Source organism: Leptosomus discolor, chromosome 9 (genome assembly GCF_034619465.1).
Source record: "Leptosomus discolor isolate bLepDis1 chromosome 9, bLepDis1.hap2, whole genome shotgun sequence".
In the NCBI taxonomy this organism is placed as follows: Eukaryota; Metazoa; Chordata; class Aves; order Leptosomiformes; family Leptosomidae; genus Leptosomus; species Leptosomus discolor.
The window spans coordinates 12,179,827-12,235,499 of record NC_141399.1 but is presented as its reverse complement, the minus strand read 5'-3'; the positions used below and the strand labels follow the sequence as shown (position 1 = coordinate 12,235,499).

At 46.0% G+C, this 55,673-nt stretch overlaps 1 protein-coding gene across 7 annotated transcripts; it reads right to left on the bottom strand.

Moving 5' to 3' along the window:
* Nucleotides 1-4,947: 4,947 nt before the first annotated feature.
* Nucleotides 4,948-30,423, bottom strand: SLC41A3 (solute carrier family 41 member 3). 7 transcript variants are annotated; one of them, XM_009955214.2, is made up of 11 exons: nt 30,395-30,416; nt 29,579-29,897; nt 18,764-18,871; nt 17,915-17,986; nt 16,964-17,108; nt 14,691-14,837; nt 11,977-12,121; nt 11,180-11,259; nt 9,246-9,380; nt 8,307-8,455; nt 4,948-5,845 (listed from the first exon to the last, which is right to left on the bottom strand). In XM_009955214.2, the coding sequence occupies exons 2-11, from the start codon at nt 29,867-29,869 to the stop codon at nt 5,660-5,662; spliced, it is 1,458 nt and encodes a 485-aa protein (XP_009953516.1). In that variant the 5' UTR covers nt 29,870-29,897; nt 30,395-30,416; the 3' UTR covers nt 4,948-5,659. The 7 variants fall into 7 exon arrangements, with proteins under 7 accessions (XP_009953516.1, XP_009953517.1, XP_086326256.1 ...); XM_009955215.2 differs by lacking the exons at nt 29,579-29,897; nt 30,395-30,416 and adding exons at nt 13,385-13,393; nt 24,380-24,607; XM_086470130.1 differs by lacking the exons at nt 29,579-29,897; nt 30,395-30,416 and adding exons at nt 20,644-20,742; nt 24,380-24,408.
* Nucleotides 30,424-55,673: the final 25,250 nt, after the last annotated feature.

Sequence of the window (55,673 nt, the reverse complement as noted above, 5' to 3'; positions counted from 1 at the left end):
CCTGCTGCACTGACCCTGCCAAAAGGAGCAGAAGGCACCTGAGGGAGTGTTGCTGCAATTAGCCGCCTATCCCAGAACCAAGCAGCTCATCTGCTGGGGTGCGTGGGGCTGGCCGCTGCACCTCGCTGCCTGGGCAGCACAGTTTCCTGGCCAGGCTGGAGTCCTCAGTGCCACTTTGACAGCGATGGGCTGGGGCAGGAGGACTTGGGTGGCCAAGGGAGAACCGCCACAGCCGGCGCTGCCAAGGTCACCCCATCTCAGCAATGGGAGCCCAAAGACAAATGGAAAAACCCAAGTTAGAAGTGACAATTGCACACAGCTCACCCTCAGGGAAGGAATAACCTTCCAAACTCTATTTAAACCCTCCCTTTTCCAACCCCCCCTCCCCCCCATCAAGTGCCTATTAAAAATAAATAATTAAAGAAACAAAACATGGCTGTTGCCATATGAAGTAGCATTCAGACTTCTGAGTCGCAGAGCACCTGTGTCACGCAGCCGACATGGGGTGAGTGCACCACAAGTGTGCTCAGCGAGGGGCAAGGGGAACAAGTGCCCATCCTGCCAGGTTGGCCCTGGGGTTTGGTGTGAGGCTTGGGAGCTGCTGAGGAGCTGTCAGAGCACCAGAAGTGCAAAAAGCAAGTAAGAACAGCCTTACTTTGATATGTCCATGTGTGTACACTTACACAATGTAAATAATGATTATATTGTAAAGTATAATAGAATTATTGCAAATAATTGAAATGGATCTAGGTGATTATACATGCATTATATGTAATATGTATATGCGTATAAAGTATGTATGACGAACAATTAAACAGCATTTATGGTTATACTTATATTATTACTTATATTTATATTTATGATTATACTTTTTATGCTTACATATTATAATGTTGTGTGATTATATTAGTATATGACTGTAATACTTAACAGCCATTTGGTTTATGTATGTCTACACATGCGTGTGTGTGTAAAACATCATGTTTCTTACATAAACACACACATACCCCTTCCTGCAATGTTGAGCGTTGCCACAGTCCAACATGGCTTAGTAGCTAATGGCGAGCCAGCCCCTTCCTCTGCGTGCCACTGACAGCTCAGCTTGCTCCAGCCTTGGGAGCATGGCCGGCACTTTGCCTGTGCTGTGGGTATTTCATGCTCTGGAGCCACTGGCCCCATCCCTGGTGGCCCATGGGAAGCTGTTGAGTTTCTCCTTCAGTGGAACAAAACTGAGCTTCAGCGATAGGGAGGTTTCCTTCCAGAGCTTGCTGTGCACCACAGATTGGGTTGTTTACCAGCTGGAGGATTAAATAGACTTCCACTGAAGGGAAAAAAAACCCAAGTAAGTGTTTTCAAGTATGTCTTGGAAGCAGCGTCGTGCTTGAAGGACAGACTTGCTTGTGTTTGCTGGCTGGCACTTCACTTGTCCCTGGTAAGGATGTTGCATCTCGCACAAAGTAGAGTTTCTGGAAAAATACTGTATTAGGATGGAGGCAGTGAGAGGAAGCTGGCGCAGAGGAAAATAAATGCTTTGACTATCCCTGAAAACAACCCCCTGCTCCCATCTCTCTATGGCTGGTGACATCACGTTCTTTGCTTGCAAAGAGAAACCCTTCTGCAATCAGGAATGAGGGAGCGTCTGACCGACCTTCCTCCCCAACATGGCTGGGATCTCCCCGAGCAGCCACCCCAGGACCCCAACACACCAGCCTCGCAGTGGTGCAGGGCAGACTCTCACCCCCTCCCAGACTCCCATGCACTTCCTCACCCCTCCATCCCACAGCACTGACATGAACCTGAGGTTTAGTTTACTTGGGGACAACTAATGGCTGATCTCAGGACTGAGTCTAAACCTCACTGCTTATACAGTGTGAAGGAAAAACAAGGGAGATAGATATCAAAAAAATTAAATTTTACATTTTTTCACTGCCTCCTACTACAACCTGGATCAGCTGCACAGGGCTTGGAGGATGCAGCCAAAACAGGTGCTTTTTTTATTATTTCTGCTTTATTCAAAACCAGCCAGTCTCATTCTTCTGCTGACACTCTACATTTGCTCTATATCCCCCTAGAGATTAAAACAAGGTAAGTCTTCAACTGGGATCTTGTAGTATTTGGTGGGTTTCTCAACCCAGGTCAAGCGCTGAGCCCAGATTGGCAGGTCAGCAGCCAAGGACTAAAGAGCAGCAAGAAAGGAGCTCTCTTCTCCCATCTCCTCTGTTTTAAGGAAGTTGCTTATTTGGGAGTTGTGAGGAATAAATACAAATAGAAGTCACTGTCAGCTCGAACAGAGGTGCTGGCAACTGTGGCGGGGTGGCTGCAACCCAGTGAAAAGCTGGGCACAGCAATGACACCGACACAGCAGCAGAGAAGCCAGACCCACTGCTCGCAGGGACTTTCCTGCTGGGTTAGATTAAAGACAGAAATCACTATGAAATGTCCACACGTCGTCTGGGCTTGGCTACCCACACAGGTTTTCTCTGAAGCTGTGTGAATTTTGTGAGGGAAAAGGGAGGAAAGCAACCCACTCCCCAACAAAATAACTCCAACACAACACCACAGGGAGCATAAAAGCAGGTAGGGCCTGCTGTGATGTACTGAAAGCTCTTAAAAGCTGAGGATCCTGCAGGCATTTAAACACCAGTTCTTTGCTTTTAAGGGGAGGGAAGGGGAATAGATGCCTGTCCAACTCAGTGGCTTCTTGCCCTGCTGGGATGGGGGCTGTGCTCAGTGCCACCAAGGCAGCTGGCCAGGGGCAGGGAGCAGAGCTGCTCGCTCACTGAAGGGCTGGGGGTGCTTTCTTGGAGGAGCAGGTTCAGATGGAGTTACAGGAACGTTGATCTAAGCTGCGCTCCAGGGTTACATATAACCTTTGTTAGCAAAGGCCCTTTCTCATTTGCACAGGGAAAGAAAGGAGGAAAGAGAAAGAGTAAACAGGCTGAACAGCCAAATAACTAGCCTTTCACTGCCCTTAAAAAAAAATCAAAAAAAAATCCCCTTTTATTGAAACCATTTCCTTCGGTTATATCATTTCTCTTAAGGCTGGAAGCAATTTCTGTCTTAAGTGTGTTCCCTGCACTAAGCGCATGGGCACGAGGCTGATGCTTGGCTGCCCACCAAGGGGTACCCTGGAGAACAGGACGTCTTGCTGTGCCCTTTGTAATCTCCCCACATCAGGTCATAGCCCCAATGCCTCCTGCAAAAGGGGGAACCCCAAGCCCAGCACGGGCAAGGTGCAGTGTAGGTCACCCCGGCCCAGCTGGGTCCCACAAGTAGGACACAGATGGCATCCATTACGTGTTCTCATCTGTGTCCTCTGTCAACAGCGACAACCAGAACAAGCTGAGCTCTGCCCAGAAATCCCCCGATGAAGGGACACACCAGTGCCAGCTTGCTTTGCTGCAATCATGTGGCAGAGGAGCAGCCACGTGCTAGGCACTGGGAATTGATGCTGGAGGAGGGTGACCGGGGTCCTTTGTAGCATCAGCCACTGGCTCCAGTCTGGGGCTTTGGGGGCATTGGAGGGAGCAGGGGCAAACCTGTGCTATCAAAAGAAAGAGTTTCACATGACTGGAATGCTGCAGAGGGCTGGGGTGTCCTCAGGAGCTTGGCTTTAGGACCAACCTTGCCTTAGGACCAGCCTTACCTTATTCATGCCAGCAGCCAAAGCATCAAGGTCTGGAGAGGTCCTCTTCAAGGCAGTGGGGACGTGCAGCAGTGAGGAGATAAGACGGTGTTGAGGCAGGAGGAGTTATTTGTCAGGACTGCTCAAGCCAGTGCCAGACTGGAGGTAATAAAGGTTTACAAAATAAAACGTTAAGCTCAAGTTATTAAAATATATATGTACATATCTCCTCATGCAGCCCCCCTCAAACTGAGACCGGCAATCAGACGCTTGCTTTGCTTTCCCCACAAGCCCCCTCAGCTGCTGCTGCTGCAATTATCACACATGGGTGCTCGGGGCCGACGGCGGCGCAGCCGAGCAGAGCTGACAGCACACAGGCTGCAGCGAGAGATAAAGCAGCGAGGCCCAAGACAGGGGGAGCGTGTGCCTTGAATGCTGAAATCTCTCCCACCATGAAGCTGGTGAGCGCACATTCCCCAGCTCTGCCAGCGTGGGGTAATTTATTCTTTGTAACAAAAAAAGGAAGAGGAGGCTTGTAGAGGGGGGGAGGCGACAGCTTATTTTTTAATCAGGAAGTGCTTTTCCCCATGCCTGGCATCCCAGAGCTGAACAGCTTTTGCTGCTGGGGACCTTCGGCCGTCTGTTGATCTCATGCAGGGGCCTCAGCTTTGCAGCAGCTCTGGGAGCTCGGAGCAGCACCAGGAGCAAAGAAACACCCAAGGCCAGCAGGCACCCAACACAGCTCGAATTTAAGTGTTCAAGAGCTGTCAGGTTCTTGAACAAGGCCAGCAGCCTGGGGGACTTGACCTCCCCCCTTCCCTTCTCCAACACATACAAAGGCAGATTATTATTAAAGTTGAGGCCTAGTGGCATTTTTCAAAGGTTTGATCCACGTCCTCACCTCCTGACTCTTGGGCATGTTATTACCTGGAGGACGCCACTGCTTCTTCGATTTCAGTGAGAATTTCAGCCCCACAAGCCTCTCTGATCTGTTCCTGGTAGCACAGGGTAGCCACCCTGGAGTGAGGACCTAAGGAGTCATTTGCCAAATCCTGTGCCAAATCCTCACCCAGCCCAACACAGTCCTTATGCACACATGCAGATTCTAGACTTGGCGCAGAGCAGCTGTTAATGAGTGGATGGCAACTGTGGGAGAGGGAATGGGCTTTAATTCTAACCTGAAACAAGTGAAGCCCTATTAAAATTGTGTTGTCCAACCCTGAATGGATGAGAAAGAAGCAAGCAAGAAGTTCTACCTGACAAGTTTGAACTAGAAACAGCCAGAGCCATCGCAAGAAAAAACAACCGCCAAATCCACAGCATTACTTTTTTTTAACCACTTTATTTGTGTGTGTGTTTCTATAAACGTTTTAACTACTGGGCACTTCATAAACCGTAAAAACAACCTTCCTACACCCAAAATGCAATCAATCCATCTTGTCGGTCAGATAACAGTGACACTGCCAGGGCAGGTAGGTGGTATCCCTAAATAACCTCCCGCTGGGCATGAGCCAGCAAGAAGCTCACTGTGCCAGATCCTGAGCATCTGAGTGATGGAGAGAAGACAAGTTTAAAGACCTAGTTGCTCTCCCCCTCCAGGGATGTGACAGGAGAGAAATGGGGGGTGAATAAAGAATTTCCCTTGATGGAAAGTCAGAGTCTGATGAAGAGGTTGAGACATCCACTTTCAGGATCGGACGCAGCGGCCTCGGCGGGCTTTGGAGCAGCCGTGCTAGGGACGGAAACCGATCAAAACGCTCATTCATCACAAATGGCCCAAATGCTCCTTAACACCCTGTTTACAGGTGCTGCTTGAAACCAGTTTTCTCACTTGCGAGGGCGCAAGTCTGTGGGTGCTGATTCCTCAGGATGGGCAAGCCCAGCTGTAAGGCACGATGGGGAGGAGGATGGAGCATCAGGGGTGGCAGGGGAGGCCCAATCCAGCTGGGTGACCCAGCGTTCATTGCCAAGTACCCCGTTGTCCTAGAGGAAAGCACCATGTCACAGGAGTGATGTGGAGCAGCATGTGGTCTCTCAGTTCCCCAGGTTCATGTCTGCACCATGGACAAGCCAAACCAGGCGGAAACAGACGGCCAGGAATCCGGTGCCCAGGAGATCCCCCAGGGCAGTGAGGTAGGGGATGGAGAAATTATCCGGATCCAGCGCCTTCCTCCACATCAGGCGCACAATTAGGTCAGCCACGTACAGCAGGATTCCCACCTGAGGAGAAGCAAGAGAGGCCCTGCTGTGAGGCAGCAAGAAGGTAATGCACAGCCTCCCTCAGCTCACAGACAGAATAACAGGGCCACAGCCAAGGTACCAGAGCTAACGGGGATCGCCGAGAGGTAACACCTTCCCCAGAGAACCACTGTTTCTCTGCAGGATGGAGATGCGCTGGGATGGGTGTAGCTGGCTCAAACCCTTGGGCACTGCATTGCCTGGCATCACCCATGGTGCCACAGCCCCTTGCTACGAGCTGCAAGCGTGGGGACCACGCTTTAACTGCTCGCCAGCATAGGTGGCCCAAAATGGCAGTCTGGCCACATCAAAAGCACCTCCCAAACATACAGTTCCCACTTCCCACACCATGAATGGGAGTGCTCCCATTCACTCCACCAGAAACAGGGCTGCTGTGAGTATGCAGGCAGCCCCAAAGGGTAAGTTTGTAGCCAGATTTCTTCTCTTGATCCTTCTTTTTTCCATTAGAAATTCAAATCATGTCTACTTTGTTTTTCCTAAAAGTCTCAGTGGACAACTGGAGTTTGAGGCAGTTTTTACATCAAAGTTATCCCAAGCAGCACTGACATGTTAAAAAAAGAACACCATTTCATTTTTTCATCTCAACAGTTTTAAAATCTTTGTTGTGATTTCTTTTAATTCCTATTTCATTCCTGATTCTGATAAACAGATGGAGGAAAAAAATACTTCGGTTAAAGATTAAAGACTGCCTAGCTAATTGAATTAAGAAGAGAGAGGGAGTTTGCACCCCACATCTGTGGTCCCTCCATGGGAGATCACAGCACAACAGGAACCAAAGACAGAGACGGCGTTTCCAAAGGTGAAAACAGCAAGCTTGGCGGGGGGAGAGGGAGGAGGAGAGATGAGAAAGCAAATTAAATAACAGAATCATAGAAACTAAAGCTGAATGGAAACCCAAGAGTTTTATATAGACCATTCCTCTGCCTCAATATAGGATCAAATATGACCACACCTTTCCTGACAGTCGTTTGTTCAACCTATGCTAAACAACCCAAAAAGGTGGAGATGCCACACTCTAAGCAGACAGACCCATGCCTTTTTTCTTTTCATTCTTGTTTTTCCCAAGGTCTAACATAAATCTGCCTTTCTCCATTTGAAACCCATGAGTTCATGTTTCATCCCTAGTGACCACAGAGAAAATGTTGCTCTGTCCCTCCCTACAGAAACTTGGTAGTTTACAGGCCGTTAACCAGATTTTTCTCAAGCCTCTCTTCTTTGGACTAGCTAACCCAAATCCATTCAATCGTTCCTCTGAGGTCATGTTTTCTAGGCCTCTGGTCTTTCTCTTTGGGTTTCCTCCAGCTGACCCAAACTTCCCCCCTCTCTTTCTCTCTGTCTTTATAAATTGTAATGGATTCCCATCCATTACAGAAAGAATCAGGCTAGGCGTATTCTCCTCTGCTGGCCTCCATGGGAATCTTTCGGGGTCAGTGGTGTTGCTGGGATTCTGCTCTTTACACTGTCATTTATTCTGCGTATTTTCATGCTTGGCTCTGGTTGAGGAGTTACCTCGATGCATAAAGAGAAGCACAAATATTTTCCTTTACAACTATGGCTGTGCTGCTGGGCTTAAGGTTGTGCAAAGGTCGAGAAAAACTGATTGTTTACACATGCAAGGAATTCACCCACAGACACGAGGCTGCTTGTAAGGCAAAGAGAGAAGTCAGCTACCTCACTCTGCAAATTAATGAATCACTGATTTAAAAGGGCAAGTGAAGTCAGAGGCTCTGTGAGTTCAAGCAACAGCCGCGTGCATTTCTGAGACAACAAAGTTTACAGGGCAGGCAAAACAGCAAAAGGGAATAGGCAGAACAAATTGGATGAACTGCCTATTGCCTACCCAGAACTTTTACTTTTGAAGATGAACTTCTCAGGCCTGGGTTTTCCCTTCACTTTTGACCTTGCCCAGAGGGATCCCCATGTCTTCACCATGATATGTGAAACTGGTTTCCAAAACGAGGAAACGGGGAAACCTGATGGCTGGGGTTCACAGCCTCTCACTTGTCCCTTACTGGGATGAGCAGTGGCAGTCTAGAAACACTTGGGGCGTACAGACTCGAGGAGCGAACATGGTAAAACAAAGTCCCATCTACAAGAAGAGGTACCTCCTTGCTAAGTGTGTCTCTGCACACTTACGGCAGGTCAGCGGATGACGATAACATGTTCCTCATCTCACACCTGATCCCTCACTCACCCTTAAGGGCAGTCGTGCTCATGTGGGAAACCAGACTCTGGCAATTTGGGTAAGTATTGCTGGACCCACAGAAGATACATGATGCTTGGAAGGAAGCACTCCTGAAATGATTGGAAACATGGGCTGCTGCCAGAAATTTTACTGTGACTCCTGTTTAGCCTGGAGACTGTTTTGTTTTGATGGTATCTTTTGGATAGGTTCCTTTTTGGATGAGAGTTTGGGGTTTACCTGCAGCAAAGCAGCAGTCAGATAGAACATCACAAAGGTGAAGGACAGAGATGTGTGGCCTCCCTGCAGCAGATGGATGGTGTAGAGGAACACGAGGTGCCCTGGGATAACCAGGAGGAACAGGACTCGGGCTGACTTGGAATTCACCTCTGCAGAGGACAGAGACAGAAACAGCAATGACAGTGGCTGCAGACGGTGGGAGGAGGACAGGACGAAGCTGCATATTTTAATGCTAGTACATAGACTTGGGGCTGTCCCCTCCCACCAACCACATTGCTAATGCCTTTTCTAGATCACGCGGCAATCTGAAGCATCTGCAGTATCAGCCCAGCAGCTTTGTCTAGCACTGAAACTATGTGCCAAAGACATGCTCCATGCTGATCACTCCACTTCTTCCAAACACTCCTCTCAGCTGCTCTCTGCCTCCCACTGCTTCTGCTCTGCCTTGCTGCAACCCACTTTCCCAGTTTCTAGTCTGTTTTAGCAGTAACTCCCAATCTAGCAAGGAAAATCAAGAGGAACCTGCAATTTAAAAAGACATCAGACCGACATCTAGTTTTGCTGATGCTTAGATTTATCCACTGCTCTAGATGGAGGAATTGCTGATTTTCAGCAAGGTTATGCTCTACTCACAGGTTCAAGGCTGGCCATGGTTAAAATTACTTTCTATTAGATCAAATCTGAGATTCTTTTTCAATTACTTTCTTTAGTGCTCCCTGAAGGCCAGTTTCTTTACATGACAGTAAGCAAGTATACCACAAGCTTTTTCTCAAGCTGCCCACTGCAAAGATGCTTCCTCTCTGATCTGAGTATCTTCCCTGTAAGGGGGAAAGGGAGTTCTGCCTTTGAAACCCACCTAGTCCTTCGTCAACCAGGCTTGATAAAGAAGCTATCTGTGATGAGGCCTTGAGACATGGACACCTAGGGTTCAAGGTCTACCTGATGAGAAGAATGTGGTGCAGGGGTTGGGCCAATTCTGCCTCATCTTGTATGGCAAAACTCCAGGCATGCTCCAGAAGTGCAGGAATGTGGAAATACGGCTGGCCTGGATGGCGACCAGATTCCCTCCAACACCTATGAGGATAAAACACAGTAAACCTGTAAACCATCTTCACTGGAGCAGGAAACATCAATCGAAAAACCTATCCACATTCACTTACAAGCTCACTGAGAGCAGCAGTAAGAGAAAGAGAAAACTTGATGCCACATGTGGTGATGCTGCGCTATTCACTTGGCAGGAACAGCTCTTAAAAATCAGGAAGGTAGCAGTGATCATCTCCTTCTGACTGCTTTATTGGAAACATTTTCCTTTGCTTCCCAGCACCAGCTGTAAAGGCCACGTGGCCTCTGAAGATGATGTAATTGCACCTGGTTTGACGCAGCCTGTGAGCAACACCTGGGGAAAGCAGCACAGGCAATGGCAGATGCTGCTCATGGCCACTTCTGGGATTTACTCACCCAGAGAGCCGTTGTTGTTTAAAAACCAACAAACATCACAGAGAGTGATTATATGTCTATCTGTAGACATCTAACACTTATTGAGTAAGAAGGCATCATATGAGAATGAATCAGGGACCAAATACTGTAGGTAATTAAAAAGAAATTAATTCTAGCAAACATGAAAAAGCAGCTATGTTTTCCAGCAGAAAATAGAGGGATGATGATCTATGCAGCAAACCTCCACCCCCCAGAGTATTTGCAGGGTAGAAATGCCACGGAAAAGATAACAGTGAGCCAGATCCTACAGACAGTGAGCCAGATCCTACAGGCTTCTCATGTTTTCCCTTCCTTGAAGAAGGAAATGTTCCCTCATTAAATGTGAGATTTGCCAGAGCAGAATCAAAGTGAAAATCCCAAGACTAGCTCAACACAGCTCAAGATGTGAGCATTCTGAATTGTGCCCTGCCACACTTTGCAGGACTGCCCTGCACACGCAAAGTGAAAAGCTACCTGTGCAAAGCACAGAGCACTGCGTAACTCTGCCACCAGCTCTGCCAAACAGGTCACCCGCCCCCACAGAACAACGTCTGGGTTAATCATTGTTCAACTAAATTGCTGTTGACACACTTTCCTAATCAGGCTCTTTGGCTAACCATGGTGGAAAGAGTTTGTCAGCAAGGTGGCTGTCTTTATGCAGATCCACTAAGGTGACAGCTGGGTGACACCCTCTGACACTGCAAGACGACAGCACGCTTTGAGGGTGGCGTGAGGCCAAGGCTGCCCTAGGAACATGGGTTTCCCCTGGAATGGGCCTGGCCTGCAAGAATATTATAATAGCAGAAAAACAACCCAGTGGATCCTCAGCGATGCCAGGATCCCCAGCAGTTTGTACTGGTATGTGTGTGCATAAAAGCACTGTGACGATTCAAACAAATATAAATACACACTCAAAAGATTTTGAGATATATATATTTAAAAGCCCTATATATAATCCATATATATAGTCTTTTATATATATATATACACATACATAATCTTAATATATTAATCTTTATCAACAATCTGTATAGGGGATGATCGCACAGCTCAAATTACTGAGTGGAGAGAGACAGGGAAAATGGATTTATTATGACATCCTTAGTAGGCTGGATGTCATGGAAGTAAAAGTGTCAACACAGCTCTCAGACAGATGCTGTTAACCTTTCTCACAGCTCTGCCAGTATTTTTCAGCCCTGCCTGCTATTTTGCTCCAGAGACGCTTTGAGATACAAGTAGGGATGTAACGGGGACCAGCAGCTTCACTTCCACTTGTGATGGGAGCAGGGACTTGAACACAAACCTCTGTGTACGGACAACACTGGATACTCTAACACTTGGGGAGAAGTCAGAGGTACAAATAAAAGCATGCATATAACCCCCCCTGCCCAACCTACCATTAATCACAGGTGTGAAAACTGCCATGCCTTCAAAGTTTGGGTCAGTTACAGTTTTGTCCAAGATGAGCCCACCAATGCTGTTAAAAAAGGACAGGCAATGAGGGTGGATCGATCTCTCTTCCCAAGGCAATTCCTATGCTGTGAAAATGGCACACTGAGATGAGTTACTGCTTCTTCCCCATTGCCAGGGCTGGCCTATTCACCATTTACTCCTTTTACAGCTCAGTTTTCACCAACAGATAGCCTTACAGTTTTTGATAATGGCATAATGAGACCAGAAGACCTCCTTGCACACCCTTCAGCAAAACTGACAGTAGCCAGGGAAGCTTTATCATCCTCCCCAAAAGTTTTGCTACACTTCTATGCTGGTCCTAGCAAATTTTTTCAATTCTCTCCCAGATCTCAGCTGGGTCTGAAAGATGCAGCACAGGGGGAATGGACTACCTGACTCTACATTCACCAGTCTGGTGTCTTTACAGCTGGTTAAAAATGAGGTTGAAGTCTGACCATCTGTGATGGTCATCACCTCCCTTTTCAGTTTCCTGGCTAGCACCCCCACGGTGCATGGATGTGCAACTGAGACTTAAAATGATTACTTGCTTTTTCCAGTCATTTGGGGGGTCCTTATCTGCTATCTCAGAGCCTGCTGGAAGGCCACCAATGGCTAAGAAGCACTGGACAAACACCCTTCTGCTGTCCCTTCCAGTTTCACTTTTGATAGCTTTCTAAATGAGCACGGGGTCTCTCTGCAGCGTGCACACACGTGTGGGCTCAGGAGCACTTCCTCAGTTTACCTGCTGATGCTCATTGCAACAATGACTGGCTGCCATCCAGATTTCAGGACTTCGGCCAGTGAAGGACTTTGCTTGGCGATAGCAACCCAGAGAGGGATCATGACAATGAAGACAGCACAGATCAGAGGAGAAAGGTATTTCATATCTGGCAAGGAAAAGAAATCTTGAATTAAATACCCATGGCTTCACAGGTTGCCAAATTCATACTGCACAAAGTCTGGAAGAAAGGCAGCAGGGCTCTCGCTCAGACTGAGTTACATTAGCAGAAAAACACATTAACCAAGATATTCCCCACACAACCACCTCACTCCACCAGAGAAATCCATAATTAATCCCTGAAAGTCACTGCTAGAGGATGTTGTTTGAAAATCAGCAGGATTCAAAGCAAGTTATATTCGAAATGAGCAAGTCTCCAATTCCATCTCCGACTAAGCAAGACAAAAAGTTACAAAATTTCTGGCTTCAGGGTACAAATCAAACAGCAGGGCAAGGGGGAAACTCCTGTGTGCAAGCTGTATCACACTTAGGACAGACACCTCACGCCTTCACCTAAAATAAGAGGTAATAGGTACTTTTGGTGGCAAGCTAGCAGAATTGCTGAGCAGCTGGTCTGCTCTATAGGAACAAATGCTCTCTTGCACGTATAAGCCAGTTAAGATCCAGGGTTTCTTTCATGCTAGCTTACATGTGTTTCCATTAGGTGCTTTTTCCATTTGGTAGGGGCATAACCTTGAAGTGACCTTTAGAAGCAAAGGAATTAAAATCTTTTAGTGCAGCACTAAAAGAAAATAAACATGACTCAGAAGCATGAGAATCACCTTCAAGCAATGGGGATGATGCCAACCCTTTTGATATAAAAATGCTTCTTCAACAAAGCTCTCCATCTGGACTCTGTGTTGGGGCCAAAGCCAGCGGGTTGTAACGCAGACTTTGCAGGTGATCTGGGAGATGAAGCAGGCTCAAAGTGTGCATTTTTCAAAATGACATTGCCAGGGCCTCGGGCTACCTGGATGAAATAGCACTGATGTGATGATATTTTCCATGAATCAAGGGCTCTTACACAAAGAGGTGCACTCTTTACATGTGACTTTACCACTGAAATGCAACCACGTCTGGGATGTTAATAGCTGCTGTTTTGTCAGTGCACTTTACCACCTGGAGTCACTTAGGACAGATGGGTTGTATGACAGACATAGCTGCTGTACTGGATCTCCTACCCCCAACCCTTGTTGTTTTGGGCAATTAATTCCTTCTTAAATAATGCAGACAGAGCACTGGAGTCTATCAAACCTTATCAAAAAGCCCACAGAAAGACTCCTGGTAGGATGAACGGACCTCAGTCTCCACATTCCAGTTCTGCCACATTCTCTCATACACAGCCCATAAGCAAGCTAAAACCCTTTGGCACAGTTCATATCTCCATTATGCAGGACTGGGAAGGACCAGGGCTGATTTTTAAAAAATGCTGCATTAGATGGTACATAGCACTCCAAAACTTACAGACTCACCAGCATTTTTGAAGGATACATTTTGGTAGGACCCAGAAGTTGTCAAAGCATGACCGGTCCCTTACTACACACTGGGGAGGGAAATGGATTTCAACCACCATCAACAGTGCCTTGCTCCTACCTGCTTCACTTCATGCTCCCAATGGCTAGGTGTCTGTGTGCTGAGTACTTTCCATCTCAAGAGGCTATCTAAACTACTCTGAAAACATCACAAACGCTCTCCGGTCACAACCATAGAGGTTATCATGTTGTTTTGCCATGTGCTCCCTGGGTGATATTATCAGAGGTGTAGCGATTGAAAGACAAATTAGCTTTAGAGGCAGGTGCGATGGCGTCATGGAAAAAGCCTATTAAAAAAACCGCACCTCTGAAGCTCAAGGAGGACTGGATGGAAGCAATTCATGGGCCTCTCCCTGCAACATGTGCTCCTTCTCCCCCTCACTTGCTGGCATATGGAATGAGTTATGCAAACTGAGAACAGCTGCCTCACTGCTTCTGCTCACAGTCTGAAGCAACAGTTTGAGTTTCAAGTGGTATTGTTTGCTGGATCTTTTTATTTTCCTGTTTCTATTCTAGGTTAGACGCATGGTAAATAGCCTAGCACTTTACAAGCAACAATCAAGCATATAACACCAAGTTGCAACATGTTTTGTGCTTTTCAGTTTCAACAGGTGTCCAAGTCTTTGCCAACTAGCAGCACAGCTAACCCCACAGCCACAACTCCTACTCAAGAGTCCTGTGAGCATAAAACAATGCACCACTGTCTCCCTCCCTCCCATTTGATAATACCTTGTTCATCCATGACTCTCCATGTGAGAAGATACAAGAATATTTTACAAATGCCAAAACGCTGAAATTGCTTTGTGAGGAAGGACCTGCTATTACCCATGCACAGAAAGTAGCTATGCTTGGCTAGAGACAGATGCAGGAACAGAGTCGGTGTCACATATGTCAACCTTCTGTTTCAAAGCTATGCAATACACATTGGTCATTTCTTTGACAAATCCCAGTTGTGTTTCTTAGGCTCTGCCTTCCAGTTTGCTACTAAAAGAGAGACTGGGAAAAGCCTCTTTGATCATTTTTCTACCCCAGTGGCATGACCGCCTCCATTCTGAAACATCCCTGAAATGGGTAAGTGCCCTGCAATAATTTCACAAGGATTCATCCCTCTCTTGCTGAGCTGCAAACCTCTGCTAAGCACTGTACCTATGTATTTGAAGAGTGTACTGCTGATTCCTGCCAGCAGGGAAAGGGTTATCAAGTCTCCAAGGCTTGCTGCTATGGGTGTGGCGACATTGTCTGGATTGATCCCAACTTTCCTTGCTCCGATGATCACGCCAATCATCACCAGACCTAGAGAAGACACAGAGTAGGCATCAGAGAATGCATCCTGCTGCATTTCACCCCAGAGCTGCTGTTCTTGTTCCCAGAGGGACACGGGGACTGGGAAAAGCAAGAAGCAGATTGCCGATAGCGGTACCACGCAGCTGGAAGTTGGACATCCCCAGGAATTTCTCCTCTTGCTTTCACCAACCTGAAGGGCATGACTCTGCCCTTATGAACTGCACCAAAGGCCCAGAGGCACACAAGCGAATACCAGGGATCAAAGGAGATATCAGCAGGCAGCCCAAATGTAGAAGCTCCCCTCCTGAGCAGCCTAATCTTTGCTGCCTTGAAGCAGGACCAGGCATGAAGCATACTCATAGATAAGCACACAGCAGGCATGCAGCAGCCTCCTGGTGCCATCCCCTGCTCTGTATTCCACAGCACAAAGATTTTTTCCATATTAGACCAAAATTTCTCTGAGTTTGAACCACCAAGGAGCAACAAGCTTCCTTACAGTAGCCTGAATTAGCCTTTCAGCCCAGCCGTCACTGACCCCTCATGTCCCAGAGTCTTCAGGGCTGCTTTAATTGGGACTGGGTGGATGTTGATGCCACGAGCATCTCCAGAGTCAAGGGGTTACAGAGGTGGCCCACATCACCTCTCTTCCCCTGTCCTCTGAGCTACACCTGGAAAATTCAGCTGCTTCTCGGCACTGTTAGAGAGGAGGGAAGTTTTGCTTGCCCAAGATAAGTTAACAAGCACAAACCCCAAGCTGTGATGAACATGTGGGAATCCCTCAGCCATTAGATCTCTCACAGGCCTGCGAAGAGCCATCTGGAATAAACCCTGCCTGGCCAGCCTCCACTGCTGTGTGACTAGCAAGGGCAGCCTTGAGACAAGACACACCACATCTCTTCAAAGCCCTTCCATGGCTGATGGGATGCAACAAAGGAAGCCTGAGAAATGGTGGTTCCCTCCAACTCACAACCTCTCTGTGCCTGTTCGCACAGGCCCACCAAAGCTCAGTGTGCACAGGAGCATCGGCTCTCCCCTAAGAAATGCCATGTGGGCACCTTCCCTGATACAATATCCCCTATACGGAAACACATCCTCACACATGGCATTCTCCACAAAAGCCCTCCCAGGCACCCACGCTCCCCTCCCCACAGCACAGTTCCTGCTGCTTCCCTCCCTGGTCATAAAAATAGCAGCTTCCCGTCGTGCACACCCACACACAGGCCGCTTGTGACCATGTCCAGGGAAGAAATTAACGCTAGCTGAAAGCCTGTGATGGTACCGCAGCAAAGCCTCTCTGTATCACACCAAGCAGGGAGATTGAAGGGAAGAGTTTAATGAAAGCTGGGCTGCTGTTTTTCTCTTTTAACAACTGCCTCATGCCATGCTTTTCATCAAAGGCATCTACAATCACCCTTTGACTCCAGCTTCAGGATATGCACTTGCTCTAACTTGTCCCTTTCATTTAGCAAACTTGCTGTATCCAACTCTGCCAGCTCCCTCTTCTATTCAGGGTGTCATGCTGCCCTCGTATGGCAGACTTACAAATTGATCATCTTCAGGCAACACAGAGCAGCTCCTACCCTTCCACCCCACTACCTTTCCCCTTGCAAGGGGAACAGCCAAGGGAGTGGACTGCCCGGCTCAGAGCTCAAAGCAGGCAAGCCACAGGGATGGATACAATTCTCTGCAGGGTATTGGGTGACCCAAGTTCGTCTCGAGCGTGGTCTGGAGTTGTCTGCCAACAGACCCTCAATACCCTGCTCTGTGCATGGCATTCACCCCCAGGAAAGGGCCAGTGTAGATGGCTAATGTGTCACCCAAGACACGGAGGAAGTGTGCACACGTGTGCATACACCCATGCACAGCAGGTGGCATTTTTTGCATGTCAGGTGAAGGGGCACATTCCGACTGCTGCTGTGGATGCCGACAGCCCAGCAAACAACAGATCCTCGGAGAAGAGAAGCAAAGGAAGGATGCAGAGGGGGTGAAAGCAGCAGACATAGAACTAACTATCCCTGCATCCCTCCTCCCTGTGCCAGACCAAAAGGATGTCAGCTGGGCCTCCTTGGCAGAAGGGACAGTTTTTTCTGCACCCTAGTGCTGCATGTTTGATCTGAAGAACCAAAACGACTCACCGAGAGAAAGTGCAGCTATGAAGGCCGTGGTCACGCTGCTGGCACACAGCACGGCAGCCTGGCTCAGCTCCACAGACCCCTTGGAAATGGCTCCCAGGATCACAGCAGCAACAGCAGCCAGGAGTCCCACCACAGTGGCCTGGACCTGGGGGCCAGAAGACAGCTGGTGAGCAATCATCCACATCTGCTCCCAGGCAGTCCTGGCTCCATGTGACCGCAGCATTTCCACACAGCTAAGCCTTGCAGAGATGCTGATTGCTTATGTATTTAAGCAGCATCCCTGTGAGGCTCCACTACACCAAAAAAAAAAAAATCCTGACAAAGTTTGGAGAAAAACTCTGGAGGCCTGCAAAGGGCAGATAACATTTCAGCAAAGGACACAGAGTCCATCAGCAAAGGAATAGCCCTGGTCAACACAAAAATGTGCTCTCCATCAACACAGCACTCCTAGCAAGCTGAAAGCTGTGGAAAGAGATAAGGAAAAGCACACAGACACATGTTGCAAGCCCTGTGGCCTTGCCATGTGCAACCTCTAGGCTGGTTGCTGGATTTTAACAAGCAGAAAGAGCTACAAGAGTCACATTTCTCCCACCTCTCCCCTCCTGCCCAAGGCTCATTCTCAAACACTGCCTGTAAACGACAGGCTTTATCTAGGGGCTGTTGTGAAACAGGGATTGTGCTGCAGCTCCCCCTGCAAATGGAGGTTTTTTCATTATTTCAGTTTGTCCGCAAGGGCAATGAATGTCTAGATGCGTTTTGCAGCTAAACTACAAGCCCTGGGACCACATAGAGCTTTATTGGAGGTCAAGTTCTGGGCTCTGCTTGGCTCTGTTGAGAATACCTGCTCCAAACTAACAGCTCAGGATTCAGCACTGCTGGGAACAGATGCTGTTGGGCTGCAGCATAGCAAGAGAAAAGGGCCTTTTTCCTCTCCCAGCTGAAGTGACTCACCTGGATAAGGGCTAAATTGCAGGTGGCCATTTTCCATTGCTTCTGGGCATCATCCATCTGTCCGGTGTTAGCCTAGGAGCCAAGAGAGACACCCTGAAAACCTGTTCCTGTGGCACAGGTGGCTGCTGAAGGCAGTTTCACCTGGTCCCTGTGGCAAAGGGTCTGCTAAAGCCAAAGAGCGGTGAGCACAGGTCGGCATCTCCCAGCCTTCCCTGCACTTCCTTCTTGACACATCTCCATCATGCTCCAGCCCAGTGTCCCAGGAGTATCAGAGGCTCACATGGAGGTGCAGAGGCATTGCAGGGCATCCAGCTAAAAGTGGAGTGGGCTGTTGCTCTGTTAACTTCCAATTTCTCCCGAGAAATGCAATACAAACAGCCCAAGTAAACAAAACTGTTTAGGGAGATAGGAGAAATCAAATCCAGAGCAGCAAAAGCTACTGCAGGTCCCAAGAAGCCTCGATCTGCTCCCCACAAGGCAGGATTGCTGGAAAGCCCTGGGTCTCTCAAGGATCAGTACCCACAGAAAAGCAATCCAATACTGAAGCTGACAGCTGTGGAGCCCTGGCTTTGTCTCCTTCATGTGTCACAGGGCCACAAATATCAGCAACTGGCCACCCAGGGATTAATTCACCTTCAAAGCGCAGATGGAAATTCTCTGTTCTAGTTATAAAATGAGGGCAAACACATTATTTTAACACTCACGCACCACTAGTTTCTACTTAGCAGAAAAGGGCATGTCTCATATGCACAGTGTGGTTATACAAAAGCAGAATCTCCTGATTCCTCCTGCTAATCCCCCCTGTCCCTCCACACACACCCCCCCTACCATCCCCTCGTTAACACTCACAGCAGTCGAAAGCCTGGATGCCAGCGTCATCTCAAGATTACCCTTCAGGCCAACCAAGGCAGGAACCAGGATAAAAACTTCTGTGATTGTCCGAAACACATCCCAGTGCTGGAAGAAAACAAAGGCAACAACCTCAGTTTGTGATGCTGATCAGTTCAATGCTGTTTGTTTCATGGGGAGTGGGTTCCCACCTCACCACCTGCTCTACAGGTGCCTGCTGGGCTGGGCTGGTTGGTTGCATTTTGGGAGTGAAGGAAGCAATTTTAGCTTGCAATACTCTTTCTGATCTCATGCACAGCAAAGCACTATCCTAACAGGGAAGGAACTTTCTTCCTGAGGGTAGCAGAAGATTTTGGAAAGCCACGAATTAAAAAGTGCCTTTAGCATTAGCCAAGAACAACACGAAAAAATAATTAGGGTTCACAAGCCAAACGAAATACAGCGTGCTCTCCATCCTTTGTACTGACACCAGATACAGGAACATCTATTGCTACCCAGACTCATAAGAATAAACACAAAGATCTGGAAACAATCTAAGAACAAGAAGTTGTTTCTGTCTCTTTTCAACCAAACTTCTAACTAAGCATCTAAGACTGGTGGTGGGAGGGAAGGAAATTTTTGTATCTCTTCTCCACAGGCAGTTCCTAAATCTTCCTGTTACCAAACAAGCTCCCAGCACAGCTGGAAAAAGGATTTTGAATTAAGATCTCCCATAAGCCTGAACTGCTGGGCCAATATCTTGATTATCATTGCTCCTCTGAAGCTGAACTGTACAAAGCTGTTGAATCAGCTGCCACACTAGATCTGAAACCTTAAGAAATTTTGTCGATTAACATGTCTCCTCTAATTTATCTACCATACAGTGCCTTGGAACACAATTCATTCACCCCCTGTGCATTCAAGGATGTTGGCAAAGTCCCACTGTAGTCAGAGAGGTTCACATCAGGATGAAATCACAGAACAGAGCAGCGCCCCAGGAAGTAAAACCAACTAGCCCAACATCTAAGAGCAGAATACAAGAAAGAAAGAGCAGCTGCAATGAGTCAAGACCAAAGGTCCATCTAATCTATCCTTATCTCCACCAGTACTTAAATTTGAAACAAGAATCTACAAGTATGACAAGTAGACAGGATAATTCTCCTGTGTATTTTCCAGCCTATGACTACCTGCCACAAGGTACTGTGGGCAGGGGGGTTCTGCACACTTATCAGTGTTCAAAGGAGTTATCTTTCAGGTACTCAACCAACCTCCACCCTTCAACCCATGCGCCATCCTGTGGCAAAAATTTCCATAGTTTAGCTACACATCATGCGAAGGATCAACTTGTTCATTAGCTCTAACTTGTCACTGGCTAGTATCATACGACGGTCCCGAATTCTCATGCTAGAGGACAAAACGAACAACTGATCCCTGCCCACCTTCTCCCCATCCATTGAGATTCTATAAACCTGAAACTCCAGGAGGTGGACAGACTCAGTAAATGTCAACACATTCAGCTGTCAGCCTGTTGGGAAATATATACAGGGTGTAACAGCTTGGTGTTTTGCTCTGGCTGTGCCATGGGAAGCTGTGGGAAGCTGCTGGTGTGGCTGTCTGCTGGGGAGAACTCACAGCTTCCTTCTGAGTCAGGATGAATGAAAGTGGGGCTCAGCCAGCCCTGAGCATGTGGTGCAAGACACACCTCAGAGGTGCAGATAACAGGCAAAACATTATTATGAATATAAAAAGGCACATTCCCTGGAGTAGTGACCTGGAAACAGACATGGTTCAAAATGTTAAAGGTAAGTTACTGTTGAGTAAATAACAGACAACATAAGAATAGTCACCTTATTTGACATACTACAATTTTGTTTGAATTTGTTAACATGGAACTTAAATACCTGAGAAAAGCTAGGGGCGGACATTTCTTTTAAAGATTCAAATCACCCTCTCTCCTCTCTCCTTAATTAAGAATAAAGATCCAAACACATCTTTGACACCTTCAAAAGAAAGAGGAGAAAAAACAGACTTCACAGTCACAATGTAAAAATCTCCAATCATTTAAAATACACAGGCGTGCAGGCATTCATATTTAAGATCTTGCATATTTTGCAGATAAAAAGACACATAAAGAAAAAGCAACAGTAAAACTAAACTGTGTGTATTTTCTGTGCATGTCACCTTTGGGAAATACGACTTTGTTATATCAATGTGTTCAGGTGATCCTCGCATTCAAGATGAATTTTGCAGGTCTCAAGCCTTCATAACAGAAGTTTCAGAATATGAGGTATGACTTTTTGGGATGCTGCCTTACATATAATTATTTACATAGAAAGGTTTGAACAATTAATGAAGAATCACACAACTGTACTAATAAAAAAAGCTGACTTAATTGCCGCCACTTGAATGTCATTAGTGACTCACCAAGAGCCTAAGGACAGATTCATAATAATTTATACCACAGTAGCCAGGACTCCATTGTGTTAGAGACTGCAGAAATACAGAATAAACAGATGATCCCTGTGCCATTGCCTTGCAGGACTGTCAGCTGGAGGAGCAGGTGAACATGGCAGGTTAGAGCTGTGCAGGCAAGGAGCTGCCTGAATGAAGACAGCTGAATTAAATCTAGGAACCATCTCTGTCCTTCGAGATGAAAACTGGTATAGAAGAAACAGAACATTCCCTGCAGCACTGCAAACCTACACAGGGACACTGAGCCAGAAAGAGACTTTCCCACTTCACATCCCCATAATGGAGTTACAGCCCTAAAGCTCAGCTCCAAAGAAACTTGATTACCCCAGGATCCACTGCAACTGTTCCCCAGGCCAGTTGGATCTGTTTATGGGGTCCCATAGAGGAAGAGAGGCTATGATGTACTGAGACAGTCTCCCCAGCTGCAGTCTAGCCCTGCTGTCCCTCCTTACACTGTCCTCACAATCCCAGCCATGTCCTGTTACCTCTCCGGGGCAGCAGCTAAGAAACCTCAGAGGTTTTCCATTGCCCTGAACAAGAAAGACCAAAATATACTGGACTGTAAAATGCAAGCCAATTAAAAATCCTTTCCAATGCTCATAATTTCATGGGCTTTTACAAACAAAGGACAGGGATATTTTATGTCTGTGACTTTTATTTGGACTGTGGCCCACTACAGTGGTGTAGAAGGGGAGAATGAAAGAGAAGCTTTCCTCCTGAATGCTCTGCTTTGAAATCTGATTATCCAGCTTCAACCTGATTCTTCATCTTACTGTAAAAGAGTGGGCCAAACACTGCCAGGGCCCTGCAAGTTCTCCAGCAATGCCAGCCAGCCCAGAATCCGTGCTGACCAGCTGGCCAAGGATCATTGGAGCAGAGGTGGAAATTTCCAGATCCATGTCATGCTACTGGCCCTGCACAGAGACTGTATCATCTTCATGACCAAGAAGAGAAAATGGCAAATGGTTCTTTCTTTGGGCATCCTTTTATTACAGTATGTGAGACCCAGGTTTGAGCCTTGGAGCCAACTGGGCTACACGAATCTTTCTTGTTGATTTTTTTTTCTTTTTAACAGTAACATGAACAGTTCTTGGTTTCATCCCAGAAACTGCTAAAACCTGAAAAGTTTGATAGGACACAAACAAGCAGCTTCCAATTTGTTCTTCTCATCAGCCCTGCAAATAAGCAAGCCAGCTGGAGTCCTAGCACAGAACTATGTTATTTCAAGATATTTTGTGTGTAACACAAGAAGGGCAGCACTGTTAAACTCACATGTATGCTCCAGATACCGTCCGTGAGCTTGCCCATATTCTCTCCCTGTCAAAACCATACACAGTTTCCCAAGGATGTTTTGCAGTGACTGCAAATAGGGCAAAGCATTCCTCAGCCAGACCATCCCCTGAAAAATGGGCAAATCACAGACTCCTGGACTAGAAAAATGTGTTATTTCAATAGTGTGAGCCCTCATGATTACCAATATGAGTCTTATAGTACCTGGCCTCAAGCAAATAAAGTTAGTCTCGGGTTTTAGTTGGACAGGGCAGTGAGTTTCTAGCTCTTACACTTGCAGGAAGAAAAGCTGAAAATAAGCAGCTCAAAGACAAAAAGGCACAGAAGAATAGTCAAAATCTTTAAAGGCTAAGATCTTTGGATATTCCCAGCTACTGGTTTTGTTTTTAAATACGGGGTTGTAGATACCATGGCAGCTTACCTCACTAACATCTCTCCTATGCCAGTTGTGACTCTCAATGCACTAGCTCCCTCCTCTGGGAGCTGAACCCACTGACTGATGGCTTCTATTTCAACAGCTGGAAACACCTTCACCAAAATATACACTTCCTATTATTGTGCTTCATGCATGACCCCATTTCCAGGAGTCTAGTGAATAAATACACAAAGTAGACTGCACTCTGCTATTTAAAGGACACAAGCAACGTAGGTATACACGGCTTGTGTGTTCCATCAGTTTGGATACAGTTACATTTTCGAACAGAGCCCACTTCTTAGCAAGTGTGTTCCATTTCTTTTAGACAAAGACCTATTCACCTGCCAAGGGTATGGAGTGGGTATGTACTATGTCTTTATCCTTCTCTGAGATAACTGCTAACTATTAACATAACATCTTGAGTAGTTTGAGAACTTCTGCAATGCTGCAAGACAGGTCTGTGCCTCAGTACAGCACAAGGTGGAGATGACAAACAGCGTGTGCCACTCCAGTTAACCCTTCTTTGATATTCCTCCTATTCCCTTTAATTCAACTTCTCTGTCTTCTTTGTTCCTTCCAATGCAAGAAAAAACAGCAAGGTATTGTTTTTTTCAAACACTCAAGTATCCATTTTTAGCTCCTGCTGTGATACTAATGCCAGAGAATCCAATGTACTCCAGTGAACTCGGAGTGCAGGATATATCCTTGGGAAACTCTGCCAGCCTTTTGATTTGTAAATCCACTGGCATGAGATGCCCAAACTGGATCAAATTTTGCATTTCTATTTGTGCCACTGGTACAAAGGAAAGATAGATGGGATAGATTCTGGTTGTGGGCACAATGGTGTAAATCCAGCAGCACTCCTTGGAAGTCAATGGAAGTTATTCCAAATTTACATCCACCTCAGAATCCGGCCAAGCAGCACTCAGTTTGGAGGCAATGCTAATCTTTTGATGCTGGCACGCCTCTCATCACAGTATCTAAATGCCTTCTAGACCAAAGATTACATTAGGTTATTTGCAAAGAACTGAAAGCATGAACTTGCCTCTAAGTGAGACAGGTAGTTAATAACAACCCTGACCTAGATCTCCTTATCAGCAATTTTTGAAGAAAAGAAATAATATCATGCAATAGGTGAATATGCTGCAGTCTGACCCCAATTGCTTCACAGCAGTCATCACCGAAATGTTTAGCTAGATAAAATAAAGGAAGCACCCAGTCTAACATACCGAGGGCAGTGTCAGGCACCCTGTCCGAAAGCCACTGTCCCACTTTACAAGGAGCCCATGTATTAATGTAAAGGAGATGGACAGTGTCTCTCTAGCACAAGAAAAGCCCACAGCCATCCTGCTGACTGGGTGCTAGGACCACACACATTAAAAACAAAAATGCACAAATACTCAAGGTCAGTAAACTAACCCACCCTCTAACTACAAAGTTGCCTAACCACATGTACCTACTTGAACAACATCCATCAAGAGGCCAGCAGCTACCATGCCCAAGCCAGCCAGAAGGAACGGCACAAAAATCTGGGAAGCAATGGAGAATGAAGTCTCTGGGAGAAATCCACTGGCTGACCTGGTCAACTTGCAGGTGAAACCTCTCAGCTTCTTGCCATGGAAGCACAGTTCCAATTGTAACTGGGTGACCACCATGGTCAAACACCATTACCCCATGCTCAGCAGGGCAAATGGGGAGAGATCAGGGCATCCCACAGATCCTCCTGGTAGGTCTCTTCGAAGTCAAAAGAAACGCATTCCCTCAAACTACAGCAACGATGCCAAATTGCTTTAGCTTCTTCTCCTCCTAGGAGCACGTCCAGAGAGTTGCAGCAAGGGTATCCTCCAAAATTGATTCAGCTGAGTTGAGCCCAGGTGGCAGCAAACTTGACGGACACAATTTCTCCGATTTATATCCAGGGGGGAATTAGAAAAGAGAAAAAAAGATTGCGGAGATGTCTGCGGACGAATAGAAATGAGCCCACACCCCATTCAGCTCCCACCACCTCGGTAAAAACCAGTAAGACCTGCTCAGGCTACAGCACTGAAAGAGTGACAGGTCACGCAAGAATCCCTCAGCGTGCTCAAATGCACTAGTGTCCTTTCTCCTCAGGTTACATTTCTTGTCAGACTGCGGCTCGCCTTTGATACGATGGTTTAATATGTAAGCTTGCTGTGAACCGGCCCCAGTTCCCTCGCTCCCACCATAAGCAACGCTGAACTTTTCTCACTGTCCCAAGGCCGAGGAGGTGGGGAGTTAACAACCAGGATCCGTTTTGCTCTCCTTCAAGGTGAAGAAAGGTCAAAGAAAACATGAGTCCACATTTCTCATGGCTGACGATACTACGCAGGTCTCATCCCCAGGCAAGTGACACAGCTAAGCTGGCTGGTGAGAGAAGATCTGCCCTTCTAGACCCCGGCCCCTCTTGTCCCCTCCACGGTCTCTGCAGGATGTAACTGCTGGTCTATACCAGCTATACCTCTGAATGACTGGCTTTCAGGGGAAAAAAAAATATCCAGAGAACCAGCCAATAAGCTTCAAAAGCGAACACCCTTATCTGCTGTCATCACTTCAACTTTCTGCTAGTTTGCAAAGGCCAAGATAAGAGTCATAGCCAGAGCTTATTTAAGGTAGCTCCGTAATCTCACTACACTGCAGGCAAGGAAGAGAAAGAGTGAACGTTTCCATGGCACGCTGTGAGCTGGTCTCCCTTCCTGTCCTAAAGTGAAACGCACTGCTGCTGCCTACTCCCAGGAAGATACTGTCTTTGAGAGAGGCGGTCTCACCCTAGAGTCTCCATGGTCAAACAGCTGACACAAGGTCAAGAACCAGAGCTGCATCACGGCTACATATGGCCAAAGAATTTGTATCCTGCTCAGTAAAGACTTCAGCTCAAAGTCACACATGTGGGGAAAGTAGTCAGGGTATTCTGTTGGGGCTCCTTTCTAGCAAAGATTTGGGCAAACTAATGGGATCAGAGGGTTGGAAAGCTTTAAAAGCACAATGGATGAAAGGGTATAGGATTGGTCTAGTGCATTGGCAACTGAGCTTTTTCACTATCAATCACAGGTTCAAATCCAGCCATGTCCCAGTGAAGGCAAACGAGTGAAAGCAAGTATTCAGCGGCAGTCATGAAAGATACAAGTTTCTCAGTCCAGTTCAAATTCAATGTTTACATTGCACTGCCCTACTTACACTTTTTGTACTCATCAACCCCTTCCCTGACACTCTCTGCAAAGAGACATAAAGATTAATGGCTTGTGGACTCTGTCCTTGTGACAGGGTCCCCAGCTTGGAGCTAAACCCATTGGCAGAGTTGGACAGAGTAAGACATGCTTTCTCCTTGCAGATAAATAGGGAACTGAGGAAGCTCTCAGCCATTTGCACGGTGCGTTTCTTTTGGTCTGAATTCACACAGAGCAAAGCACAAAGCCCGATGGGCTGAGATGGCACAGCAGATCTCTCTGCAAGCATGGCAGGGTGGAAAATAAACCCTAGCTACAGATGGGACACTCTGTCCTTTGATGCTTTCTAGGCTGATATTTTGGTACAGCCCCCGAAGCCTTCTCTACTCTCAGCTGGCTTGGTGTGTACGTGTGTCTCTTCCACCTAACAATGGTCTGGTTAGCTGAAAGCTAACAAGAGAGTATATTTCAGCTAATCTAACTGGAAAAAAAAAGCCCACAATAGCTGGAAGAGGGAGGTTAATAAAAACCCTGTAATAACCACACATGACCCAACCTCTTTCCAGCCAGGAATCGAGAAGTGACAGCGAAAAGGCCCAGTTCTGGTAAGAAACTCACAGAGGCTTCAAGGAAATAAAGGAAAAATTCTGGACAACCACAACAGGTTTATCAAAGGTCTGATAATGTGCATATCTAGTTCCACATGCCACTGTATTTGCCAACTGGATTGCTGACAGGCAGAAACATTAATGTAAAGAAAATATTAATGAGCCTGAATGACTCAGATGCCATTAAAAAACACAGCAGCAACACATCCTGTACTAAAGCGTCAGCCTGGCAGGGTTTATGAGTTTATCACGCTTCGGCTCCCTCTGTTTCTAAGTAAGCACCATAAAAAGCCTTCAACCGATGAATCAGTATGCGGAGAAGATAATTGGTTCAGGTGACCTGCGTGTGTACATTGGGTCATTTTATTATGTATTTAAGGAGCCTCTGATAAAGATCCGCACCATATATGTCAGCAAATAGATGCATCATATTTTCCTGGCAAAGAGATATACCATATTTGACTGCAAAGAGATGCATCAGGTTTGAGAAGAAAGAGAGCATTGTTGAACAGTGGGGAAAAGATTATAATTAGCTGGATTAAAAAAAAAAATCACCTCATGACTGCACCACTCATTATGACAAAAGCCAGGGAGGTACACTGCTGCCCTTCTCTGTATATACTCTATCCCTATGCTTGCAAACTAGCCAAAAGGTAGCACTGCCCTGGAGTAGCCAAAGCAGAAACAGCCTCTTTGGCGGGCCCTGACCCTGATCTAGGGCCTCCATCCATGGCCAGAGTGCAAAAGAAGAACTGAAAGTGCCAAAGAGCACTGTTTCAGACATCTCATCATCCCTGCAAAGAAGAGACAGGGATACCAGTAAATCCTCTTACATCCTTTCCTCCCCTGTGAGGACAGGCTGAGAGAGTTGGGGTTGTTCAGCCTGGAGAAGAGAAGGCTCCGGGGAGACCTTACAGCGGCCTGCCAGTGCTTAAAGGGGGCCTGCAGGAAAGGTGGGGGCAATCTATTTAGCAGGGCCTGCTGTGATAGGACAAAGGGTAATGGTTTTAAACTAAAATAGGGCAGATTTAAGCTAGATTTAAGGAGGAGATTTTTTACAATAAGGGTGGTGAAACACTGGAACAGGCTGCCCAGAGAGGTGGTAGAAGCCCCGTCCCTGGAAACATTCAACACGGCAGTGTTAGTAACAGACAGCGTTATTCTTGCTCGTGGGAGGACAATGATTTTTAGAGACCATACATCCAAGATGTTGAAGTACTATCACTCCTGACTCTGCTAGCTCTCTGTCAGATCAGGCTGTGTATTTTTGTTTCTTACCTTGCTCTTCTCTTCCCCACTGTAGGAAAGGGCAGAGGAGAGAGCTTATGTAGAGAAACTGAGAGCAAGCAGATGGAGAGTGCCTGGGGCCCAAAGCCTCGCAGCATCTCCTGTTGTCCCACAGAAACAGCAGCAGCAGCAGAGGCCAGGTCTGGCTTAGAAAGTGGAGCTCCTAGCAGCAGTGAGTCCATGATGAGATGAGCTCAAGTAGTTCATGATCATGCACAAAAAGCCACTGTGCTAATTGCCAAAGGTCTGCTTTTCCTATGAGATGTTGCATGGCTTGATTTCCCAGGCTCTAAGCACTAACGTGAAAGCTCTTTGTGAGCTCTTTATTTGCATAAAGCAGAAACCAGACTTTTGCAGTTTCAGAGGAGTATGAGGTTTGCTTCACATTCTGTTTATATTAGTGGCCCAGTCCTCCCTAGAAAAAAAATACTCTAAGGGAAGAAGATTGAAGGAAAAACTCTCCTTCAACACCATAAACCCATCTGCAACCTATGTCATGCTTTGATATCTCACAATAGGAGGTAACATGCATTTAATGTCAGAGATCCATAGGAATGGGCAGGTCCGAACCATCTGAAAATAAAAATGAAAGTGGCTGCTCAAGGCTCAAGACTCTCAGGATGACATCTAAGGAGACAAAAAGTAGTTTGCCACTGGGTTCTGGATTTGCCTTGGTGTTTTCTGATCTGACTAGACATTCTGCTGAGTATTGAGTACACACTAAGGTCAGTTAAGGATACTGTGTCACTCTTAAGCCTTTATAGCTCTTCTAGCTTAGGGAGATGAGCCCAGGGCTAATAGCAAGAGAACACAGCTCCAGATTTGTGAAAGTTGTCAGTGCAAGCACAGTAGTTTCAGTGTCACTGTATCAGATAGGTCAGGGCAGTCTGACCCAACAGCTAGCTAGTCAAATAACAAGGGTTAACAAAAAGGCACATAGCAGTGAGAGTCATCTAGAGCGTAAAGGCATAGCAATTTATAATCTGGAAATTAACTGCAGTTTTAAACTGCCTAAAATTAGGTGTTCACCACTACCTCAAAGCTCTGTATTGCTGCACCATAAGAGGAAAGGTGTGGTCTTGACTGTTACAGAATCAGAAATTGGATTGGAAGAGTCAAGGGAGTAATCTGCTACAAGGCCTTAGAAAAGGATGTGGTGTGCAGGCTGGGCTGGGCTGGTTGTATGAAGCGTTAACAGTGCTGGGCTGGCTGGCTCCTTGCGCAGTGAAGCAGGGGACGCAGGACTATCCGGAGCTACACCCAGGAGTGATACAGCTGTATCTACTGCAGGAAAGTGCTAGGCCACCACAGCCCTTGGGGCCGCGGCTCAGCCACTCTCTTCCCAGGACCAAGGTGAGATCTTTGCACAGGCCTGCACCGTCCTGCACAGGTGCCTCAGATCCTTTGCATGCTCTTTAGTACCATATTGCCTTTTATCTCCAGAGTTTCACATGTTGTCATGTGAAACTGCTGCAAATTCTCTTCTACTTTGTCATCCCCAGAGCAAATCCCCTGCCTCTGAAGGAAAGTCCCCCACCTATCCCATGCCAGGTACATCAGATCAGTTTCTTTCCCTTACCTGAACATAATCCAAAACCATGCCTGCCAAGACCATGCCAAGCCCAGCTAGGAGGTATGGCAGGAGCACTTGCAGGCAAATTGTGACAGCTGACTCTTCCCACGACTTTGCCATGGCCACTTTCTCCTCAGCCAACAGCTTCTGCTGTGCACGCACAGAGACATCCTCTGCCTCCTGGCTGCCAAGCCGGCTCTCTCTGTGTTTACCCTTGCTCTTTGCTTTGTGCCTGGATCGCTCTCCATTCCTAGTCCTGCCCTCTTTTCTCCTCTGCCGAACTTCCTCACCTTCCATGGTGACTTTCTTGAATCACAGAGTCTTTCTGAAAAACAAAGTCAGAAACAATGACATAACAGAAAGGGGCATCAGCTGGGTCAGAGGCAGGAAACCCTTTTGTATTTTGCCCACTCCACTAACCTGAAGGTAAACTACCACCTACTCCCAAAACCCTAGATGCTCTGCTGACCCAAATACTAGTACTTGGTTTACCTTCAACTTTGTAAAGCATCAAATCAATCTCACTTTCTGTAATTGCATCTCTTCCTAGGTCTGTGTTCACGCTAGAGAGCTTGCTATGCATCCTGGCTTTAGCCCTGAGAATGCCTAGAAGGATGCAGAAGGTGCTGCACACAGTCTGAATTCTGGATCCACCAGCTCTCACGCTGGGAGTCATGAGAACTGAGGAGCCCAGCAGAATTCAACCCTTTTTAGGGTCTGACCCCTAGACATGAAATGGGAGCAGTTCACATCCTCGCACCCTGAAGTCCAGCAAAGGACTAGCATACTTAGCATAGTAGAGGTATGTAGTATGAATAGTACCTAGCACAGCAGAGCTAGCTGTCCACCGCTCCTCAATAACAAGATAATTCTTTGATCTTCTTTCTAATCTGGATACTTTGCCTTCCTTTTGCGCCTTAGTTGACACGCATGCACTATATGACTCATCTATCCACAGAGAAGCTCCATGACCCCACAGCATCTTATAAGAAAAAAAACAAACAAACATGCAAAATTGTTACCAGTCACCCTTTTCCTGCCATCATATCTCATTTCTTGACATAACTGTCATTCATCCTGCCCGCCCCATTGCTGGTCCAGGCAGTGTCCCAAATCTTTCCCCATCACCTCCTGCCAGCACTCATCTGGGTTAACCGCTGGCAGATGTTCTCTCATTTTCAAGACGGGCCCCTAATGCCCGAAGCCCCTGCACTACCCCAGGTAGGATCAATCCTCTTCTCGCCCAACATCTGGGGGGCAGAGGAAACGGCCAGGAGGCCCCAGTCACGGCTGGGTGGGAGGGAGCAGGGATGGACAGACCAAAGTCCCCCCGCTGCGGAAGGAGCAAACCCCACCCCCGGTCCCGTCCCCCCCCCAACGCTTACCGGCTCCGTGCCCTGCCCGGGGCTCTGCCCTGCGCGGGGCTCTGCCCGCAGGGCCGCGGGCGCAGCCGGGGCGATGCAAACGCGGGAGGCGCCCGCCACATCTGGGGCGCGGCGGCGCGGCTCGGAGCCCGCCCTGCGCGGCGGCCGCGGGTTCGAGCCCGGCCCCCGGCCGCGGAGGCGGTGCGGCGCCGTGAGTGGCAGTCGCCGGGCCTGCCCCGGCGCCGTGCAGGCAGCGAGGCGGACGCGCGGGCAGCTCCCTGCAGGCCGGCAGCTGCTGCAAGCCCCGCCACGCTATCATTATTATTATTATTACACCCCTTTCGGTACCCAGAGGGGGGTCGGTGGGCAGGGTTTGCGTGGGGCTGGAGGACTCCCAGCAGGGACGGCTCCTGCTCGGCAACCAGCCCCTGGAAGGCCTGGCTCGGGGCAGCCGGGAGCACCTCCTGCCGCCCCGCCGGGACGTGCCCAGCCTCCTGCCGCCCCCAGAGCCCCCGGCCAGTGTCGCCGGAAAGGGTGAAACTTCCAGCGCGGGCGGAGCGAACAGGAGGCTGCGATTAAGAGCTGGGGAAAGACGTTTCCTGTATGTTTTTTGGTTTGTTTGGTGTGGTGGGTTTTGTTTGGTTTTTTGGTTTTTTTTTTTTTTTCCTCCTTATTTTGGCATTTGCAAGAGCTCTTGTTGCAAGCTTCCTGTGCAAAAGCCTGCCTCCACCACAACCACAGCGAAACCCCTGTTGATTTGATCTTCCCCCCCTCACATATTGAATCAGCGTGTTAGAAACCTGATTACAGCACCCATCACATTTAAGCACATAAATCTCATTAAGCACTGAAGTAACCATACTCATGCAAGTCTCCTGAATCATGCAGCTCAAATGTCCAGAACAATTTAGGATATTAAATCATACCTCAGTACCAGAACAATCTTATATCCTGCTGAAGTCTCTCAGATGTCATGCTACGCTAAAGGGCTCTTACTGATAAAATGGTGTCTCTGGGCCTGCGAGCTCTGGCTCAAAGCAGGGCACACCAAAGGGAGTTGAAGGTTTTTGTAAGTGACAGTAACGAAACTCTGCAGCTGCTGTGTGTTGAGGGTGCGTGTTAACTGTTGAATGTCACCGCTGTTACGGAAAGGCTTAAATTTCAGCTCACTTGGTGTAATCTTATGTCTTCACTTTGCAACTGCCACTTCCCTGAGAGCGGTCAGAAGACGGTGTTTTCCTGTGAGAAATAAGAGGGGAAGGGACATGGATTAAAAAAAAATAGCAACCTTGCCAAGACCATTTTAGACCTGTTAAATGTATTCTGCTATCACTTTACCACTGAGCTTCAAAGAAAAGTATCTACAGAGCAAGCAGAAAGTCTCCTGGGGAACTTGATTGATGAGAGCACTTTGGTAATGGTTCCAGCTTACAAGTATCACCATTCTACATGGGATCTCCCACCTGGGTCTGACCAGCAGCTACAACAAGAGGTCCCAGCACCCTGCCAGACTTCGTTCTGTGTGCAGAAGCGGACGTAACTGTTCGGCTCATGTACAACGACCTCACGTACCAGTCTGAAATCCCTGGTGTATCACCAGCGGGTATGTATTTGAGAAGGCTGCCTTTCGGCAGTGGCACAAAGCTGCACTTTCTCGGAAGTGCGACAGCAGTGTTTAGATAGGATGCTGGCTTTGACGTAAGGGAGTGGTGGCTGGACCTTGATTGCAAACAGAGCGCCTGCGACTCTTTAGATAGGCTGGCTCAGCTGCTCACTGCAGTCTGGGAAGTGCTTGTTGGCACGAAGCTGAGCAACTTCATGCTAAAATGTGCTGTCTCCCCACTGAGCTAGAATTCATGTGTGCTGCTTTTCTCTGCTCTCTCACAGATGCACAGGTAGTACCAGCAGTTACAAAGGCATTTGAGGACTCATGGCACTCATTTCTTTTTCTCTCCACAGTGCTTTTAAAGACTCTTTCCTCCAGCAGGAAAATAAGTTTCCCTTCTTCTCCTCCGTGTTGCTTCACTCCTGGACTTTCTTTCCAACAACTATTCCTTCAGCCAAGCAGAGGGGAATTCTACAGCTTTTTCCAGTATTCTGGGTGGAGATATGACTTCTTTTTTTTTTTTTTCTTCCCAGTTTCCTGTTATAAAATGGCATCTCTTCAGTGACTATAGACTACTGGAGATATTTCTCAAATATAAAGCTTGTTTATGATTTCAGGTAGTCCTGGTGACCGACTTGGTTTCACTGCTGAGCCTTGCAAACTCCCGTGTCACCACTGGGGCTGTATTAATGCTGCTGGGGACTGCTCCAGGACTCATTGGGCTGCAGTCCTGTCATGGAACATGTCTCGGGACACCCAACAGTTGCAATGCAGGGATGCAGTCTCTCTCCTCTGTGAGACAGTGTCAGTTACTGTGGCTTAAAATAATTATTTGGAGATCTGTGTGTAGACAGAAACGGGCAGTGCAAAACTGCCTTATAAATCTGGGGCTTTAGAGACAGAAAACATCAGGAACTTCCTGGAGTTGGGCAAGGCGGAGAAGGAGACATCTCTCCTTGTCCTTTGCCTTTTCCTTTATGTATTATAAGAAGGAAAGTGAGTTTTATTGTCTGTTAGCCTTCAGATCAAGTAATTTCCAGATAGTCAAGTTAATTTTGTTCTAGTCTCCACCGCCTTCTCTTTCTGTATCAAAGTTCTTGAAAGTGCAAATGTTTTGTCTGCACCAGTGGTACTCAGAGAAATTAAAAGTGCCACCTCCTACCTCCTTTCTCTTGCCTCCTCTGCTTGCCACAGGCACCCACCACTCAGTTACCATTGCCCTTGGGACAGACAGTTGCTAAGCCAGGTACGATCGCAGACTTTCACTCAGGTTTCATGTGTTGGAAATAACCCAGCATAGGAGAGCAAGAGCAGCATACAGTGGGACACCTCTTACTTGACTTGCAGCACGAAAGAACTTTGTCAAACTATTCTATATTGGAATAAAGGCAGACTAAATCACCGTTTACCCAGCACTCTTAGGGGCTGATAAGAACTACTTGCGCAGGTTCTCCCACATACCAGACTCTCAAGGACAAGATATATTGCATGAGGCCTTTCCACTCCCCATCTGCCATTAGGTGGCAGCAACAGAATACGGAATGAGGGCACGCATCTCTGCGAGTCCTATTTATCCCGTGGCTTGTGCAGGGATTTCAAGCTTTTCACTTCTAGGTCAATGGTTCAAATCTGGCCCATGTCAGGAGGAGCCAGAGATCTTTATAATCCGACAGCTGCTCAGCATCCTGTGCGACAGCAGTTTTCAGGTTTCTGTTTCGGATCTTGTGGACAAGTGCGCATCTCATCACTGGCACTAATTGGCACAGCTTGACACACCAACAAAGGTGGAAGATGCTCCAAAAAGACTGAATACTCCTCCTTGCACTCCAGATGATCTGACAAAGTGGAGCACTCATCTCTGTGCATAAGCCTGCCCTTGGTAATGAAGCCAGAAGAATGTGTTGGCCCTGTTCCTCCTGTAAGCGAGTAACTGCCCAAAATGATCTCATTCCGGACAGGAGGGTGACAGTTGGGGTCTTTCAGCAGATAAAATTAATTTGTTATTAATTTGGGATACAATATTCAGATAGACTAGTGATGGTGCAATGAAATCCCGTCGAACATGTTGTAACACATTTGTTATTTACAGCCTCTATAACTGCAGGGACCAGCTCCATCCAGAACTGCCTTACAAGGTGACCTAATTTGGAAAAGAAAACAGATACAGAATTTTCTCACATTAGAAGATACCTCACTGTGACTTACAAATTTAAAACCCTGAGCGACTGGAGCAACTGATACTCTCCAGAGAAACCCGTGAGATAAGACATGAGCCTAGCAAGCACGTGATTGTGATATAGTTCAAGCCTGTGTGCGTATCACTCAGCTTGTTCTGTTAAGATTTGAGGAGCATGTCACTACGTAAATCCCTTCGGGCAGCTGGGCACCCCTCCAACGCACAGATTTCCCTTGCTGCTAATGAATCAGCCTCTTTTGCTAACTTACCTCCAAAGCTCGTTTACTTGGAAACTAAGGGAGCTTAGGGAACAGGGTTCTCTCCATGCATAACAATGACCTATTTTAGATACTTCTCTGCTCGAGGTCATGGAGAAGGGGCAGCAAGAGAGAGTGCTTCTATCCAAGAGGCATTTCCTGGAATAGGTCCTAAACAATGCCGGGCCATTTCCATTTTGAGACCTGACATTTCATGGTGCCAATGCCACCACACAACAGAAAATGCCAGTGTAAGCCAGGGATGGGATCCAGCTGCCTCATTCCATGGATGTGCGCACCCAGGCCCTCTGCATATGTGGTTGTTATTCTCACAAACAGCCCCCTTCCCACGGAAACTGATTACACAGAATGGGAACGCTGCACAACACTCCCAGAGCAGGATGGCAAATGAGACCAAGGGCATGTTTTCCACCTCTGGGCATGTTTACATCGCTGAGCTTTCTCAGGTATCACGAGCAGTAAAATATAGTAATGGAAACACAGACATGCGTTAAGGAACCTGTCCTTCCTCACCAAGCCGTGTGCTGCTAGACTGCTACCTGCACTGAATTAGTGGTGTGGCTCTACGTGACACCGCAGGAAAGACGCATCTGGTACCCCAACAGGGAATGCTTGAAAACAGGAAATGTTTTGTGTGCCATCTTGTCTCTGAGACGTGGGCTACTGCCTGAGCCCAGGAAGAAGCCAAACACTGTGGTTTTCCCACAGTTAGTGTCCTGAGTCAAAATGAGAGGAACAAACACATAATAACGCATTCATTTCGTATTATATTTAACCCAAGCCCCAAACCTCACCAGCCTGACTACAAGACTCAGGTCCCAGACTGGAACCCTGTGGTCTGAGCCCATCTGTGACTGATACCTTGCAAGAAAAGACCATTGCCCCATGTGACTCAAAGGACACATTATATCTTTAGATTAACTTCTTATTGAACTGCAGCATTGCTGTTAGAAAAGTACCTGAGCTATAGAAAAAACAGCCAGTGATGGAGGAGAATCAGCCACAAGAGTTAAGAACTTGTCCAGTATGCACTTCTTTATGAGGCTGAATTTGACTGGTTTCATTTTCTAGCCCCTAAATGCAGTTACATCTTTATGACTATATAAGCCCTTGCCCTTCTTGTGGTTCCCAAGTCCCTCATCTTTAGGCAAGCAGGTCAGCTTTCGTTCAGTCATGTGGCTCTCCTCAAAATTCACCTCAATTAACTAACATCTTTCCAAACAGTGTGCTACTGAACGGGGCCCAATATTGGGCGGTAGTGCTGAATCCAGAGAGAACTGAACCTTTCTGCACCAGCAGAATTTTTCTGTCGATCTAGTGACCATGTTAGCCCTTCTAGACCTCTGAAGACTGGCACATTGGCCTGTGGGTTTTCATAATTAAAATGCTGGGTGGTTGCATGTACAACAGGAGACCATCAGTGTATTACAGTGCCACTGTCAGCCAACCAGCCTGTAAACTGTCAACCCAACTAGATACTAGGTTAATTTAAAGAGACCTGGTTTTCTTAAATAAATGTTCACTGCTGCTGATTACACAGTTATTTTCATTCATGAGTCACCTCTAAGCAATTCCGTTATTTTGACTAACAACGCTTTATCAGCTCCCTTAAATGGTGACACAGAGCACAGCCTTTTTCCTGTTCTCCTGGAACATCCCTGTTCTTTGCTGCACCTACAGGGTCCATTTCTCACCGTTACTGACAACTAAGGCTGCTGAATAAGAGGGAGAGAAAAGAAAATAATCAGAGTTTTCCTAGCTACCAAGATGTAGCTACCCAGTCTGTTTCATCTCTCAAATTTACTAGTAGCAACACCAGATATGCTCTGTTCAGATAATGTAATTTTTAATATTAAAAAGGGAGTCATCTTCCTGACCCCTGAAAATTCAATAGGATTTCATGATGAATGATTATTCTTAGTCATCTCAGCATGCTTAATTTAGCATAACTGCACCTATGCCAAGAAACAAGATGGCTGTATTTATGCTAAGCACTGAAATTAGTTCCCTGCAGTGCACATCAGAACACGAGGTAAAAGTTGCCAGTACTCAATCTTTCTCTGGTTCCAAGTTTGTAGTGACCACTTGCAGAACCACTCAAGAATATGTTACGCCTGAAGTGTCTTGATACAGGACACAGCCTTATGACTGGTAACTCTCATCTCTGTTTTTTTAGGTGCTTTGAGTATGATGTAGATGGCAGTAGGAAATCTTTCTGCTGGGATGGAGCAGCTCTGAAAGTAGGTAACAGGAACATCATTTCTGCCATTCAGTTCTGCCTGGGAATGATATATTAAAGTAAGGCAGTGCTCCTTTTACTGCATGTTTTCTATAGCTGTTTAAAATAAACCATCTTTCAAAACCACGCAGTTTTGCAGAATGTTGGTCACCATAGAACATATTCAAAGTCATATCATTGCCCCCATAGAAGAGGAACAAAGTTCTCGTCCAGCATCCTTTCCCCATGGATAAATGCCTCACACTTAAAAGGAATTAAATCTACACGGTTATTGCTTAGGGCACAGCTGTGCTGAAGTGATTTTATTAAGTGACTCACAAGTGATCATTTTGAAATGTCTCTCTGGTTTGTTAGGATATTTCCTCAGGCAACTGTTTCATCTTGCCTTTTGCCAATCTGTGTTAGGAATCTTTGGATTTCATTTCTTAGCTGTTCACTGCTGCAAATAGCAGCAAACTTTCCTGTCTGAACTTCTCGCAGAAAAGCTGAATCTTTCTGGAGAAAGGATCTGGGAAGTTGAAGCCATATTGTTTAGCAAATCAAGGTATGCAGTCAAAGTAATTTGGGCAGGTCTAAATAACAGAGGAAATAAGGGAAGAAGAAACCCCTTCACTCCGAAAGTTACCAATTATAGTTGTACACAGAGCAGTAATGGCTAGCAGTCATTAGAAGCTAAGGATTGCTTGGTGGCATCTGGAATGAGTTGTTGGTCTCAGTCCAGCTCCTGCTTGACAGGTGTCCCAGAGATCACCATGAGAAATGGCCTCAAGCTTGGCCCAAGCCTACATGTCTTAGCAGAAGACACAGGGCTTAAAGAGGGCTACAAAGACAGCACAGACGCATTTGTTACCAAAATGTGGCTTTTAAAAAGGATAGTTATAGACATAGATTTTCAGGGGCACCTTTTCAAAGTCATTGCCTAACAAGGCAGGTGCAGTTTGTGTACCCTGTCTCAAGACTGGCCAAATGCATATGCAAACTGCACATAATTATTATGCAAGTGTATTTTAATCCCCAAACATCCCAATGCAAAACTCCCATAAGACAGCATTTAGACCTTTTGGAATTTGTGGGAGGCACAAAGCTCAACCCAACTCCATGGGTTTTGAGATTGACTTAATAGCATGCTTTGTACTTCTGAGATACAAGATGATCAGAGAAAAAACTCAAGCAAAAGTTGTCTTGGAGAGGAATGTAGCCATAGTCTCCCTAACCAGAGAAGACCTCCTGCTGTGGCTATTGTGAGGGTCACTTGTCCCCAGTACACCCCTGTGTCCTGCAAGTGTCCTGCAAGAACGTTCCAATGAGGGAAATGGAGCGAGGAGGATTTTGCTGTTTGCCTATGCCCATATTACTGGTGACACAAGCCACTGGGCAGTTTCCACCCTTATGCATGTGGCCTTTCTCCTCTCCACTCCATGTCTGAACAAGATTGGTGCACACACCAGTACCTCTCTGACAACACCCCCAAATATTATGCTTTTTACTCAGCCAACTCTTGGTCACCTGAGGGAGCAGCATATTACCATTGCTGTAGAACAGACATACAGAATTGTTATAGATTACCTTTTAAGAGCAGAATCTGTCTGTGGGTTGTGTAGCAGGGAAGACATATTAGTAGCATGAGAATAACAGAGACATATTTTCTCTCGAGGTAATGCCTTCTATCCAAGGATCCTTGAGCAATTCAAGGGCTTCCTCAGGGAGATTATTTGTTAAATAGTATTCTGAAAAAAAGATAAATATTGTATAAATGTCCTAATTCTGCTGTTACTAGGCCCAAAAAGGCAGGTTAAGGATTCAGACTCCTTCAAACTGCAGGACAGTACAAATTCCAAGTTTTTATTTCTCCCCATCGATTACCATGCACACACATGCTCCTTCCCTGGGTTGCGCAGTGGACTATAGGCCTGCACACCTGCAAACTCTTACTCACAGTATCATTTATTTGTGCAAGCCCAAATCTGACAAACTCTCCTCGCTGAAAAATCACCAGCAACAAACTTTTTTCAGCTCTTTCAGTTCTATTTCAGTCATGACTTTTCTTGTTTTTCTCCCACACACCAAGAAAAGCACCAAGTTCCTGTAGTTTCTTTTCCCCATCAGTGTATTTTCCTCCACAGGCAGGAGAAGAGGACAAACACTAAAGTCCTGGGCAGAGCTCATCCTTAGCCTCCACAGCCCTCATCTCACCTACAGGAAGGGGAAAAACTCATGTCCCTGCTCTGCAGCTTGTCAGCCTTTTCACGTGTTAAGTAGGTTTGCGGCTGCCTGTTACAGCTCTGCAACAGAGGCTGATCAGGTTCATTTGGGGCCATGCCAGGCTCTCCTGAAAAAAAAAGGTATTTATTTATAACTGGCTTGTGAGATGGAAAACTGGTTTCTATATTTAATAGAAAATGCTCCCAGCAGATTAACCCTGGCAGTATTGGGCTTGGGGAATTTTGGGTTCTTTTTTGAGTATGAGCTACTACACTTACCATATTTCTAGGTCTAATCCTCCACAGATCTAGGGTCAGATAGCACAATTATTTACTGTTTAGAGAGAGGCTAATTTATTCTCAACCCCTCAGAAGATACAGATTTCGAAATGTACAGTCTGGATGAAAGGAAGACAGGAACTTCCAAGGTTTTCCTGAGTCTAATTTTGAAAAAGAAAATTAGAGTTTGAGTATACTCTTGATGCTGTGTGCTGCAGCCATAGGTACATAGACCCCTTGTCCTATAATACTAAGTAGCAAGACCACTTCTGCCTTTTGAGGCCAAATTCAAGGGCATGTTCCCATCTAAACAGCAAGGTTAGAAATATTGCATCAGATCTTTTGGGCGATGCACACTTCAAGGTAGATTTGTCTAAGTATTTCCAATGGCTGGAAAGTCACTAGATGGATCCAGCCAGGCGATGCAGTAGCTGCAATGCCCGTATGTGGACAACAGCTGGATGCGGGCAGACACTGCTCACAGCTGCTTCTGGAGCTGCCCTGCCAATGCAATGCAGCATCTCTGGAATCAGTCTTCTGCCACCATAGCACAAAGGTACAGAACACTGTGAGAGAGGGGCTGTCAAACATGCGTGCAGACTGAAGGAATAAAGCTCGTTATGCAGATGAAGTCCCAGCTCCAGCCTGGGTAAATTATATTCTTCAAATTTGCATTTCCATTGCTTCTTCAAAGGTATGCAGTGCCTAATCTCTCTACCCTGTTGTGAACTGCTGTGCCAGGCTGTGAAAAAGCACTGCTGTAACATTCAGTCCTAGACAGGGTACATTCCAGGAGCAGGGGACACTATTCCTGTGTATTTCCTTCTACCCGGACCAGCTGAGCTTGTTTTGAACCTGACTTTCTATTTGTGAAAGACTTCAGGGATACTTGGCTAAAAAATATACACCAATCTCCCTTTACAACTTGTGTTGCATTCCCCTTGTGGTACAGTTCAGGAAACCGAGACACAAGATGTTCTATCTAACTTACACAAAACTACAGACCATATCAGCTGAAGATTCTAAGCATGTGCTGCCTCTATGTCTCATACCAACACGCTGACAGTAGCCATTGCATGCCTTGGCTTTTCAGGACTCTGTACCCCCAATATTACCCAAATCTCCCTGTGCTTCTGGCCATAAGCAGAACTATTGCTTCCCTCTATCAACAGTGAGTGGTTTATACCACATTCAAAGCCCTTCTGATTCAGAAACAACGAGAAGTCATAACACATGAGATACACTAAATAGCTATTTAAACTGTTCACCAAAAGCTTTGATATGACCCTGAAGGATATTGGCACTGCTGCGCACTTCAGAGGCAGCATGGTGCAGCTGTTGAAAAAGAAAGGTTGGAGGAGGAAAGGCAAAGCTTACATTTACACACGCTGCTAGTTTGAGCAGCATTTCAGTCTCCTGTGTCTCAGTCCTCTCATTTATGCTACCAGGATAATTACAGTTAACAAATGAGCATGGTCTGTGGTAAAGCTTTCTTAAACACTTGGGTGAAAAAAGCTGCAGACACATGAGAGATTGCATTTATGGATTTTTATTCCATTAGTAGCTAGCTTCTGCCACAAATAGGACCCAAAACAGCTTTCATATCTTAAGGCAAGATCTATTTATGTATCTGTGTGCTAAGCAAAAAAACAGAGTCCTTGAAATGACAGACAAACAGGTTTCTCTGTTTGGAGATCCTAGCTAATAATGAGAAGCAATCTGCTGAGTACCATGTGTTTAATACCCCCCTGTGCCACAAGAGAGAGACAGTGGTGAATGGACCCTGCCCTGCACTGCCTGGAAACTCTGAGCTGGCAGCAAAGCGGTTTGGAGTAATGAGAACCATAATAGGTATGCAGGCCCTGAGCTTTCCATATTTGTGACAGTCTCTTCGGAGCCTGTGGCAGCAATGTTAGTAGTACATTACGTCTTGTGATCTGCTGTGTAATAATAAGCCTGAACGGACAGTGACATTAAAATTGGGGGGAAATGTTTTGCAGAGTGCAGTCTGGGATGAAGGTAATAATTTAATGAGCTTTTGAAGAATTTGCACCCTCCCAGAAAATTCTGGCTGTGAATGAACATTAAAACAACTTCCTTCCCAGCTGTAACACCGTGGGACTATCACTGTAACTGAACAAATACCAGGTCATAGGGCTAAAAAAAGTACCAGACAGTGTCTTGTTCAGGTGTAAAAAAGATCTTGCTGAAGTTCTCCTTACTTTTCAAATCACTATAAAATCAAATATATTTCATTGACTTGAGCTGGGAGGGCCTTTCAAAAGTCCTTTGCAGTTTTTTCAAGAAAACTAGCTTAAAAAAAAGGTAAATGCTTCAACCTTACTTCCACAAATAAAGCACCTCCCAAAACATCTCTTTAATACTGCGAGCAATCACTGTCTTGTCACTGCCTAAATCTAGCTATATCTGCAAATGTACTGTAAGCCTCCCTTCTCCTGTCCTGCCCACTTAAACATCCTTCGGGAATTTTTGGGTTATTTTGTTGTCCATTAATACACTATTTTAATTATCTGTGTTGAAATGCTAACAAGCATCCAGAAAGACATGGGAAATTTGACCTCAGCTTAGGAAGAGCTTTCAAACTACAGAGATAATGGAGCATTAGGCCAGCATGCCTCCAATAATGGGGATCTTTAAAGGCGTAAACATCTACACACAGGTAGCTACAGCAAAGGATGGATGAGATGGCTTTCAGAGTTCCCTTCCCACTCCACAATTTGCTAACTAGCTATAATAAATACCAGCTAGTTACTCCCTGAAAGTAACAGTCTATCAACACTTGGAGATACATCCTTGGGTATTTTATAAATTGCAGTTAACTGCATTTCTCTTTCTCAGACACTCTGTTGAGTTGCTCTGGTTTACTGAGCTACTGCACATCAGCTGAGATACATAAATCTTTGCCTTTCACAGATAAGAGGGAAAATGTGAGCTGTGAGCACCGCTAACCCAGTGTAACTTGACTAATGTCTAAAGCCCCTGACTGCATATGTCAAAATTGAAACAGGCTGGTTCAAACCCATTAAACTTTAGGAAGTAAGAGAGTCAGGGGGCAATTTATCCAATCCATCTTAAACACTTCCCTTCAGATGGGACCCAGTTAAAGTGCTTATCTTTCTCTGCTGACGACAGAAGGAATCTGCCTTAAACACTGAATTTTAAAGGGCAGTAATCAGACAATACGAATCTTAGAAAAAAATCTTCCGCAATAAACAAATTCTAGCATCACTGCCGACCTCTCTGCTCGTACATGAGGAAGGCTTTTACCGCAGACTGCAGTGACCACAACAGCTAGATGGCTTCTGGATTCGATGGAGCTTGTGCCTGTGGACCAAGTTGGGTTTCTTCTCATCTGATTAACAACTATTTTGACATAACTACTTATCTCAGCACTGCAGCTATGCAGGGAGGTTCGTATTTCACAGGAACACTGGGAGAGCTGCTCAAAGGAAATCTGCCCAGCATTTGTCCACATTAAAACCTTAATCCTGAAAGTTCACATGGTAAGTGTCTCAGCTTACTGTGTCTATTGCATGTGCCAATGGATTCTGTGCAAGGAGACACTGAGTGTTAAGCATTCATTTCCCCACGTTCACCATGTTAAATCCAAAGATCCTTTTAGAGCAAGGAAAAAGTGAAGCACACAATGAGATATACCAATACAGCTTGGTAGAGTTTACCAGAGTAAAATATAGATGACTTAGTTTACCTTGTCCCCTAGCTGTTTTGCTTGCCAGTATCTGCCCAACATCCTACCCTGCCTCAGGCAGAAGAAAGTTCTCTGTCTACCTCTGCCTACTGGCCGTCCATCTTCTCCAGAAGTAGTACAGACACTTTCTTAACACACTCACTTTTCAATGTATTACTTCTCCTTTACCTATGCCCACAGAAACTAATTCTCAAGCTCAAATTTCATCAGAAGTTAAAAACATTGGAAATAGTCTACGAAGTTGGAAAGGGGCGGATTAATGTAGTTCAGTGCTGCAGAGAGCAAGCTGGATGTCAGAACCCAGAGCTGCGGTCACAGTGAGCATCGCCACACCGCAATGGGATGTGGTCCTCAGCAGCTAGTGCACAAAGTGCCTCTGGGCAGCAGCTGCTTTGCAGCTGGTGAGGGCTGGCTCTCAGCTCCCTACATTTCCAAACACACAGCCGCTGAGAGTGCGTTTTGGCAGTCTGTGGCTCGCAGATGTACTAAAGTTGGCCGCGGTGCAGGTGCAAAAAGAACCGAGATGATTGCAAGAAGCAGCCCTTTTTTCTTTCCACCTCCAACCTCTGTGCATTGACACAAAGAAGAAAAGCATCACCTTAATACAAGACTCTTCTTCAGACAGAGAAGCCTGACTTGTCCCTAGGCAGGACAATGCTGCTGGATAAGGCTGACTACAGCCAGCAAGAAAAGAGACTGGTTCTGGCTGAGGTCCTCAAAGTAACACAGCCCTATAAAGGACTCCCACCCTCGTCTGGTCTCATGTATCTCCCAAAAGAGTTAAAGTCTGCTGCCTGAGGGACATTTCTTGCTACAGGGATAAATTTAATTCAGAGAATAAAGTTCATTGCAAGTTTCCAGAAATGCTAGGCTAACATGCTAAACCACTTGTAGTGAGAACATTGAATAAGGGGGATGCGTACACTACAGGGGCAGAAGATGGGGCAGGAAGTCATAAAGTTTTCCCCATTACCTGAGAACAAGACACTGAAGACAACATTTTTAATTGGCTGCTTCTACTTAGGTCCTTAGGAAAGGTTACAAACTGAGGAACACTTTCTTCTCCTGCTCAAACTTAAGTAGGGAGGTAAGATCAAGTAAATACAGTCTTATCTTGAACCTCACAAGACTGCACTCCTGGCTCTAACTCTGGCCACTGGCAAATGTCCCACTAATTCCAGTGAGGCCAAAGATTGGCCCCAACATGGTCACACCTGGGGTTTTATTCATTCCATGATAAAGATTTGCCAAACTTGGAACCTGATTGTGGATCAGCTTCCAAACACGACCCGTGTTTGGGGTGGCTGGAGCTGGAGTTTCAGTGCTGGCCCTTCTCCATGGAACTGAAAGCCAGAATTATGATGATGACAATAAATATTCAGCACTTCATCTTCAAAGGGTTGGGTGGATGGTTCAGTCAGCGGCTAGCTAATCAATGCCACAATATGAACCATGCCATCAATTATTCATGCAATATCTTTGCAAGCTACATATGAAGATAGTCAATGGGGTTGATAGGTATACTTACATTTATTTTGCTCTAAAGATTCCATTATTTCTAGATCACCAAACCACAACAGTAGTGGTAATAAAAACTTTTTTAAAAGGGGTGTTGCCATGACCTAGAGGCAAGCTGAAGGGGACATGTGAATGGATACTCCTAAAGAGATCACTTCTTACTTTGCATGTGCCTTTCTGATCAACTCCCATGTCTCTCTTTTCCCTTGTGCTAAGGGATTTGACTGGAAACATCCTCATCAGCTGCACTGCCTTCTTCGCTGTTTGAGGTATTTGCTTGGTGATCAGAAAGTGGCACAGAGGGGTAATTTAACTTGAACTGTTTAAAGGCCAGGCACACTCCCCGTAAATGAGCTATCAGAAAAGCCACGCTTCTGAGCAGCCTGTGACTGGAACAAGCGCTTTGCAGAGCAACCAGGCTGTGAACAGAGGCGCTGTGGGAGCTTAAGCTCTGGTTCTTTTAAGTCTGAAGCTTCTTGTCCAGGCAATCAAACTAGGTGCATAGAGAAATACAGAATGAGTGTCCCAGAGTACAAGAGGTGCCTAGAGAAGATGCTTGCTTTCCTTCTTGGCTCAGGCAGGGGAAGTTCGCCCAACACACACTACTACTCTTATTAAGGAGCTAATCTTGCTATGTGCTGGAGAGCTTTGGCTTTCACACTCATCAGTGACTTGAGGACATCCAGTATTTTGCAGGAACAGATCCCCTGGTAGGGTCAAGATACAAAGCATTTGATGTCCACTCCTCCCTTTGCTTTCAACATATCACACATCTGTTTGAAAAAGGATCAAGCTCACTCCAGGGCAAAACACCCTCAGGCCTTTCTTTGCTCAGTGCAGAGAACTATGCTTTGCATTTATTTTTCAGCGCACACCTGTGGATCACCTACTAGACTGTGGGCTGGACTGGAGCAATCTCAAAGTGCCCTTGCAGCTCAAGACCAACAAGAGGCTATTCTACTTACATCAGAGCCTGGTTCACATGACCTCAGATAGCCTCCTGAATCTCAGTAAAATCTAGCTTAAACCATCTTCTTTCCTTCCTTTCAATGGGCAGTTTGCATTGACTTCTTGAGCTACAGTCTGACACTGCTGTTGTTTTCTGCTTTCAACTTCTCCTGAAAGAGTGTGCAGTGTAAAATGATCGTGTTATAGCTGAGCACTGAGGCCTTTGACGGGGGGCAGAGGGATATCATGGCTTCATGGCAACTACTATACTCAGAAAGACTTCCCATCACTTGTGGTAATTTAAATTAAGACCCTTCTAAAAGATAACCTCATAGCTCCCATACAAATAGAGGACTTGCTCCAGGAATTTTTGGATGTGATTATCTGGCCTATGTTATGCAGGTCAGAGGATTTGGTCATAATGGTCCCTTCTGGCCTTAATATCTACTAATCTATGAATCATTTCATTTAGTCCTGTGATCTGGTCTCCATTATGTCGCTAGCTCTTTTCAAAACAAAGGGGCCCATCTTCTCTTGCAGAATGGAAGGAATAGAAAATCAAGGCAAGAAGACCATGAAGTAGTGGAGAGGCAGTCACAAGCCTGTTATCAAGTACACCTCATTATCCAAAGACAACTGGTGATTTTTTTCCAGTACTGGATGAAGTGAATTTATTCAGCTCGTGTCAGTTTGTAGTTAATGTAGCTTCCTGAATAGCTGTGACCTTGCAGCAATGTTGGTTGATCTGTCTAAATGATAGACTTTGAGGAAGCCTGCTGTATACATTGAGCCTGCAGCTGTGGTTTATAATAAGGCGTGTGAAATATATCATAATTAACTCTCTGTGGACACAGCCATGAGTTCTGTTGACAAATTACAAGGAATAGGAGCTCACAGGCACTCAGATTCGCTGGATATTGAAGCTCTATGGGGCTCCTTACACCTGAACATGTAAAGTATATCATGAATGTATGTATATGTATTGAGTCTCTTACTAACACCAGTCAGCAAGATTCTCCCTGGCATTCTGTCAGTAAGCCCTTTTAACAGAGTAATATAAGAAGGCAAAGTCATTCCTTGGGGGTGGTTAATCTGGTCATTGCCCCACAATGCGAAGCATGTCTTCCCTTACATTTCCTCAGGGACATGAAAATCTGAATTTGAAGCTGGAGTCACACACAGGTGTTCCTGTCAAACACCTTCCTTTTGGGACCTTGTCCCAGCCAGCAAATACTAAGAAACAAAGCTTCACAATACTACTGTAAGGTAGGTCATAGTGGTCCAGAACTTAAAGGAAAGCAAAGAAACTCACTTCGGATACCTTCTTATTTGCTGGTGGAGGAGTGGGTATGAAATTTCACACACCAAATGATTCAGGACCCTGCAGGAAAAAAACATAGAACAGAGGTAGTTCTGGGCACGTTCCTGGGCTGCCCACACTCCTGGACATCCCTTCTCTTCCAGTGGTTTTGTGCCTTGCAAAGGTGTTAGGTGTGCCAGTGTCTATGGACAGAGATAAGTGCACTCTCTCTTTGCCCACGCTTGTGCCACAAGGCAGGGAGTATTAGTTCTGGCACTGTTCTCTGCTAATGCACCTACATGGCACCTGGACCAGGACCAGCTTGTGTCTGGCCAGCTTGGAGATAGGGAAGCAGAGCTTAGCTCTGCCGGTTCCTATCTGCGCAGGTATATCCTAGAAAGATAAGGGAGGAGGGCCAAGGATTACAACAGAGACTTTAGGATGTGCACATCATGCCATGTGAAATGCTTTAGCTTTCTGCTGCATGGAGTGCTCACCTTTCCCTCCCTGAACTACAGAGCAGAAACATGTGCCAGTGAAAGCACTTAGCTTTTCTCAGCTACATATAAAGTCATGCTGACCATCCGCACACCAGGAAAACCACCTGGCTGGGGTGTTCATGAAACCCTGGGAGCCTTCTGGAGGTCTCCTAAACATTTTCAAATGTTGCAAAACATGAGAAATTGAACAAAAATCCTAAATAGTGATTGTTCAGGTTGCGTCACAACTCTAGCCCAGCTCTAGGAAAGTCAGAGATGCTCCTCTGGAGGCTCAGGTACTAAGAAGCATGAAATGAAACACTTAGAAGTGGTAACTCAGTTCCATCTTCATCAGTAACAGGGAATTAATGGCTAACGGTATTTTACCTAACTGTAATTACATAGCAAGTATAGCAATGAATGAAGCTGAAAAACATGAGAGACTTCTTATGCAAAATTATCCAAATCACTCAGTCCTTTTGGTTTCCTAAATAGTTAGTCAGCAACCTCATTAAAAAGGCTTGTAATAGAAGCGATTTCTGCATTTTACTGCCTCTGCAAATAACCCAAGAAAGGCAGCATGCTTCCCCCAGAACTTCAGGGGTGCATTTGAAGCCAAATTTATCTTTTTGCAGCTGAATCAGCTGTCTGGGACAATAGTTGGGATAATCTGCCATATCAGAAGTTAAGAAACCTGAAGTCTAACCTTAAAGCTGACTGATAAAAAGGAAATTTCTTGGTTTACTTACATTGTCAATGTAAGCTGAGGTTTAAACAAGGTGTGCATTTTAAGTTTATATTAAACTTGATTAGCGTCAAAATGAACAGCAGTCAACCCAGCATTATTTCTTGGGGTAAACTGTCTGGCCAGATAATGAGCACTATATACAACTCATTTAAAGTGTATGAAGTTTGCAGAACATTAAGTTAGTGTTTATTAGGTTTCATCAGGAGCATCTTACAGTATAGCAGTCCTCCTTCTGCTGTCCCCAGAGAGCTTCATGTAGAACTGAGAACAACAAAGCTGTTTACTTCCTAACTTATTCACCACCTCCTCTGGAAGGTTGTACTGGCAGGATGTCACTTTTCTGTATCCTTGATTAATGGGTGTGGGAACATAAAGTGGATATAACCCTTTTCTGGAGAGATTCAGCAGCCTGACACCAGCAAATAGGACTGTGGGTTACACTAAGTGTAACAGTGCAATTTGGGAATCTGTTCTCTGCAGAGACAGCAATAAGCCCTTGACAATTCTAGCACCACTGCTTTCCTAATAGCACAGCATTGCATTAATCAGAACAGAGCTTATTTTACATGACCCGCACTGTAGCCCAAAGCATGGTCTCACTCACACTCACCAGGTATAGCTAGAAAATGACAAATTAAAAACACAGGCCAGATCATAGGGTGGTAAGAAAGGAATTGGTTGGGTTGGTCCCAAGTTCCCAAACTCCAAACTAGTTTGAGTGGTAGCACTAGGAAAGTGTAGCTCAGGATGTGGAGAGAAAGACAAGAACAAAGCCTTTGACTGCGTCCAGCAAGTACCTGCATCTTGACAACTCTTATTATGTCACTGAAGGAAACAGAAAGCCCCTGTGCAGTCACACAAGGTTCTTCTCGTTGACACAATTTTCACATACCACAAGCTCCCCTTCTCACTTCAGTGGCTGGTTTACATCATTCCTCCCAGACTTGCTTGAGCCTGTATCAGAGATACTCCTCTCTCCACCCTCGTTTCGCACGCGCTCCTCCATTTCCTTTCATGACACCTCTCTGTCACCCTTCTTTGCAGCACCACCTGTCTAGGATGGACTTCCCTGTTTTTCCTCAAACTAAATTCTTCCTGAGAAGCAAGTGCACAATTTTAGTGAGTCTAAAACCAAAATCCAAGCTAATGATAAAAGGAAATATGTCCTCCTCTCTGACTGTCCATGGTTCAGAGTTCCCACCTGGCAGACATTTTCAATGCACTGCCAGAGGACTGTTTCATCTGCTGGATATTCATTTCACTCCACAAGCCAGTTCTTCCCCAGGTGTCTTTCACGTGGGGCCTTCCATGCCAAATGACAACCTGCCGCCTTTGTGCGAGATAGCAGTGGCGGTTCAGAGAGAACAAGCTTGGAAGCAGCAGGGTGGAAGGAAAAAAGCAGGGAGAGCTTTGAGATTGGAGGGGACTTGTTTGAAACCCTGCCATCAAACTCCAAATGCTTCCAGTGATGAGGGGGAGAAAGAAAAAAAAAGAAAAAAAGAAAAATATTCTGCATGCCAGATCTACAGCCAGTGCAAGTCAGCACAGCTCTGCTGCCATCTGGCTGGCTGGCTTCACACACAGACCCCTGCCCCTTCCATGGGGGAAGTGCTTCAAAGTACAGACCCACAGACACACAGGACACCTATCTCGAATGCAGAGCAAAAAATACCCCAGCTGTATAATAATCAATGTTTGGCTTCAGTGGTGCAGTGTAAATTTGCACTGGCTTTAAACCTGTGTTAGTGGGTGTATATAATATAAAGAAAAATCTCAGGAAAGGGAATTTCAAAAATAAAAATCAAGCCGAGTTACAGCCAGCTTCTCAATTCCCTCAGCGCCCTTTACTTAGGCAGCTTTCCAGTTAGTGTCAATGAAAGTTTTGCCTGAGTAGCAACCAAGTAAAAATAGACTCAGAATATCAGGATTCGACCCAGAGCCTTTAATATACAGAAATAGACAGACCCACACACAAACTTGCACAGAGAGGGTAAACCTCAGGAGTGACAATGAGCTTTGATTTTTCATCAGCCACAAAAACGTCAACTATGCTCCCAGTACATTCCACAACAGAGCAATATTTAGATTTGATCTCTGCAGTGGTTTCACGCTGCGCATTACATAAGCCAGTCATTCCCCATACAGTAATGGAAACAGACGGCATTTGCCACAGTTTATTTTTTGCATCAGGCATTCTTTGGCAGATACTCATGGGAAACAATATGGCAGGGGAATGGCATTAGACTTCCCCTGTGCAAACACCAGGAAGGCCGTGAACAAGCAGCACAGGACTTTTGCTCTTCTTTTTGGAACTGTTGCAAGAGCTAATGGCTCATCTCGCTCCCTTTGCATAGCCAGAAGGTCTCATGCATTATGAGAGCAGATTCACTAACAGAACAAATTTGGCCCCGGTGCCCAGAAAATAGCAGTCTCTGCAGTGAGCTCCCCTCCTTTTCCAAAGCAGGAAGCCACTGAAGCTTTGGCTCTGCTCCTTCTACCTGTGTGAGTGAGATTCAAACAATGCTCAGGGTGAAATCACTTCCCACAAGTGCCATTATTTCCCTGGGATCTCTGCTAGAAAACCACTATCCTGTAGCGAATGAGCCCAAAGATGGGTTGACTCCTTCACTGAGCCCTAGACCCTGAAATAAATTACTAGGCAGAGTAAAATGAGAGTTCAATGTTATTAAGAGGACTGACTAGTTAATAATGCCACCAGCATTAACTATACAAAATAGCTACTCAGTAACATGTTGCTGCACAGCCTGTGTGAATTTATCCACCAGCGTACTCAGGTTATATAAACATAAGACTCTAAAAGAAAGCTTGGATCCAGAGTGGAAATAGCACTACAAACTTGCCCTCGGGCTTGGTTTTTGACATGTTACAGATGTGCAATAGTGCAGCAGCTTTGCTTGGGCTCTGCTTTTTTTTTTGGCATCTGTGCTTCAGGTTGAGGTTTGGACAGGTTATTTCCCACTGTTAGACATCCTTAGAGGGAGAAAGCTGAAGTATCAAGAACGTCATGGAGCTGCCAGTATTGTTCTTTGAACAGACTGAAAGCTGCTTAAACCATCTCTCCCACACTTAGTAGTAGGATCACCTAAGCCTGGAGTAAAAACCTCTCTTGCCAGATCTGAGCAAGCCACTCTGTGCACCGGATACTGAATATCCTGAATCCCACTGGCATCACCAAGGAGCCAGGATCACTTAGCATACGGCAGGCTGGGACCTAAGCTTATGACTACGTAGAACAACAGCTCTCCCTGTGTCTCACCCCACACTTGCACAGTGCTGAGAGCCTTGCAGAGGACTTGGCATCCAGGGGAGAAGATGCTTCACAATTTGCAAGTGCTGCCCAGCACTTCCTGGGCAGACTGTTAACACCTGATTCTGCAACAGAGTCGGTGGAAAAACTGTGGTGGAAGAACTTGGAATATGTCCCTCGGTGAGCTAGCAAGAGCTGGATGCAGTCTTTGCAGGTTTTATTGGCAGGGATCAGAGATAGCAATGGGGTTTAAGTCTGCCTGTTCTCTATAACCCATGGTAAGTTGGGTTTTTTGGTGCATAATTGCTTACAAACTCTGAAGGAACACAACGGCTGGTGTTTTAGCATGTCTTTTGCTTCCAGCAAACATGTGTGATTATTTTTTGCATCCTTGCTGGAAAGAACAGAGCAGACTGTACTCCAGGACTTTGTCACCTTAGGACATATGATCAACATTCGCGTGTGTCACACTCAGACTTACGCCAGCCTACTAGAAGAACAGGAATAGTAAAGGCAATGAGACATGAGCTGCATTTCCACAACACTCCAGCTGTCAAGAAGTGCAGCGACTGACAGAAATAAACTGCATGGAGGAGACAGGCCAAACCAGAAATAATCCATCATGTGCCATGGTTCCCAGATTCCTCAGGATCTTTTCCGAGGAATCTGATGTCAGACATTGAGCATGTCAGTACGACTTGCACTTTGGTGATTTTCCATCTGTAGCTGCTGTTTCTGATATTACATGCAGGGTTACCACTGACACGTATCACTTTATGAACAGCTGGAGGAGCAGCAGCCAACCTTCCTTTGCATACTGAAAGTTTTGCACAGCCAAAACCCACAAGACACGCCATATCATTCTGCAAGCCTGGGAATATGTCACACAGGCAAAGATAGCAGCTCCACCAGGGTCTTACTGCTCTAGTGTGTGTTGGCACGAGGCTGTGCATGCAGTGATAGCAGGCTTAACCCCCTCTTGGTTTATTTCCAGATAGATCTGAAGTCACAGAGAAGCCTTCAGAGCCCCACAGGCCCCCACTGCTGGTTATGTGACAGTGTCAGTATGTGACGAGTTGTACTTACGAGGCAGGTTTGGCTCCAGAGCCACACAACCACCTTGAGAAATATCAAGACATTAATGAGGGGAGTCAAGAAAGCAGCCAGAGAAAGGCAGATTTGTAGTTCCTTAGTCCAAGTGCAACATCTGGGCCATTTTTGAGGGAAGAGTAGCTCAGACTTTTCAATAATATCGTTTGACCAGCACATAGCCCTCAGAGAAAGCACTAGCATAAGAGGACAAGAATGCTACACAAATCTCTTCCTCACTTTGCCTGCTGCAACTGTCTAGAGAGTCCCACAAGATGGGGCACCCGCTACTTCTACCTTCCTCCCTCCATCACATCAGCATTGCATCTAGTCCTTCCTGTAGCCATCTACTTGTACCACTCCCAGTTTTGCAGGAATGTCCAAATACCTCTCAAAAAGTTTAAGGCTATCTTAAGGGTGTCCAAAGGACAGGGACAACCGTCGCACTAATCATGTTCAATGGCGCAGAGACCAGTCTTGCATGGAAGGACCCCGCTTCTCCTCTCCACCTACCTCTGCCACCAGCTCCCCTGAATGGGAGCAAATTCTCCTAGAATATCCCTTTGTTAAAAGTTTTTGGAAGAAACAAAAGCCCAAAACTCACACAGGTTCCTCCATCAGTAAACAGTAGAGACAACACTTTTTTTCTGTCCCAAACCTGGCCATCAGTCTTGCCCTGTTCACTCCCTCCAAGGCAGATGCCAAATTCCTGCAGATCTATTCCATGGTACGACACTCTGCTGCCAGCCAGTCCTGGACAGACATAGAAAGGGAGAAAGAACGCAGAGCATGCCCCTGCCCTGGAGACACTAGTCGACAAAACAACCCCACAGAAATTGAAGTCTGGATCACCCTCAGTGCACACACACATATTTCACCATCACTTTTCCACTCACTCTTCATCGCCATTTCTATCTATTCACAACCATGTTAGACGTTTAAATGAGTTATGAGGAGAAAAGGAGGCAGTTGAAAATTAACTAAATTGGTACAGTTAAGATTATTTTAGAAAGCAGAATTCCCTCAGGAAATAATAGTATTAACGACTAGCCAGTTTCAGCTCATTTCTGTTTGCCATACGGTTGGAGCTACAGTGCCACAAGCATTACAAGGTGTGGAAAGATGCAACTCTCACATGTTCAGAAGTAAAATACTCAAGATCAGCTGAGTAGCCACTCAGCCATTCACAACAGTACAGTGAATAAGAAATAAAAAGGTACCCAAGAAATGCCAACCAACTGAAGAAAACACAGTCACATTTCTTGGCCACATGTCCCAGCTGAACTTCCTGTTCCCTTCTGTCGTTTAATCCCAAGTGATCAAAGACTGTTTCAAAGCAGACTGCTCACCAGAGTGCCCAGAAGCTGCACAGCCCTCCAGTTCCAAATTCGACACCTCCTGAGCAACTTCCTTTCATACCATCGAAAGGGTCTTTCAGGCATATTTTAGGTGCATTTAGCAGCATTCACAGCAACAAGTCCTCTGCTTCTGCAGTTCTTGCCTTTATCCACGGAATGTTGTTTTTTTTTTATTTTAAAAGCATTCTTCTCTGATTTCAGATGTTTTTCCTTCTCTTGCCCACTGACACATTGATGCTGTCATGCTGCCTTCCTCTATTGCTCATTTCCTTTTCCAAGTGAAGTTACCCTCCTTTTTCCCCGTGACCCTTATAGGCTTCTTTTCTTTCTTCTAACTCAGTTGTAATTGCGTTCTTCTAGTCAACTAAGATTCAATGGACAGATTCCTGCACAGGGCTCTCCTCAAATCTCAGCCTTCTCCCTGCTCAAGTGCACTCCCTGTTCACACAAAAAGAATTAGGTCATCTGATTGCAAGGGTACACAGCAAATGCTACAGCAACAGATGTTACAGCATTGTGGGCTGTTCGGTGATCCAGTTTACCATGACCCGGTTTTGAGTCGCTATCTGTGTCACTGGTGTTCTGAAAAGTAGGGGCTTGGTTTAAAAAAAGAAAAAAACTCACATGTATACAAAGCTCTGTGCAGAGTTATATGGCTGAAGTGTTTATACAGCCAAAGAAAAGAGAAAAAAAAGGCATTTGTGCAGAATAATAGACAGTTGCAATTGCCAGCATTGATTTCAAGCCAGAATGCTAATGCATGCCACCTGAGGATGAGGTGGAGGGTTCAGCACACATCGCAATACAACAAAAATGCACTTAGTCTGGATGGGGGTAGCCAAGCCATGGTAACGTGGATCATCACTGGTTTGTAGAGGTCGGTTTCACCACTGCCAACTACTCGCTGCAGTCATTGCTGCAGAATGAAAAATCTTTGTCGAAGCCTGAACTAGACCAGTGCAAATTGGTGTGAACTAACCACGAGTGCCACATTGCTCAGTCACAAAAAGCAGGTTTCTGCAAGGTAAAACAGTATCCTATGTTTCAGAGAGAGTTCTCCCATCAGTGCCTCATCTGCTGGTAAGAATGAAGGTAAGAGTAGGATCAGAAGTACTGCAGGACCACAGTTAGAGAGGTTATTTGGCTTTTTTTTTCTGATACAATTCTCACACTTACTAGCATAGGAATTGCAGAGCCCCATAGGAGAAGAAAGCTGCATCTCTGTCCCTGTCTCATTCCCTGCTCCCTAGCGCTGCCATGTGATGCAAGAGCTGGACAGTTCAGCCCTCCATATCTTCAGCTGTTTATTGTCTCGTGTACCACAAGCCAGCAGAGACGGTCACAGAAACAACCTTTTACTAAAAGTAAATAATAACAAGCTATTCTATCTAGAGGCATTTTGGGAAAAAATCCCTTCACTTCTTAATTAGGAAACTCGACGCCCTCTGAAGTCAACAGCACAACCTATTGCCACTAATTCCCAGCTCTGTCAAAGGAGCTGAAGTTCATATTTCTAATCA

Bases quoted from the DNA above. Each gene is read 5' to 3' on its own strand.
- SLC41A3 (XM_009955214.2), bottom strand. From the start codon at position 29,869: ATGGAAGGTGAGGAAGTTCGGCAGAGGAGAAAAGAGGGCAGGACTAGG. The intron at 14,838-16,963 runs GTGAGTCGTTTT...TGTCTTCTCTAG, and splicing joins CATAGCTGCACTTTCTCTCG to GTCTGGTGATGATTGGCGTG. The intron at 8,456-9,245 runs GTAGACCTTGAA...TGTCCTCTGCAG, and splicing joins CACCACATTCTTCTCATCAG to AGGTGAATTCCAAGTCAGCC.